The sequence below is a fragment of the Eleutherodactylus coqui genome, unplaced genomic scaffold (genome assembly GCF_035609145.1).
Source record: "Eleutherodactylus coqui strain aEleCoq1 unplaced genomic scaffold, aEleCoq1.hap1 HAP1_SCAFFOLD_36, whole genome shotgun sequence".
Lineage (NCBI taxonomy): Eukaryota > Metazoa > Chordata > Amphibia > Anura > Eleutherodactylidae > Eleutherodactylus > Eleutherodactylus coqui.
This window is the reverse complement of record NW_027102234.1, coordinates 1,446,129-1,518,217: the sequence shown is the minus strand read 5'-3', so window position 1 is coordinate 1,518,217 and position 72,089 is coordinate 1,446,129. Positions and strand designations below refer to the sequence as shown.

The window sequence follows — 72,089 nt, the reverse complement described above, 5'->3', positions numbered from 1 at the left end:
CTCACTCTTCTGAAACCGTAGCTGCCTCCCATTCGGCCGTACCCCCGCTCTCTCTGCTCCCCAAAAAACATAGGAGTCTCCCAAGATCCAAACTAATGCTGGACGACCATCTGTAAAATAAACAGCAACAATACTATATTAGCAAACCGCCATTATGACCCCCCCCCACCCTCCAGACGACCCCGCCTTGAATTTAAAGCAGGTGGGGTCGCACGTATGATTTAAAACGCCCTGACTCCCACCGACCTATCCTCTTCACTGCCTCCTCCCCCATACCTCTTACTGACGCTTCCGTCGCCGCCCCCACCCGAAATGAGTGAGACCCGAACTGTGTATTATTAAAACCCGCCACCTCTAAGGCCTTCTTGAACACCGCTATAAACTGAAAACGCGACAAAAATTCCCCGGTCTCGTGCCGCAAAAATGGGCCCGTGCGAAAATTTAACCCTTTGCTATACTGCTCCCAGGCACTCAGAGGGCACATACTGGCCCCCGGCACCTCACCCAACCGGATCACCTGCCCCCGTCCTTGCTGATCCGTCTTGGACCGACGGATAAGCAAGTCCAACCTCCCGTCTACCAACCGCACATCCTCCGCCTGCAGGCCGCCCCCCACGGTCTTGCTAGGTGACACCAATTCGCTTACCCGTAGGGCCCCGAAAAATGCAAATGAAAAAGCCGCCCTAAACAACCGCCGCTCGAACTCTTTTCCGCAAACAACATCAACCGCCTCCCCTAATTTCTCCAAAACATCAAATGATACCGGTCGCCTAGTGTCCTGTCTCCCTTTCCCTCTCCTCAGACCCTTCAGCGCCTGTTTTACCAAAAAATTTTTTGTCGCGTCCTCCACCCCCCGTATTTTAAACCCAAAAGCCACCCCCGCTATAAACTGGTTCACTTTTGCCACTGACCGACCCAAATCTGCACTCTCTCCCAACCAACTCAACAGCAAGCCCACTCTATCCTCCTCTGAACGCTCCCCTCCATGCTGCCTCAACCATTCTTCCCACTCGCTCCACACCGCGCAATATGCTGCCCTAGTCCGCCGAGCCAGTGACCGTTCTATCAGGCCCCCCACTGCTCGCTTACCACGTTCCAGATTCGAGACGGGCACTTCCTCCCCTCCTTCTCCGCACCCGGCGCCAGTGTCCGGAACCGCTCCCACTGAAAGCGAGAGAGAGCATCCGCAATTGAGTTCTCGACACCTGGAACGTGTACCGCTACTACCCACATGTTTAATGACAAGGCCTCTAGCACCAACTGACGCAGCAGGTTAACCACCGGGGGGGATGACGCAGAGAGGTTGTTAATCACCTGCACCACCCCCATGTTGTCGCAGTGGAATCTTACTTTTCTATCACGGAAGTGGTTACCCCACAGTGTGATAGCCACTACTATTGGAAATAATTCCAATAGTACTAAGTTCCGAACTAAGCCTTCTTGCTTCCACTGCTCCGGCCATTCCCCCGCACACCATCTACCTTGAAAATAGGCCCCAAAGCCTGCGCTCCCTGCTGCATCTGTATAGAGCTCCCAGTCCACGTTGCTACTGACCTCCCCCATAATTACCGACCTGCCATTGTACTTCTCTAAAAAGGCGGACCAAACTGCCAGGTCCGCCTTGTGACTAACTCCCAAACGGATAAAGTGATGAGGGGCCCGAATCCCTGCTGTTGCCGCCGCCAACCGTCTACTGAAAACCCGGCCCATGGGCATGATCCTGCAGGCAAAATTCAGCTTGCCCAGCAGTGACTGCAGCCCTTTGAGCGTGATTTTCTTCGCCACCCGCGCCGCACCTAATTCCTCCTGCAAGTTTCTTAATTTTTCTTCTGGTAATCGGCACTCCATTGCCTCAGAGTCAATGGTGATGCCCAAAAAACTTAAACAAGTTGTGGGCCCCTCCGTCTTTTCCGGTGCCAGAGGCACCCCGAACCGTTTGGCCACCCATTGCAAGGTTCCCAGTAAGTTCGCACAAACTGGCGAACCCCCGGGCCCTACGCACAGAAAATCATCCAGGTAATGAATGACCGACTGCACTGCCGCCGTGTCCTTCACCACCCACTCTAAAAACGAACTAAACGCTTCGAAGTATGCACATGAGATTGAGCATCCCATGGGCAAACAACGATCCGCAAAATAACTCCCAGCCCAAAAACACCCCAACAACCTCACACTTTCTTGTGTTACTGGCAGCAAGCGAAAGGCTGACTCTATGTCAGCCTTTGCCATCAATGCCCCCCTTCCATAGTTCCGAACCCAATGAAGCGCCGCATCAAACGATGTATACACCACCGAGCATAGCTCGGGGTCTATTCCGTCGTTTACAGACGCCCCCCTTGGGTACGATAAGTGGTGAATAAGCCGAAATTTATTCGGCTCCTTCTTCGGTACCACTCCCAAAGGTGACACCACAAAGTCTTGCACGGGTGGCTCTTCAAACGGCCCCGCCATGCGCCCTAACCTAACCTCTTTCATTAGCTTCTCCGTCACCACTTCCGGATATTCTAACGCCGAACGTAAATTTTTTAACGAAAAGGGGACCCCATGAACCGGAGGCGGGATGTGAAAACCATCCCTAAAACCCTTAAACAATAACTCCGCCTTCTCTCTATCCGGGTACCTACTTAGGTACGGTACCATCTCTTCCAGAATCACTGGGGTCATCCCTTTTCGCAAAACCCCCTGGACCTTTTCCCTTTCCTTTCTTGAAACATCTGGCAGCCCCGTGAGACCCCGCGCCGCAGTGAGAGCAGGCATGACGGAACTTGCATGTTGCTCCGAACTTGCACTGACCCTCGTTGTACTGCCAGCAGTACCCGGTCCTACTCCCCCCTGCTGAACCACCCTGCCCCCCGGCTGAACTAGAGGCCGAGCCGAAGGACCCGGCACTGCCCTGAAAGGGCTGACCGAACCGCGCGGGGGCCATTACTCTCAACCATAGACCTATATCTTTGTGATCCCATCTGATCGATGGGCGCACTGCCTTACGCTGCCTGAACTGCTCATCATAGCGCAGCCAGGTCTGTCCCCCATACACTCGATAGGCCTCACCAATGGAGTCCATGTAACAGAAAAGGCCGGAGCAATTGTCCGGCGCTTTTTCTCCGATTACGCTCGCTAGAATGGCAAACGCCTGCAGCCAGTTCGCGAACGTCTGGGGTATAAGGCGCCACCTACGCTTCTCCTCCTCCTCTTTTTTAAACTCAGTCCGCTTTCCCTTGTCTAAATTAAATTTTTCCAAGGGTAGGAGGGAGAATATCTCGACATATTCGTCCCTCCAAATCTTTTCCCTCACCTCTTTTTTTAGGTGGGCCCCCAACGGGCCCTCAAAGCAGACGTAGACCTCGCCTTTTGCCTTATCGTCTAGCCGCACCCCCTCCCCGTCCTTTTCTGTCTGGACCGCTACTGCCACCCCGGCCGATCCCCCTGACTCCAACGTACCTGCTGCACCCCCCACTTGAGAGATTTCCCCAGTGGATTGTGCCCCCGTCTGTAACCCGCTCGTGGACATCTGTCCTACCAGCGGGGCAGATTGTAACACCCCAACCGCCTGTCCTACCCCAGTCCCACCAGCAAACGGTCCTCCCGGTCCGTCCCTAATGCTGGACGACGCACTGCATGGTGAGTTCCATGCTGTGACAGGCGACGGAGCGTAACCTACCCCCTGCCTCCTCAGCAATTCTAATACCACCCCCAGCAATGCACCTGCTTCGCCGCCTACCCCTAGCGCGTTAGTTAATGCAGCGCTACCCCCCGCAAATACCCCACTACTAGACCCCGCATGCGCCACGCGGCTAACATTGCTGGACACACCAGACATAGAGCATGACTCACCTGGCTGCGTAGGGGCTGTGGACCCACCAGCCGCCGACCAGTCTTGCCGCTGTTCCTCCTGGACTCTGCTAACGCCGGGCTGTGACCGCTCTGCTGGGACCGCAACCGCCTCCGATCTTCTTGGTGCCGAAGAAACATAGGCCACCTCTGTCGCCGTCGCACGCCTTCCGGATGACTCCGCCGCCGGGCCCCGAGAAACCGCGGGCCGCCCGTCACTTGAACTGTTGCAGGGCTGCTCCCCCTCCGATGCACCTCCGGGTGAGCAGCCCCCGACCCCTTCCAGGCTCTTTGCTTTCTGTGCAGCGCTTGGCCCCGCCCCCCTCTCAGCACGGGGCCTCGCGCTGCCCGCCGCACCTCGTCTTTTGGCGGGAGTCCTCCCCGCCCTGCTCCCCCTGCCTGTTGGTGTTGCCGGGGGGAGCCTACTACGGGGGGGGGGCGGAGAGGCACTCCGCAGCCTCTGCCTGCGTGAGGGAGCGTGCTCGGGGCTCAGTCTCTCTGGTGCACGCGCCCTCCGCGGCCGCTCTTTTGCCAGCCCCGCTGGTGCTGCCGCCGCCGGCCCCGCACCTGTCCTCCGACTCCGGACCTCTGCAGCCGCCTCTGCACCTCCCGCCGCCTCCGCTCGAGCTCCCGCTGCTCCTGCTTCTGCCGCCGCTGCCGTGGATACCGCCGCTGCTCCCAGGGCTTCACCGGAGAGCTGGACAAGCCAGTCCAGCCCCCTTTCTTCTGCCTCCGCCCGGATCTTCTCGAGGATCGCCTCCATCTTCTCCCGGTAAGTGGCTGGTCTTCGGGCTCTTCTTTTTCTTTTCTTCTTCTTTGGGACTGCCTCCGCTGCTTCTTTTTCGGCACCTCGGGTCTCCGGTCTTCAGTCTCCTTGCCTCGCTGCCGTCTGCCGCGCTCTTCAGCTCCGCCGGGCACCTCAGGTCTGCTGGGCTCTTTGGGACTGCTGGGCTCTTCGGTCCGCTGGGGTCTTCGGTCCGCTGGGGTCTTCGGTCCGCTGGGGTCTTCGGTCCGCTGGGGTCTTCGGTCCGCTGGGGTCTTCGGTCCGCTGGGGTCTTCTAACTTCAGCTTCTTTCTTCCTCTTCTTCTGGACGCTGTAATGGCCTTTCCCTGCGCTACCCCTCTATTTAACCCCCTCTTCCTAAGCTCCGCCCCCTCCCGGCATCCTCTACTCTAATTAACCCCCCTCCTCCCCGTTAACCCTATCATGCTGCCTTCCTCCTACCGCCCTGCGGGCTTCCGGCTCCGGCAGACCTTTATCGCTGCTACTATGTGACATTTGGTCTAAATCGTCTAAAATATTGTCCAGGGTATCCGAAAGTGAAGGAATAGGCAAGTCAGGTCCATGAGGAACGGGGCGAATAGCCGAACATATGTTGGTTGGGTATGAAATGTCCTTCCTGTTTTTTAAATTGAAACCTTGCACTGAACAAGAACACAAATAACAGTCATCACTGTGATTTTTAGGCTCTCTCCAACCCACAAATATAACAGAAACAGTTAGGAGAGTTGACACATCTTCTAGTAGCCATTTCTTCTAAATACTATATCACAAAACTGTTTGATGCGTCCACCACAGTGGCTGGCTCCACACTGAGTCACTGACTGCAGTCAAGGTCACGCCTAGCAGACAGTTTAGATTCGTTGTCGTACGCGTACCGAACCTGAAAAACCCTGAAAATAAGAAAATTTCAGGTGAACTTTGTGACTTATCTAGGGGTGATGGAATTTTTTCACTATTTTTACCGTAATCAGCACAAAAAATACTGTTAAACCCACTAATTAAATATGCTACAATTTTTTCATCGCAGACCTGTGTAATTAGGCATACCTGCCATACGCTTCTAGTATCACCTGACAGAAGTGATTGCTCCAGCAGCCCATCGGTCCTTGTGAAAAATGTCTGCATTTAAAATGGGTCTGTGTGATGTCCGTTAAAAGCATGAAGAGCAGCCAGATGGTAAACACTCCCGTGTGAATGGGCCCCTATAATGCTAAACCAAGAGGAGTGCCCTTCTTCCTCCCCCTCACTCCCTTTCTTCTGTTTTTTTTTTATTGCGGGGTCCATCGACATTAATCTCTTAGTACAAATAAACACTAAGAAGAAATAATATTAAAACAGCCGCTCCAGGACTTTGGTGTAAAAATATATCTTCAATTTAGGATTTTAGATTATATACAAAAATATATATTTATACTAAAATACATCTAAAAAAATATATGAAGATAGATACCAAAAATATATAAATATGTATAAAAATTTTAAACTATAAAAAAAATCTAAAAATACTTTTTAAAAAATATGCAAAAATCTATATAAAAATACACATAAAATTACAATATTTATATAAATACAATAAATCTAAAACTATATGCAAATCTGAAAATAAATTAAAATATCATCCAAAAAGCATAACAAATTAATAAAAAATAATAATAATTGGCAGCAAGTGGTATCAGGTTTTTGCCAGCCAGTGATTCTTGGTACTGGTAGGTGGCAGCAGGTGGTATTTATTATTTGTTGGTGGCAGCAGGCACAATTGGGTGTTCTTGGCTCTGGTGCATCCTCTCCCCGGGTCCGTGGCACTGTTCTGCTTCATTTTCTTCTGGCCAGGGATTGAGAAAGCAGTTGTGTGAGGGGGCCCTAACAGCGGACCCCCACAGTGGCCTCTGTAGTAATACTATTATTACTGGGGCCGAATAGGGGACACTATTATTTGAACCAGTAATAATATTATCCCTGCAGTAGCCCGAGTAGTACTAGCGCCTTGATGGAGACCCATATACTTACCTCCTCCTTGTAGTCTAAGCACCGCTCCTCCTCTACACACTAACAACAGTAATTGCGCATGGAACGCTTCTTCCCTTCTCCACTCCTCCTAAGGAACCAATGAGAAGAGGTCAGGGGAGGATGATACAGGGTACACACACTGACATCAGAGTGTGCACCTGGGACCAGCGGTGCCAATGTTGCTGCTAAGTGATTACTGGTCAGGACACTGCGGCACCCCAGTTGGTAATCACTATTGTGGTGAGCAGCCATCAGCGCGCGTGCCGACAGAGAGGGCTCTGCGTGCCATAGGTTCACCACCACAGGTATATACCGAGGCTTAGACATCTATCAGACATTTATCCTGCTGTTATGCCATAATTTCCTATATTTAAAGAGAGAAATCAGAATGTCTGTAGTGAAATGAATAGACTTCACAATGCAGACGGCATCCCTGGATGGATGGATGATGGATGGATGGATGATGGATGGATGATGGATGGATGAATTAGATCATTTCTGCAGCATTTACCATTTGATTAGTTGCTGCTACTCTCTGTGGATTTGGATGATCCTCCGCTCTCGATGTCATCTGTTGGGGTATCATCCGTCCTCTTTTTCCTTTAAAGTAGTAAAATTAGAAGTCACCTTGTGAGTCCGTGCAGTAAAACAAGCCCCAAGAAATGTACAGTACACTAAAATATACCCGTTAACCCCTTAAGGACATGGCCCCTTTTTTTTTTTGAATTTTCAAATTTTTCTCTCCACTTTAAAAAAATGGAGTGAAATGGGGAAAAAAAGAAATTCTGCCATATTTGGGAGGTCTTGCTTTTCTGGTTTATGACCCGACCCTCAGAGTAAATGAACTTTATTCTGTGGGGCGGTGCGATTACTCTGATACCAAATCATGGGGTAAACCATGTGTTACTCTTATAGTTTGAACATTTATGGACACAGCGTTATCGATTATGTTTTGGGGGGTTTTAATTGAGATACTTTTATTATAAATGTGGATAAAGGTTGTTTTTACATTTCAAACCTTTTTTTTAAACTTATTAGCTTTTATTTTTAAAATAATTAATAGAACTTTTTAAAAACTGATTTCACATTTTTTTATCCCCATAGGGGGATGGTTTGATCGCTTTTGCAGTATGATATAATACCACAGCATTACTAAATACTGCGATTTTGATCTATAAAGGCACACCACTGGCATAGGTTGATAGGCAATCTGCAAAGGGGGCTTTTAGAAGGCTTCAGTGACATAACTGAACATGCTGGTTAAGGGGTTAATATGTCATGTGATGATGTGAGGATGCGCTATTTCCTATGTAGACCGCAGTGTAGCTGATAAAACTATTATTTACAATACTTACTTGTGTCTTTCGTAGAGACACTTGCCCACCCCATATACGAGTACCAAGAAGTAGGGGGCCAGAGCTGGTAATATGAACCTGATGTTATACTCAATGTGGTCTATAATGGTCGGCGTCTCTTCTATGTTCTTTCTTGATACATCTTAAGGACATGGACATTTTTTTTGCATTTTTTTTGCATTTTCAAATTTTTCTCTCCACTTTAAAAAAAAGAAGTAAAATAGGGGAAAATAAATAAATTCCGTCACTTTTCGGAGGTCTTGTTTTTCCTGTTTACACTCTGCAGCACATATGACCTGATAACTGTATCCTGCGGGTCGGTACGATTACTCCGATACCAAATCTATATATTTTTCTTGCTGTACTGCTTGTAAAAATAAAATATCTTTGTTAATAGATCCGATTATCTTCCGGCCGCCATAACTTGTTATAGTTGGGTGACGGCCTGTGTTCTGCAGAGCGTCATGTAGTTTCTATTGGTACCATTTTGGAGCATATACCACTTTTTGATCACTTATTACTAGAGATCAGCGAACCTACTCGGCCACGCCCCTTTTTCGCCCGAGCACCGCGATTTTAGAGTACTTCCGTACTTGGGCGAAAAGATTCGGGGGGCGCCGTGGGTGAGTGGGGGGTTGCAGCGGGGAGTGGGGGGGAGAGGGAGTGAGAGAGGGCTCCCCCCTGTTCCTCACTGCTACCCCCCGCACCACCATGCCTCCCCCCGCCCCCCGGCGCCCCCCGAATCTTTTCACCCGAGTACTGAAGTACTCGAAAATCGCGGTGCTCGATCGAGTAATTACTCGAAACAAGTAGGTTCGCTCATCTCTACTTATTACATTTTTTCTTGGAGACCTGATGACCAAAAAAAGTGCAGTTCTGGCGTTATTTTGTTTTTATCTGACGATGTTCACCATGTGGGGTAAATCATATGTTACTCTTATAGTTCGAACCTTTATGGATGCAGCGATACCGAATGTGTTTTGGGGGTTTTTAATTTAGATTCTTTTATTATAAATATGAGTAAAGGTTTTTTCTTTTTAAACTTAAAATGTAAAAAAAAAATTTTTTACCTTTTGTTTTTTTAAATAATTAATAAAACATTTTTTCAAACTGATTTTTTCATTTTTTTTTTGTCTCCATAAGGGACAGGAACTTGCGATGGTTTGACCGCACCTGCAGTATAATATAATAACATAGTATTACATTATCTGTAATCTATCAAGCTACACCACAGGCTCAGGTTTATAGGCAATCTGCAAAAGCAGCACTGGGGGCTTTCAGAAGGCTCCCGGCTGCCATGGCAACAACACGGCACTCTGATATCTCATCGCAGGGGCCCACTGAACACCGATCATGGCAATTAAAGGGTTAACAGCTCCAAACAGTGGAGGAAGCGGTGCGGAAGGAAGGGGGGTGTCCAGCTTTTTCTTCCCCTGATTGCCATTCATGCAATCCCTGAACGTCCGAGACATAACTGTATATCCTAGAGCACTAAGGGGTTAATGAGTCATGTGATAATCTGAGGATGCGCTGTTTCCTATGTAGACTGCAGTGTAGCTGATAAAAGTATTATTTACAGTACTTACTTGTGTCTTTCGTAGAGACACTTGCCCACCCCATATACGAGTACCAAGAAGTAGGGGGCCAGAGCTGGTAATATGAGCCTGATGTTATACTCTATGTGGTCTATAATGGTGGGCGTCTCTTCTATGTTCTTTCTTGGTACATCTAGAAAAGAAGAAACAAGAGAAGTTATTAATAATCTGCCTTTTATTCATTAGGTCGTTAGTATTACAACTATGGATGATGGATGGATGATGGATTAGATTATTTATGCTGCATTTTCCGTTGGATTCGCTGCTACTCTCTGTGGATTCGGATGATCCTCCGCTCTCGATGTCATCTGTTGGGGTATCATCCGTCTTTTTTCTTTAAAGTAGTAAAATTAGAAGTCACCTTGTGAGTCGGTGCAGTAAAACAAGCCCCAAGAAGTGTACAGTACACTAAAATATACCCGTTAACCCCTTATGGGCATGGACCTTTTTTTGCATTTTCAAATTTTTCTCTCCACTTGCCCACCCCATATACGAGTACCAAGAAGTAGGGGGCCAGAGCTGGTAATATGAACCTGATGTTATACTCTATGTGGTCTATAATGGTCGGCGTCTCTTCTATGTTCTTACTTGGTACATCTAGAAAAGAAGAAACAATAGAAGTTATTAATAATCTGCCTTTTATTCATTAGGTCGTTAGTATTACAACTATGGATGATGGATGGATGTATGGATGATGGATAGATTAGATTATTTATGCTGCATTTTCCGTTGGGCTTGCTGCTACTCTCTGTGCATTTGGATGATCCTCCGCTCTCGATGTCATCTGTTGGGGATTCATCCGTCCTCCTTTTTCTTTAAAGTTGTAAAACTAGAAGTCACCTTGTGAGTCCGTGCAGTAAAACAATTCCCAGCCAACCTCTGTTTTCCCCTCCATTCTTCCAGGAAAGTCTTAACACACAAGAAATCGTCCGGATAATGCAGAATAGCTGATAAAACTATTATTTACAATGCTTCCTTATGTTTGTAATAGAGGCATTTGTCTAATGAGTATACGATTGCCGAGAGGTAGGGGGCAGCAGCCGGTAGAATAAAGATTATTTCATCCTCTATCCAGTCTATTGCGCTAGTTGTTACTTCTATGTTCTAACTTGGTTCATCTAGAAAAGAAGAAACAATATAAATGATCAATAATCTGCCTTTTATTTATGAGGTCGTTAGTAGTGATAATGTGATAATGTGAGGATGCGCTATTTCCTATGTAGACTGCAGTGTAGCTGATAAAAGTATTATTCACAATACTTACGTGTGTCTTTCGTAGAGACACTTGCCCACCCCATATACGAGTACCAAGAAGTAGGGGGCCAGAGCTGGTAATATGAACCTGATGTTATACTCTATGTGGTCTATAATGGTCGGCGTCTCTTCTATGTTCTTTCTTGGTACATCTAGAAAAGAAGAAACAAGAGAAGTTATTAATAATCTGCCTTTTATTCATTAGGTCGTTAGTATTACAACTGCGGATTCCAAAATGAGTTGTTATTTGGGGTGTAAGGATGGGCGGCTCCTACCGATCCTTGTACCCCAGCATGTACAATAAGGCACCAGGCATTCCTGTACCCCCCCCCCCCCCCCGCCCCCAATGAGCAGTTTATGCAGCACATTATTGACGCTCTCCTCAGCCGCCTGCGTCCTCCCCATTGGGCACCACATCTTGCCCTGCCACAGTCCAGGGGCTCACAGGGGGCACTAACTTATACAGGTGCCATGTCAGCCTCTTACACATTGCCAGCGACCATCTAGGCCAGTTGTAGTGAAAGCTATTCACTACAAGGAAATATTTACAATGTGTTGGGCTGATACATTGGGGATATGGAGAATAGTTCCCACCTGCAATGTATGCAGACAATGTGTAGGCGCACCAACAGCGGTATGTGTGAGGCTACATTTACACGGGTGCCCCATATCAGGACAAGAGACTCCGCCCAATATCAAACTTGGCAACTTGCGATTTTCACTACGAGCCGATGAGTTTTTGCTTAAAGATTCCATCACTTCTGTGAGATTGTGATTTTCACATGTGAGAAAAGATCCCAAGAGCTTCCCATGGGCTGCAATGGAAATAAAGTGCATGTGAATTTTTTCGAGCTCCCATAGGAAACAATGGGCGATTCCTCCTGCGGGAACATCCAATAATAGGACATGCTGCGATCTTATTTCCTCTCAGCATTACTATGAGTGGAAAATCGCTCATGTGAATAGACCGTTCAAAAGAATGGATTTCATATTAGTGCGAGTTTTGCGCATCTTGCATTGTACAAAACTCCTGCAAGATTCTTGGTCGTGTGTACAAGCCCTTAAAGTAACATTAGCCTGAATGCCAGAACCCAAGGCTCCCCAGCAGAACATCACCCAGAGTCCCATAGACTTCCCAATGCCATCTCTTCCCATAATAAGCGACGCACCCACATCTAATAAGGAACAACTCTACTGACAAAATGAGAAGCAGCCGGTAGCCCCTCTATCTCTAGTGAACCCCCTTCTTCTACATCTAGTAGTGAGTGTCTGCAGCACGGAGAGAATACTATTAACTACCCTGTTTCCCAGAAAATAAGCCCTACCATAATTTTTCAGGATTTTTGAGGATGCTGTAAATATAAGCCCTACTCCAAAAATTAGCCCTAATAACAGTTAATTAAAAAAACAAAAGTCAATGTAAACAGTGTCCCGGCAGCCATACATGTAAAAAAGAAAAATATTTTGGAGCAAATATTAATATAAGACCCTGTCTTATTTGCGGGGGAAACGGGGTATATACAGCTAATCTATATGTTATTAAGCTGTACTCTTAGATCTCTCCGCTCATATCACCTGCCCATGCTAGGATTAACCCCTTGTGCAGTAATGTACTTACCTTTATATTTTGTGCTGAAGATTGGACCTGCATGCACTGATGGTAATAGCAGCAGAGTCACTAATATCAATTTCATGAACATTTTCTCTTCTCTTTCTCACTTTCTGTACAGAATGAGCTCATCTCACTGTAACATCACTTTATATATGTCATGGATTTCCTTTTGTGTCCACCGACTTGATCAATTAGGAATGTTTACACCCTTCCAGATTAATTCTGAATTGATTATGCGCATAAGAAGGTTTCACACTGACACAGGTTCAGCATGCATAAGCTTCCTCAATTCTGCTTTAATGTTGGGCGCGCAGTCTCTTTTAAAAGAGTTTAACATATCTGCCCATCTGGGCAGGTCAAAGATTACATAGATACAACGTATTGTTTAATTATTGGATAAGCATCTTGCAATTCTTCCATCCTCCGGTCATCTGTGATTGGCCATCAGGTGGTGAACGAGATGAGTGGGTTGTCTTGGACCCACGTGTGGTTCCTTCGATATGATTGGATATTACAGCTTGAACTATTAATTGCACAAACCCCCCGTGTTATTTGCATAAGTTTCCAGTAAAACTGCTTGGGTTATTATTGCGGTATTCTATAAGCGGTACTTGCTTAACCTGCGGTTATCTGTCTGATCTTTACTTCTTCTAAAGTTATAAAACAGATGGAAAAATATAGCGTGTTTATATTAAATTTCATCTTTGTCAGCAGAGTTTAGGAAAAAGATGTTTCATCAAAGGAAGTAGAGATATTGCATAAATGTAAGAACATATATCTATATTTGTATCAGAACAGGAGGCAACATGTCATCTGTTATACAGAATGTTAAACGTACAAATACAGGTTCACTGTCCACTACCAAAGGTCCACAGTCCGGAATATAGATATATTGGGTTTCCACTACATATACCTGCAGCGTCTGTGACATCACAGATTGGAACCAAAGACCATAGTGACCTCATAGAAGCCTTACATGCAGCTGTGTACACGTATGTGTGATGTCACAGCAAGCAGTAATGATACACGTGAGACAGCCCTCATAGATATCTGTTGGAGATGAAGGCTCCTCTGCCACCATGAATAAGCCTACTACTGCCGGAATCCATATCTTACTAACAATGTCAAAAACATTTAGGGTTTTTACCAATGATCCTCCGATGTGATCCGCATTTTCGTGCGATGCGAAGCGACAAAAAGGAAGGCTCCTCCGGGAAACATGGGCCACAAAACATCGCAAATGTGAAGGAACCCATTGGATAGCATGGGCTTCACATACATGTGGTTTGTAGCGCTGTCACATGACAAGAAGATCACATGATTTTGTCGCCCTGTGAAAGCGGCCTAATAGCCACAAAAATGTGTTAATGTGGATTTATACAGAACTGTAAAGGTTTCAGGCAGAAGTGGGAAAAAGAATGTTTTATAAAACTCCAGGTGTCTGCAGGACAATGACCCAAACATCCAGAGACAGAAGGATTTTCACAAGCCTTCATCCACAGAAGATCTCTGCTTAGTTCTCCAAGATGATTGGAACAACCCACCGAGTTCTTTCAAAAACTTTGTACAAGTGTACCTAGAAGAATTGATGCTGTTTTGAAGGCACTCTGACTGCAGCATTTTCTAAAACCTTTGCAGTTCTTTGTCCCTCCGGGGACTAAATAAAGTAGAGATAAATTAAAGAATTTTTAATTATTGCAACAATAAAAATATTAAAGTTTTTAAAGAAACCTATTTTCCCAATCTCATCAAAAAATACTTAAAATGTAAAACTTGGTATTACTTTGTGCAATTTATTAAAATATCACATTATCAATCCTGCAGGGTGAAAAAAAAGCACAATGCCAGAATTACACTTCTGTGGTCAACGAGTCTCCAAGAAAAAATTTGAATAAAAAGCAAATAAATTGAATTGAATAAAAATCAAAAAGTTATTGATGTATCCCAAAATAGGACAAAAAAATTACAGGTTATTCCACAAAAAAATAAGACCCCACAGCTGCAGCAATGTTAAAATAAAAAAATACTCTGTTCTGTTCTTCTCTTACTGTAGATTTTCATAGCCATCAGTGATATTCACACAAGAATAGTTGAAATTACGGCGATCCGGGGGTCCGCACAGGAGCAGGAGGGTCACACCGAGGAGCTGGGAGGGCAGAGGGGTCACACATCATGATGGCTCTTACCAGACTCCTTCCCAGAGGGCTGTATGCGATTTCAGCCTGAGCACCGCAGGGCCTCTTCCAGACACCCGGGGAACAGGGATGGCCAATAAACATGCAACAGGAATGTAGATTTGTCACGGGTGACGCCACCATTCCCTTCCCAACGGTATTGGAGAAAGAAAGAGTCCACAACTGTGTAACTTTTAGCACCTCAGACCCTGGGAACGGTCAGGGCCGGGCAAAACTTTACTTGATAATATAGTCGGTATAAAGCAAAAATACAGGAGACAGACGAGCAGGCAATAAACAGTAGATTGGAGGTCAGGGAGGAAACACAGGATGAAACCGGTCCTGCAGGTCAAGTTATCTGACAGGATTCGCTCCTGAAAGGGGAACTCTCTAGAGGAGGATAGGGGTAGGGTCGCTGCTCTCCTCCACGATTCCTGGAACAGGGGTCATCAGGAATTCTGTCTTCCATTCTCTGCACCACATGAGGGTCAAAGGTACCCCCATGTGGCTAGCACTCTCTCTCCACAACAACCAGCAGGAATGGAAGCCCCTTTTGCTGCTCTCACACGCACTTCTATAACCTGACTTGTACCACATGACAGGACATAAATGGATACATTGCAGGCAAATCCCAGTCTCTTGCAAACTTTTCACTCACCATTTGCTGTAGCTGTGCAATCCATATAACAAAGACGAGACACTTTGCACAGCGAACCTACACAAGACATAACATATATGACACTTATGGAGGGGCCAGGAAAGGATGTACTAGGCCACTACAAAATAAGTGTAAATAGCTCCGCAAACCATTCAATGCACAGGATGAAAATCACCTTTAGGGCGCCCACCCACTGGCGATTTTTTTTTCTTTGGGTTTTGCGTTTTTTCTCAAGAGCAATTAGAATTGAATGTACTCCTGTCCACTGGCGTTTTTTTTTGCGGTGCGTTGCGATTTTTAACATAGGAACTGTCAGTTGCATATGTGTCCTTATTTTTCTCCTAATGCACCCATGAATGTCAATGGAAATTAATGGAAAAGGCGCGAAAAAGCCGCGAAAAACGCGCCGAAAACGCTGCGTTTTTCACGCACGAAAATCGCAAACGCCAGTGGGTGGGCGCCCTTATTCACTTGCTTATAAACGGTACAAGACTCTATTTACAGACAGTCGGTCATCCAATGCTTCCAGCTCTTCACACAACATGTATGTGCCTTGTGAAGGTGTCATGCCACTACAATCACCGGAAGAAGAAGAAGAAGAAGGAGTACCTCTGCACTGGGCCTTGAGAAAATCTTACTCACTGGTTGCTCACTCTTTCTCTTGAGGGCTCACTTACAATTTATGTGCACTCTTGCGCTCGGGAAACCTCTCCCCCTCTTCCATCTTCAACACATGAGGGCTGAAGGTGCCCCCATGTGCCCCTATGCTTTCTCTCTCTACTCCAGAATATGGAAAAGTTATGATTTTTTTGAAAGTGGGGAAGAAAAATGAAATTTTAAAAAAGTAGAAAAAAAGGGCTGCAGCGGGAAGGGTTGAGGGTTGTGTTCTGTTTTTACGATCTTCATATCCATCAGTGATATTCACAGAAGAATAAGTGTAAATTACACTGCAAACCATTCAATGCACAGGATGAAAATCACCTTTATTCACTTGCTTATAAACGGTACAAGTCTCTATTTACAGACAGTCGGTCATCCAATGCTTCCAGCTCTTCACACAACATGTATGTACCTTGTGAAGGTGCCCCTACAATCACCGTGAGACATTAGATTGGTCGTCAGCGGTAAAGACAGACCTGAAGGGCTCAGGTGAGACTAGAGGAATCAAAGATAAATCAATGAGTTTACTATAATGAGATGATAAATACCTTCCATTGCTTCAATTAATCCATTCATCTTCATACAGTATATGAAATTCACTTTTGATTGTCCCCATCTTCATGTTATCAGGCCTCGGTCTTTGGTTCCAGTATAAGACCTCCTGCACACGACAGATTTGAATCTGACATTTGGGATTGCGCAGCAGGATCTGACCCTGTACCCAGTGGGTAATCCCGCTTACCTGTCCGGATTCTTCTTTATCTGTACTGCAGGAGTGCTGGCCATCTCACTGGCGCACATACACAGTACTGATTATGCCACGCCATCACTAGGCGATGACGCGGATCCCACGACCCTTCTGTAGTGCTTACTGCGGAAGAGCTGCAGGATTTACAGCTTCCATTGACTTCAAAGGAAGCCTTCCATGTGGAAATCCGCACAGAATAGAACTTGCTGCGATTTTCCTGCCACAAGCGGAAATTTACGTTCGTGTGCAGGAAGCAGCGGTTCTCTATAAGAGGCAATGGGCATTGTTTGCTGTGGAATCTGGGGACAGCCGCCGGCCCCGAATTCTGCAAGTCAAATCTGCCCGTGTGCTGGAGCCATAAGGAGCTACAAAATTGTTGACATTTAAATATGCGACAATGGCCGACCTTAGCTACATGCGACCCAGGCAGTCGCACAGGGTAACAGCCACCAGCTTGTGAGGGCGAAAACAGATGGCTGTAGGTAATCTCCCCCCTTAGGACTGCCTGGCCAGTTCATGTTTTACTTCCATGTGACAATGTCTTGTGGAGTTACATGAATCATCCTCCTCATGGCTCTGTCTCCACCCCTCTAATGTTCTGGGGCACCACTGTCAGCCCACAGGCGCTCCCACAACACAATCAATTAGGTTTTCTATTATATTTATGTTAAGAGCTTGGTTCAGGTGCTGTATTCATGCACTGGCCTTGGTTCTAGGCTGTATTTGTTATAAGCTTGGTTCTGATACATATCTTTTTTTCTTTATGCTAGGAAGGGGGTAGGGTGAAAAAAAATTCTTCCTCTTTCTTGTTGTCATCACCAGATGAATACACGCTGCTACCAAAGTGGCCTCGCATGCTAACCTCAACTGTTTTTATAGCCCAATACTCCAGCAATGCCCCCTTTACTGTAAACAACTGAATAAAATTTAAATTTTATCATACTGGTATATTGCTGTGGCCCAGTAGCTTCGTAGGCTCTGCATTTGGCTGTAGCACACCACCTCACTCTCAACTAGATCATGGTTCCTGAAAGTTAAGTTCTCCAGCATGACTGATAACCAATGGGCAAAGAAGTTATTGTCCAGCTCTGCTCCCTCATGAACCCCAAAACTTCTATGGGCTCGAACTACATGGCAGTCCACACTTTTCAGAAATTCCATCATTCGCTCAGATTATGGACCTCTTTCAGTTGGGCACTTCTGGTGTTTCCTACCTAGGTTCATTGTCCATTAGCCTCCTGTACCACCTGCCACTGCAACCCAGCCCTGGGCATCTACCTGTACCCGTGTTGGCAACCTTGGGCCTCAGCTCATTTTTTGCCACTCACTGACGAAGGTCATTCTTGACTGTAGCAACATCTCCTGTTCTCTCGCTGGAGCGTCTCATATAGGCCTCAGGACTCTCTCGGTTCGGCTCACTGCAGGTTCAGTCACAGTTGGTAAGTTCATTACTTTTAAACGGTTCAGATGTTCTAGAGTTGGTATTTTTGCTGGTCAGTTCATACTGTTCCAGTATCGATACTGGTGCATTATGTCTCCATCGGAACAAGGGCTGGAGACATAGGTTGGACAGCCAAAGTGACAGGGAGCACCCACGTAACGCCCCCGTAGCACCTTACATGTGATGAGCACCCCTTCCTGCGCTGTGGTGGCTGGTTCTGGGGAGGACTGACAGCTGCTGTTTGGCAGGAGCGCCGTTAACAATGTTGAGGCCAACGATCACAAGCGGGCGCAGGGCGAGTGGCGGAGGCGCTTCTAGGAGCTTTCGGCCTACAAATACCAACACTGGTAGAGAGATCCGATTTCAGGAGTTTCTCGGTCTTGGTGGCGTTGGCACGGTCAAGCAGCAGTAGCCGGCCAGCGAGTAACCCGGGGGCGACGGCCTGCTGCTTCCATACACCTAGTCCTGAAAGTCTCGCCCAGCCAATCACAAGCTGTGGGTGTGCATTTTAACTAAGGCCGCACAATCCAGGTTTCCACCCATTCTGCTGGTGGAGACATAATGCACCAGTACCTCCGGTATCATGGGTTGGTTTATTCTGCCATCTATACCCTATAACACTGGTGCAAGCCAGGCAGAGCCAAACACCAGGTCAGGATCTTTTCAATAAACTGGATGGCACCTTGGCTATCAGTAACCACTTGTTGGTAAAACGTAACGGACTCTACTGCTCAGAAGGCAGTCTTTATTCACTTTTGCCAATGCTTGGCGGTGCTCTGAGTCATTGCGTAACACATCATGTGATTGTTTTCAGTAAGAGAAACCAAGTAATCTTATAGATATGATACCTTTTAATGGCTCACAAAAATAAATGATGATATAGCAAGCTTTCAAACCTACTCAGGGTTCTTCCTCAGGCTTATGTCTCTACTGGCTAACACGGTACCATTTTTTTTTCATAGTAACACATCAATAACAGTTTTCTACATCCTAATGTGTCAACTATGTGACTCCCCTGCATGAGTTTTACTGTATTCTATATGGTGGGCGGTCCTCATGGTTCTTACATGTATTTTCAAGCTGTTTGACAGGTACGGCATTGAAAAACGCATTGAGCACTTGTGGTTTTGAGTGCAGCCCAGTAGCGTAGTGTAAGGACAGCAGGTGGCAGTGTTTTCCTTGCTGCATACAAAGAAGTTGCACATGTGTACATGCAGACATGTATGTATAGATGCGCACACACATTCAAGAAGAAGAGTGCTAATGCAGCGTCTTCGTTGGCAGATCCCTGCTGACCTACACTAGTTGGCCCAGAAGGCATTTTCTGTTATGGAAAGAGCAGCTCTGGAGCACAAACTGCTGCTTTACGGCTCAGTCAGACGGGCGTTTTTTGCTGTGCATGTTTTTTGTGATTCCCATCTATATAGAACCAATGCTTTTCAATAGGAGCGGTCACGTCTGATTTTTACATGTGCATAAAATTCCCACCTACAACAGATAGAACGTATGGGTGTCAATGAACGCGGTCATGTGATTTTTTTCATGCGTGAATAAAGGCATGTAATAAACGCCCGTCTGACTGAGCCCTTAAGGCCTCCTTCCCACGAACGGATTTACGCCGCGTAAATTCGCGGCAAAAATCCGCTGCGTGGCCCCCTGCTATTAGGTTCTATTGAACCTAATAGCACAATGCTCACGATGCGTAATTCCACCGCGGAATTACGCACCGTGATTTCTCCCGTCCTCACCCGCAGCATGCTCTATTTGCTGTGGGTGAGGACGGGCTGTACGCGCTGACGGCTTCCATTGCAGTCAATGGAAGCCGTCTGTTCACGCTATCTCCCGCTGTAACCAGCGGGAGATAGCATGAAAAAAACGCTTCCCCACCTACCGCCGCAGCGTCATTTGACGCGGCCGGCGCGTCACGTGACACTGCCGGCCGCGTCACGTGACGCGGTGGGCGTGTCACACGACGCGGCGGCGGTGGGCGGGGAAGCGTTTTCACGCTATCTCCCGCAGGTAAGCATAGGGGCTCTGGGGGGCGCCGTGACGGGCTTCACTGCGTAATATTACGCGGCGGAGCCCGTCACGCTCGTGGGAAGGAGGCCTAAGGTGAAATTCTGTGCAGATGAAAATAGGAGATATTCCTTGGCCGATGTATGGAGCAATGTCACATTTATTGGATGTTAGTACGGGTTTAAGATTTCTATCTGTTTATATCTCATCAGCTCGATGACATTTGTAAGGAAAAGTCCAGCATTTTTGACAACTGTAGGCTGAGTGTTGTTGTGGTTCTACGGACCAATCATGAGTGTGGAATATTATTTACCGTCTTATATCATTACATGTAATCGCCACGTGTCGTTATTTATGCAGGATTTTGTTTGACTGCTTTTTATCTTTCATGCCCAGGATTTGGTCTCCAACATTTTTCACTAGGGGGTTGTGCGGATCTTACAGGGAAACCAAAAGTCGTACAATTCTACATTTTGATTGGACACTAAAACATTGATAATAGGGCCACATTAGGGCCCCATCGGAAGTCACAATTCAAAATTGAATGTAGTGGGAAGTAAATCTGATCCCATAGAGGTTTAAGGATTTCACATGACCACCAGATATGTAGCAGAGATCCAACCTGTCCATAACATCTCCAACACAAACCAGAAGTACCAGGAAACATTTGAGACAAGCGGTAGATGCCACCTATATAAACGTCTTCTTAATAATTAGCACAACAAGAGTTCTTAGTACCCAACTGACATACAGAAGCCATTGGTCCTCAATAAAGGTCTCCTGAAGTTCTGTTTCCCAGTTTTTTTCTGAAAAGAGGGAAGGGGAGTTGGAATTAAAGGACAGTGCTGTGTAGGCTCCGGTTATACAGGCATATCGGTGCTACAAAATCGCAATGATATCACAACTGTGTTCATGCAATTTTGTAGCGTCAGTGATGCTTTGCTGTTGTCTGTGATAAAATTGGTTAAAAAACAGGTTAAACCCTCCCCTAAAATAAGCCCTAGCTGAATTTCCCCCCAAAAAAGGAGAATACTTACCTAGCAGGTATGGTCCAGGTCCTCCCGCTGTTCCCTTGAGCTCTGTTGGCCATTCTGCAGTCCTCTTTCACCCACAGAAGATCACTTCCTGGTTGCGGGATTCAAAAATCACACCTCCAGGAAGCGATGTCTCTGTTTGGTTCCTCCAGCTCGACTCGACCAATCAATGCCACGCTCGATCAACCAATATGGTTCATCCAGCTCTGCATTGATTAGTTGAGAAGAGTTTGAAGAACCAATCACGTTGTGGAAGTCGGATTCATAAATTGGCTGAGCCATGATTGGCCAATTCATAAATCCCGCCTCTATTAAAGTACTGCTCTTTAATAATCTTTTTTTCCTGGTGAGATCGTTCACACTGTTCATCACTTACATCCCTGAATCTTGGAATCGCTGGTCTTTCATGAGTTTCTGGATTTGTAGTCCATCGAATTTACCTGCTTTCAGCTTCTCCATGCTCATCACAGGAAGTTTTCTACATTTGTAGCCAAAATGCTTTCCATTCCTCTTCAATGTCTTTACACATTGCTTCATCAACCCAAGTTTGATGTTTAGTAGTGGCAATATGTATCATATGTACTAATAGGTGGGAGTTGTGCCCATCATGTACAAAAGTACCAGGTGATCGCACATTGGTTTTAGGGCCCAATCAGATGGTTGTATGTGAACTGTGCCTGAGATTCTCTGGTACAAAATGCACCAGAGAGCACACAGACACACATCTGTGAACTGTCAGAGCCCCACAGGTAGAGGATATTGCATGTCCAACTCTGGCCTGTGATATAGACCAAAATAGAACATGCTGCAATGTTTTCACATGTGCTTGTGAAATTATTGAATTATATTTCATGCAGTTGTGTTGTGTGCATAATATTTGTGCTGTGTGTATGGCAAGATGTACAAGTGCAAAAGACACACATTGTAGAGAAATTTTACTAACAGGGTATCATATACTGAGTATGCAGCTTTGTCATAATTAACCTTTGTAATGTTTTACTAAGAGAGAAGTATAACACATGCTGTAGACTTGTTAACCTTGTGGGGGTTGCCACACTATATAACCTCTCACATTGGAACAATAAACACAGAAGAGCTTGGAAATATCACTTAAGTATGTCTCATTGTTTTCTTCTCCAATGCATCAAATGATAATTAGGCATACCTGATTGATAAGCCTGCAATACCTTTCTAGTATCAGCTAAGTTAAGTGATTACACTAAAAGAAAATCAGTCCTTGTGAAAAAATGTTTATGTTTATAGCCAAATTGGCTATAATGGGTCTGTGTGATGCCCATAAAATGCACGAAGAGCAGCCAGATGGTAAATGCTCCCGTGTGAATGGGCCCTTATAATGCGAAACCAAGAAGAGTGCCCTTCTTCCTCCCCCTTACTTCTTTTCTTTCATTTTATTGAGGTGCGGGGTCCATCCACATTAATCTCTTGCTACAAATAAGCACTATAAAGGAATAATATTAAAATGAAGCCGCTCCAGGACTTAAAGAATATATCTTTAATTTAGGATGTTGGATTATAAATATAAAATATAATTACAAATCTAAAAATAAATCTTAAAAACCAACAATGTTGTTTGCTGGCACCAGATGGTATTAGGTAATCTTGGCAGCAGGTGGTATCTATTGTTGGTTGGTGGCTGCAGAATGTATTAGGTGTTCCTGGCAGCAGGTGGTATCTATTGTTGGTTGGTGGCTGCAGCTGGTATTAGGTATTCTTGGCAGCAGGTTGTTTCTATTGTTGGTTGGTGGCTGCAGATGGTATTAGGTGCTCTTGGCAGCAGGTTGTATCTATTGTTGGTTTGTGGCCGCAGCTGGTATTAGGTGTTCTTAGCAGCAGGTAGTATCTATTGTTGGTTGGTGGCTGCAGGTGGTATTAGGTATTCTTGGCAGCAGGTGGTATCTATTTTTGGTTGGTGGCTGCAGCTGGTATTAGGTGTTTATGACAGCAGGTGGTATCTATTGTTGATTGGTGGCTGCAGATGGTATTAGGTGTTCTTGGCAGCAGGTGGTATTATTGGTAGGTGGCTGCAGATGGTATTAGGTGTTCTTGGCAGCAGGTGGTATCTATTGTTGGTTGGTGGCTGCAGCTGGTATTGGGTGTTCTTGGCAGCAGATGATATTTATTGTTGGTTGGTGGCTGCAGGTGGTATTAGGTGTTCCTGGCAGCAGGTGGTATCTATTGTTGGTTGGTGGCTGCAGCTGGTATTAGGAGTTTTTGGCAGCAGGTGGTATCTGTTGTTGATTGGTGGCTGCAGGTGGTATTAGCTGTTCTTGGCAGCAGGTGGTATCTGTTGTTGGTTGGTGGCTGCAGGTGGTATTAGCTGTTCTTGGCAGCAGGTGGTTTTTGATCTTGGCTGATGGCAACAGATGGTATTTGCTGCTGTTTGACATCTCCCCTGATGTTATGGGGAATGTCACTTCCTGCAGAAAGAAAACATAAAGACAATTTAGTTAAACCTTCTTTTAAGGAATAGGCAGTGTGGTAGCACAGATGGCCTGCAGAGGGCAGTAGAGCAGTCATTCTGCTAGTAAATTACAGAAAACCCTTGTGTGGGTATGACAGGGAGGATGCGGATAAGGAAAATGCTGTACAGCCCTGCTGAGGTGTCCTGAGCGTCTGGAAGTCCAGTGATGAGTGGACAAGTGTTGATTTCCACTGATGCACATGATATATAGCAGTATAGAGCCAGTATGGCTGAAGATGGAATGCTATATGTGATAAAGTCTGCTGATGGAGTTGCAGAGATTTAAAGGACCAGTAAGGCCAGAATTGGCCGGACATGGGCTACTGAAGTGCGACAACCCCCAAACTCAATAACCCCAAGATGCCACTATATATAATCACTGTGATGGGTCGCCCATTGTTATACTGTCTAGCATTAGATGCCATGATCTCATGTGTTTCAAATCAGACATCGCCTGTTATTAGAAAGCCGGTCAGCTCATGTGGATGTTCACACTGGGAGAGGTTTCTGTTTGTAATGTGACTATATACCTCAATATACAAACGGGAGATGTTACAATACTTTGGCAGTGCCACCTATTATAAAATCCAAAAGAAGGAAAGGGTGGAGATACTACTATAAAGGATGTAAACCAATGGCTGTAATTGGTTCATCGAGCTCTGCATTGATTGGCTGAGCTGTGGCTTTTAAGAACCAATCAGAGCGAGCGCTTCCTGTAGGTGGGATTTATGACCCCCCTGAAGACTGCAAACAAGTATGCTGGAGTATGGGGAGGAGAGCGCCTGTTAGGTAATGTATTGTTTGTTTTTAAATGCAGCTAGGGCCTATTTTAGGAGTAGAACTTTTGTTTCAAGCTGCCCCGAAAATGCCGGCAAAAGAGCGATACAAAGTTGTGCGACTTCGTAGCACGACAAAATGGTGATATTGCCGCAAGAAAACGCAGCAATATCGCGGGAACACAACTATTATATCGCTGTGATTTTCTACATTCTCCTTTGTACAGGCTACAAAGGGCTCAAAAATAAACTATATATTTTACAAAAATTGGGTTTCTTTAGTTTTTTTTTTACCCCTAACAAAATTCAAAAACAGCAAAAAAAAATCAGTGATGGATATTTTAAAAACTGACCTATATGTCACAGAAAAAAAATGCAGCAAAATTAATTTTGACAGCTGATGGAAAAAAACAAATAGGGCAGTAAAACCACCACATGGGCAAAATCCCCCCCAAAATGTCTGGTCCTTTAGGGACAAAACATCCTGGTCCTTGAGGGGTTAAAACAACTTTTCCCAGAAGTGAAGAGGAATGATATGGAAGGACCTGAAGACTAGGAGAACTTTACAAATATATACACATAAGGCTTTTCATAGACTGGAGTAGTGTAGCTGCTGTAAGACATATCATTAGCGCTATATGTTACCTCGTCGCGGTCTTATTGCGGTATTATTGCCGGTCCCTGAGACTATCTCCGTCTCCTCTTCCTTCTTGTCCTGTTGGTTTTCAGACCTGAAAAATTACAAAATCCAGTGTAAGAATAATTCCCAAAGATCTTGTTATCGTGTGAAGTTGGTGCCATCAGGGAGGAGAACTCGTATATGTACATGGAGACAGATTATACCGAGCAGGACAGTCGGGGAAGTTCATGCATCCATTTGGGGGCTCTAGATAATATTACACCACTAGTATAAACGCCCATTGTAGACTCCAGATCAGTCGATACTAGTGATGGCGAACCTTTTAGAGATCGAGTGCCCAAAGTGCAACCCAAAACCCACTTATTTATCACAAAGTGCCAACACACCAGGGGGCGGGGCTTATCACCACGTATGATTTTACCTCCGTCATTATAAAAAGGACAGGGCCGCATATCTGCAGCTGATTTCATACTTTGCGGCGCTCCCCCTCACCTCCTTTGTAGGCTTTCCCACCTGAACAGTGAACCACATCTGAACAGGCCGCTGGGAACAGAAAGCCAGGAAGTGCTGACAGTGGGAAGCCTTGGGATGCGGGGACACACCGCATACTATGAAATCAGCTGTGGATATGCCACGTAAATTTTAGCAACGGACATTCCACAGCATTTCTACCAAGTGTAAACATACCCTAAGTCAGCTTTAGGTATTCTGCCATGTGCAGAGTAGCCACGATAGTATATGTGACCCCCCCAGTGGCCTTAGTAGTAAAATTGTCCCTCACAGTGGCCTCAGTAGTAATAATGTCCCCTTTATTGGCCCAGGTAGTAACAGTGACCCCTACAGTTGTCCCAGTAGTAATAGTGACCCCCACAGTGGCCTCGGTAGTACTACTATTATTACTGGGTCCAATATATTACTAATAGTGTCCACTATATTGGCCCCAGTAATAATATTAACCCCACAATAGCCCCAGTAGTAGTAGCCCTTCCCCCCCTGAGACCCATATACTTACCTCCTCTTTGTAGTCTTATGAACACCCTTAGTCTTCTCGGCGCTGCTGCAGGTCGCTCGAGCTGATGGAGGTTCTTTTCTTCTCCCCTTCTCCTAAGGAAACAATGAGAAGAGGTCAGGGAAGTATGATCCCAGGTGCGCACACTGACATCAGTGTGTGTGACCGGCACAAGCGGCGCTAATAAAATTGGTATTTTTTTTATTAGACTTCAGGGCCCGGTAGTGACTGCTACCTCAACAAGAACTACAAGAACTTACTCTTCCTCTGGTCTTATGACTTCATTCTCAACAGTAAATGTATCGGATGTTTTCTCCTTTTGTCCATTTTGTCCTGTAAAATAGACACGGCCTATAAGATTAGATGTTCATATAATGCACATTGATCCCCTCCGCTGCCGGCCTGGAGTTGGAGACCCCATAAAATACTAGATAATGACATAAAGCACAATTCCCTAATATATTAGTAGAACGGCAGCTGCTCATTTTATCCCAACAATGTATATTGGGGAAAATGAGAAAGTTTGGTACCGTTAAAATCTCACGGTGGGGATCAATCTTTTCATCAAGCTATAAGCAAACTTTTTACCATGTCTGAGAGATTTGCGTCCTAACTCCGGGACTCTCGCCTATCTCCAGATTGGGGTCTCGCACCCGGTAAAGTAATTGATGACTACCGCATGCATGCAGAGAGGGAATAGAAGAGAGGTCATGGATGTGCGCGGCGCTCTCCATTCACCTCTATGGGACTGACTGTTTTTAGCTCTGTGACTCCCATAGAAGTGAATGGACAGACTCTTGCTCATGGGTGGTCTTCTCTCCATTCATTCTCTGCCTGGATGCATCAGCCATCAGCTGTAATACCCTGAAGTTTAGAAATCCATGTGGGTCCCCGAGGTGAGAATCACATCTATCAGACATTTATCCTGCGGTTATGCCATGATTTTCTATCCATTAGGATAGATAGATAGATAGATAGATAGATAGATAGATAGATAGATAGATAGATAGATAGATGGATGGATGGATGGATGGATGGATGGATGGATGGATGGATGGATGGATGGATGGATGGATGGATGGATGGATGGATGGATGGATAGATAGATAGATGGATGGATGGATGGATGGATGGATGGATGGATGGATGGATGGATGGATGGATGGATGGATAGATTAGATTATTTATGTTGCATTTACCATCGGATTCGTCGCTATTCTCTGTGGAATTGGATGATCCTCCACTCTCGATGTCATCTGGGGCTTCATCCGTCCTCTTTTTCCTTTAAAGTAGTAAAATTAGAAGTCACCTTGTGAGTCCGAGCAGTAAAACAAGCCACAAGAAATGTACAGCACAATAAAATATACCCGTTAACCCCTTCTTGACGTGCTCTGTTTTTTTTTGTATTTTTAGAATTTTTTCTCCACTTTAAAAAAATGGAGTGCCATGAAAAAAAAAAAAGAAATTCTGCCATATTTGGGGTTTTTGTGTCTACGGTTTATAATCTACAGCGAAATTTTTTTTTTTTCAATTTAGATTCTTTTATTCTAAATATGGGAAAATGTTTTATTTTTACTTTTATTACGTTTTATTTTTTTATTAAAATAATACAACTTTTTCAAAACTGATTTTTACATTTTTTCCTCCCCATGGGGAACAAGAACTTGCGATGGTTTGATCGCTCCTGCAGTATGATGTAATACCATAGTATTACATTATATTGCAATCTGACAGGAAATCTATCAAGCCACACCACAGGCTCCCGGCTGCCATGGCAAATACACGGCACTCCCATATCTCATCACAGGGAACTATTCGGGACTCCTAAACATAAACCGTGGCAATTAAAGTATTAACAGCTCTGTTCAGCGGCGTTGCTCATTGGAGCTGTTGTGGACGGGTGCCGTCTGTTTCTTCCCCGGACCCCTTTCCATACAATCCCTGAACTTCCGTGACATAACAGTACATACTGGAGCGCTAAGGGATTAATATGTCATGTGATAATGTGAGGATGCGCTATTTCCTATGTAGACTGCAGTGTAGCTGATAAAAGTATTATTTACAATACTTACTTGTGTCTTTCGTAGAGACACTTGCCCACCCCATATACGAGTACCAAGATGTAGGGGGCCAGAGCTGGTAGAATGAACCTGATGTTATATTCTATTCGATCTATAATGGTGGGCTTCTCTTCTATCTTCTTTCTTGGTACATCTAGAAAAGAAGAAACAATAGAAGTTATTAATAATCTGCCTTTTATTCATTAGGTCGTTAGTATTACAACTGCGGATTCCAAAATGAGTTGTTATTTGGGATGTAAGGATGGGCGGCTCCTACCGATCCTTGTACCCCAGCATGTACAATAAGGCACCAGGCATTCCTATAACCCCCACCCCCAATGAGCAGTTTATTCAGCACATTATTGACGCTCTCCTCAGCCGCCTGCGGCCCCCCGTTGGGCACCACATCTTGCCCTGCCACAGTCCAGGGGCTCACAGGGGGCACTAACTTATACAGGTGCCATGCCAGCCTCTTACACATTGCCGGCGACCATCTAGGCCAGTTTTAGTGAAAGCTATTCAGTACAAGGGAATATTTACAATGTGTTCGGCTGATACATTGGGGATATGGAGAATAGTTCCCACCTGCAATGTATGCAGACAATGTGTAGGCGCACCAACAGCGGTATGTGTGAGGCTACATTCACACGGGTGCCCCATATCAGGCCAAGAGACTCCGCCTAATATCAAACTTGGCAACTTGCCACTTTCACGACGAGCCGATGAGTTTTTGCTTAAAGATTCCATCACTTCTGTGAGATTGCGATTTTCACATCTGAGAAAAGATCCCAGGAGCTTCCCATGGGCTGCAATGGAAATTAATTGCATACGATTTTTTTTTGTGCTTCCATAGGAAACAATGGGGGATTCCTTCTGCGGGAACATCCAATAATAGGACATGCTGCGATCTTAGTTCCCCTCAGTATCGCTGTGAGTGAAAAATCTCTCATGTGAATAGACCGTTCAAAAGAATGGATTTCACATTTGTGTGGGATTTGCGTGTCTTGCATTGTACAAAACTCCTGCAAGATTCTTGGCCGTGTGAATAAGCCCTTAAAGTAACATTAGCCTGAATGCCAGGACCCAAGGCTCCCCAGCAGAACATCACCCAGAGTCACATAGACTTCCCAATGCCATCTCTTCCCATAATAAGCAACGCACACACATCCAATAAGGAACAACTCTACTGACAAAATGAGAAGCAGCCGGTAACCCCTCTATCTCTAGTGAACCCCCTTCTTCTACATCTAGTAGTGAGTGTCTGCAGCACGGAGAGAATGCTATTAACTACCCTGTTTCCCAGAAAATAAGCCCTAGCATAATTTTTCAGGATTTGTGAGGATGCTGTAAATATAAGCCCTACTCCAAAAATTAGCCCTAAAAACAGTTAATTAAAAAACAAAAGTCAATGTAAACAGTGTCCCGGCAGCCATACATGTAAAAAAGAAAAATATTTTGGAGCAAATATTAATATAAGACCCTGTCTTATTTTTGGGGAAACAGGGTATATATAGCTAATCTATATGTTATTAGGCTGTACTCTTAGATCCCTCCGCCCATATCACCTGCCCATGCTAGGATTAACTCCTTGTGCAGTAATGTACTTACCTTCATATTTTGCGTTGAAGATTCGAACTGCATGCACTGATGGTAATAGCAGCAGGGTCACTAATATCATTTTCACAAACATTCTCTCTTCTCTCTCTCACTTTCTATACAGAATGAGCTCATCTCACTGTAACATCACTTTATATACCTGCAGCGTCTGTGACATCACAGATTGGAACCAAAGACCATAGTGACCTCATAGAAGCCTCACATGCAGCCGTGTACACGTATGTGTGATGTCACAACAAGCAGTAAACATGAAGCATCCATCTCTGTATCTTCCTACTATGACCAGTCTTGTGTCAGAGGATTCCTGCTAGAACATGGCCATCATGGGGGCCGGTAGTTACCGTTACTGGAGTGCTGACGGATCAGAGGACCTTCTGATGGACCCTGATGATACATGTGAGGCGGCCCTCATAGATATCTGTTGGAGATGAAGGCTCCTCTGCCACCATGAATAAGCCTACTGCTGCCGGAATCCATATCTTGCTAACAATGTCACAAACATTTAGGGTTATTACAAATGATCCTCCGATGTGATCCGCGTTTTTGTGCGATGCGAAGCGACAGAAAGGAAGGCTCCTCCGGGAAACATGGGCCACAAAACATCGCAAATCAGGGCAATATTCAGCAATGTAGCCGCCTACAAAACATCACTAATGTGAAGGAACCCATTGGAAGGCATGGGCTTCACATACATGCGGTTTGTAGCGCTGTCGCATCACAAGAAAATCGCGCAATTTTGTTGCCCTGTGAAAGTGGCCAAATAGCCACAAAAATGTGTTAATGTGGATTTATACAGAACTGTAAAGGATTTAGGCAGGTGTGAGAAAAATGCTGCAAAGCAAGAATTTTTTTTTTAAACTCCAGGTGTCTGCAGGACAATGACCCCAAACATCCAGACACAGAAGGATTTGCGCAAACCTTCATCCACAACAGATCTGGGCTTAGTTCTCCAAGGTGTTTGAAACAACCCCCCTGCTGAGTTCCTTCAAAAACTGTGTGCAAGTGTCCCTAGAACTTGTGTACAGTTCCAGGGGCGTACCTAAAGGCTAAGGGGCCCGGGTGCAAAAGCCCAGCTGGGCCCCCCCTCCATCTGTACCCATATCTATACCTAAACTGTGCTAATTTACAAACATGATGCAGCCCCTTGGCGTAAGCCTTCTCATCAGGACTCCTTTCCTTGACTACATAAAGACCTGTTGGTAATTTCTTAGGCCGCTTTCAAAATTGTGCGAGATTTGTGCGTTGCAAGACGCACATGAATATGACCCCATTGTTTTGCATGCGATCATACACGGGAGCGATGTTTTTTTTCCTGTGCATCACACGAGAATATGATGATGTGATGGGAGCTGGATATAACACAACAACCCCTCACATCCGTGGGCACAGCACACGTTGGCGAGTGTGATAGGGGGCATAGTTTCAGAATCACTCGTGTGAAATTAGCCTAAGGCCGGCTGCACACGGCTGGATTTGCATAGCGGAATATGGCGCTGGCATCCGCCTACAGATTCCGCAGCATGTACCGCCCGCAGCATGCTATGGAAAAGCGTTTTTCCCTTTACACGAGCGGAAATCAATTGTGGTTTTCCGCTCACGGAGGAAAAATCACGGCATGCTGTATTCTAGTGCAGATTCTGCACGGACGGCCTCCATTGAGCTCAATGCAAGCCGTGCGACCCACCGTCCTGACATTGCGGAAAAGTCGCGGGCAGCCGTGTCATCAACTAGCAACGGCGCTGGAAAGTCAGTGATTAAAAGGAAAAAAAAAAACAGTACTGCGCGGGTCCGACGGCTCGCCATGTAGACCATCCGCAGTACAGGAAAAAGAAAGAAATTACAGGTACGCACGGATGCCAGCGGGGCACAGGGTGGGATTCCGCTGCGGGCTCACGCATGCAGAATCCGACCCAGTTGTGTGCAGCCGGCCTTACACTGTGCATGGATTTTGTTGCATTTTTGAACCACAATTAAAATCACATCCAGAAACCGCATGCACAATTATAAACCGCACGGGGGTTCAAACAGTACAGGCGGGTTTTAAACTGCATGCAGGTTTCTGATGTGATTTTCAGTTGTGTGTAAAGTGTTCAAATATACAGTATATACCCAGGTTACACCAGCTGTTCATATATAATTATATACAGTATTACCCAGGTTATACCAGCTGTTCATATATAATTATATACAGTATTACCCAGGCTATACCAGTTGTACATATATAATTATATACAGTATATACCCATGTTACACCAGCTGTACATATATAATTATATACAGTATATACACAGATCATACCAACTGTACATATATAATTATATACAGTATATACCCAAGCTATACCAGCTGTACATATATAATTATATACAGTATATACCCAGGTTATACCAGCTGTACATATATAATTAGCCTAGTCATGTGATCTGCAGCCACAGGTCCTCCTGCACTCTCTTGTACCGCGTCTGCATGGATCGCTCCGGAGGTGAGTAGAGCCGCACTAACCCCTCCTCCGGTAATCGCTGGCCGGCAGAGACTGATAGACTGCAGCTGTGACCACTCACAGCTGCAGCCTATCAGTGGGAGGGCCGCGCGCCGTGGGAGTCTGCAGCCTGTAATTGGCTGCCGACTCCACGTATAACAGCACTCCCCTCTGGTCTTGCTGACCTGCGGTGCTGCCTCCCGTCTCTCTCCTTCCCCTCACCGTACGCCAGTGTACAGTACTATATATTGTTACTTGATCCGGTTATAGGCTCACATGCAGCTTTTTTTATTTGCTTTTATCAATGTTGCTCGCAGACCTGCGTTTATTCAGGTGGCCTTTTTCTGTTCCTTGACAGCCTCAGCTAATTGATGAACCTTGTAGAGGGTTGTTGTGTCGACCATTTAGCTGGCAGCTGATCGGCTTCAGTTTAGTGGCATCACATTTATCTTCTGCCTCACATGGGGTTGTGCCCATCATGCCCACCAGCAGCCGGTGATGGCACATATATAGGCGTTCACCACTGGACTCCATCAGCTGGTTTTAGGGCCCATTCAGATGGTTGTAGGTGAGCCGTGCCTGAGATTCTCAGGTGAAAAGTGCAGCGGACAGTATACAGCAGATTCTGTCTGCTCTCTAATATCTTGCCAATATCTGAAGTATGTAGCAGTGCTGAAATAGCTTTGTGCTCGGAATAGGTTGGCCGCTAATTTTTAAACGACCACCCTTCAGTGTAAGAGCTTATTCACAAGAGCGTATATCAGCCACCGTTTTCACAGCCAGCCGATATACGCTTTTATCTGATGCATTGAATTCCAGTGCATCAAATCACACAGGCATATTCCCATGGTGTAAAAGCGCCCAGCCGGCCATAATAGCGCCTGGAACTATCTTTGTGCTCGGAATAGGTTGGCCGCTGCATGAGCTCCTATGGGAGCCAATGACAGCGGCCGGAGAAGGGAGATAGGAGGGAGTTTAGCAGCATGATTGCTAAACTCCCTTCCCCTTTTCTCTTCCTCTCTCCTCCCCTTTGACTGTTTGCAATGGGAGGGGGCAGGACGGAGCTAATTTCACCCCGCTCTGCCCCCTCCCACTGCTGGCTGCGGGCAAGTGCGGTTGTAGTAGAAGTGAAAAAAAGTATGGTATTTGTAATGGTAACGTACCTGCAGAGTAAAAGCATGTTCAGACAACAAATTTGAGAAGCAATTATAATAACAGACAGTGAAACTAGTGGTATTATTGTATCTTGACACCACCGGGAAGTACTGGTGGAGTCAAAACTGACAAGGGGGTGACGCCAACTGTATGTGATTGGCTGGAGAGCAGGCTGGGCTGTAGGTCCTGGCAGCCCAGTAAGGTTAGCCTCCAGCTCAATAGATTTTAATAGCAGACAGCGGCCCCCCGCTGCAGCCACAGGTGCAAGGGGCTTCCCCTGCCGGCGCCCCAGAAGGTGGCACCCCACTCTGTGCTAAAGCACAGAGTGTGGTCGGCAGCTAGGCAGCCACACCGCGGGAGCGGCAGCGCCAGAAGCACAGGTGCCGAAGGACAGTGGCGAGCCTTACAGTGCTGCCCTCTACAATCCCCCAAGTGCTTTTAGGAAATGGCAGCAGGACCGACCAAAGAGCAGGAGCAGCACCGCCACCTGGGGTGCCGACAAGCAGCAGGAGTAGCACCGCCGACAGAGGCGCCGGCAACCAGTGGGAGCCGCATCGCCAGTAGAGGCATGGGCAAACAGCAGGAGCGGCACCAGCAGCAGAGGCGCTGGCAACCAGCGGAAATGGCACCGCCAGCAGAGGCGGCGGATCAGGCGAGGGCAGTGGATCCCATGAGTGACGGAGCGGGGCAAAAGGGAGAACAGCCGCTGGGCTGTAGGTGAGCACAGGCAGGTGGGGTGTGGAAGTAGTAGCACACTACTCACAGCTGGACAGCAGCCAGGGGACCAAGGCCAAGGCAAGCGTCCCAGAAAGGGCTCAGTGAAACAACCCAGGATTGGAAATCACATCCTACCAAGCACCTTCCAGGACCTGCAGCTATTCAGCCAATCTGGAGCTAGGGGTGTGACAGGGGCATTCCTCCATGGGAGCCATGTCAAACCCCTAGCTTACAGTGGCGTCAAGATACGATTATATACCGAAACTAGCAGGGGATTTAGAAAAAAATGTTCATGCTACAGGTGCAGAATTGTCTCTTATGCAGCACAGTGAATAACGAGGCTGCATGGGACTGGGGGCGGAGCTTAAAGGGAATAGCGAGCTAGATGGGGGGGGGGAGCTAGGTACGGAAGAAGAAGGAGAAGACAGGAAGAAGACCAAGAGAGAAGAAGCGTGGAGGAAAGAGGACGAAGCCGAGGAAGACGCCCACCCGCCCGTGAGATGGGTGAGGAAAGACTTTATGGGACTTTTATACGTTCGGAAGTTGTCACAGCTGTGGTTGGCCTTGAACTTTCCATGCTGGAGAAGAGGAGGGTTTACAAGCCCAAGGAAAGCGGGCTTACAAACGTCCTGTGGAATAGTTAAAGCTAAAATCAGTTTAAATTAAGCGGGTTGTAGCATGGGAAGGGTTTATGGAGTTAAAATAGTTAAATTAAAATAGTAGAGGTTAAATATTTAATAAAAGCTGTGGCCTACCCCACATTTACACACAAGAAGTCTCCGGGTAAGTTTTTGTTATTAGTTAAGGGAGCGTCAGTCAGGTTGATGCCCCCAGTCTCCTTCATGCATAAGATTCTGATGCAGTTCCTAGTCAGCAGCTCTGCAGATGTGCTACAGGTTGTCCACTTGTCACCTGAAGGTATTGTAACCTCGATTCTAAGGTGAGTCAACAGTTAATTTGCTTGCAGACTTCAGACGCTTGCGTGTGAACAGTTGAAGAAGAAGAAGAAGAAGGAGTACCTCTGCACTGGGCCTTGAGAAAGTCTTACTCACTGGTTGCTCACTCTCTCTCTTGGGGGCTCACTTACAATTTATGTGGACTCTTGCACTCGGGAAACCTCTCCCCCTCTTCCATCTTCAACCCATGAGGGCTGAAGGTGCCCCCATGTGCCCCTATGCTTTCTCTCTCTACTCCAGAATATGGAAAAGTTATGATTTTTTTTTAAAGTGGGGAAGAAAAATGAAAATTTAAAAAAGTAGAAAAAAGGGTCTGCAGCGGGAAGGGTTGAGGGTTGTGTTCTGTTTTAACTGAAGATCTTCATATCCATCAGTGATATTCACAGAAGAATAGGTGAAATAAGTGTAAATTACACTGCAAACCATTCAATGCACAGGATGAAAATCACCTTTATTCACTTGCTTATAAACTGTTCAAGTCTCTATTTACAGACAGTTGGTCATCCAATGCTTCCAGCTCTTCACACAACATGTATGTGCCTTGTGAAGGTGCCGCTACAATCACCGTGAGACATTAGATTGGTCGTCAGCGGTAAAGACAGACCTAAAGAACTCAGGTGAGACTAGAGGAATCAAAGATAAATCAATGAGTTTACTATAATGAGATGATAAATACCTTCCATTGCTTCAATTAATCCATTCATCACTATTCAGTATATGAAATTCACTTTTGATTGTCCCCATCTTCATGTTACCAGGCCTCGGTCTTTGGTTCCAGTATGTTGTAGGAATAAATATCATATTCCATGTACTTCACTGCCTGCTCCAAATTGGTTATAATGAGAAGTTGCATGCATGCAAATGTATCTGAGTCTGACTCCATGTTGGTCATTCTCCAGTACACTTCTGCTTTATTCACATCATAACGGTACAGCTCATGATTGGCTTAGTATGTAATGACTCTATGATTACCGTATGTTAACGCCCCAGGTATATGTCCCTACCAAGCATGTCACCTTTAATTAGATGAGAACAAACCAAATTTAGGGCTTATTTACACGGGCGTATATCGGACGGGTTTTCATGCTCGGCTTTCTGATGTTTGCAATGAGAGGGGTGGAGCTAAGCTCTGCCCCGCCCTGGCCCCCTCTTATTGCAAATGGCCGGAAGGGAGGAGAGAGGAGGTGAGCTGGTGAGGACAAGGGAAGGGGGACTGTCTTCCCAGGCCCCAGGGCATTGCAGCCTCAGTGTATATGCGCCGTCCCGTTTGCCGTGCAGGCGTCTTTACGGCGCCAGCGGGTGCACATAAAACGCCTATAGCTGTGTAAATAGCCCCTTAGGGTGGGTTCACACGAGCGTGTTTTTGTGCGTACTTAGGTGCGTACATACGTGCGCACCTAGGTACGAGGAAAAACACGCGTGAACACAGCTGCGTGCTTGTTGTCAATGGGGCAGCGGCTGCTGCCGGCGGCTCCATTAAAAATAATACTCTGCTGGCACCCCTGCATTCCTTTTCAGGGAAGAGCTTTACATATAAGCCCTTCCGTGAAAAAGAAACATTTTAGTATAAAAAAAAAGGCAAAAAAAGTGTACCTCCCCAACGCTGTCATGTCCCACAGGGATGCAGAACACATCTACCGCGTGTGGCACATGTTTCCTGCTTCCCCGCAAGGAAAAAGAATTCCCTGCTGCACCTGTCACATCTGTGACAGATGCAGCAGAGGACTTCTAAATCCGTGCGGGGAATAAAGGATTCCCTATCGCAGCTGTCACACATGACAGCTGCAGTGGAGGATCCTGCTGCTGACACCCCTGAAATGTTTTTCAGGAGAGGGCTTTAAATATAAGCCCTTCCCTGAAAATCAAAGAAAAGTGTTAAAAAAAAACAAAAAAAATACATACTCACCTCCGTTCGGCTGCCGCGCTCAGCCGCGTTTTCTCCTGGCTGTCCCCGGCTGTGTAGATCTCAGCTATTAGCAGCCGAGGATTTAAAATCCCCACCTGCTGGTAGCTCTGATTGTGATTGGCTGAAGCGCTTCAGCAAATCACAATCAGAGCTACCAGCAGGTGAGGATTTTAAATCCCCGGCTGCTGATAGCTGAGAACTATAGAGCCAGGACAGCGGCAGAAGTTGCCGCTGAGCCCCGGCAGCTGCAGTGGCTTTTCAGGGAAGGGCTACATAAGCCCTTCCCTGAAAAGTTATTTAAGTAGTGTAAAAAAAATACTCACCTCCCTTCAGCTGCTGGGGCTCAGCTGCGCCTTCTGCTGCTGTCCCCGGCTCTGTAGTACTGAGCTATCAGCAGCCAGGGATTTGAAGATTTGAAATCCCCACCTGCTGGTAGCTCTGATTGTGATTGGCTGAAGTGCTTCAGCCAATCATAATCAGAGCTACCAGCAGGCGGGAATTTTAAATCCCCTGCTGCTGATAGCTCAGTACTACAGAGCCGGAGACAGCGGCAGAAGTCGCCGCTGAGCCCCGGCAGCCGTCAATGACTTTTCAGGGAAGGGTTTCATAAGCTCTTCCCTGAAAAGCCTTTTAAAATAGTGGTTAAAAAAAAAAAAAATACTCACTTGCTGGGGCTCAGCGGTGCCTTCTACCACTGTCCCCAACTCTGTAGTACTAAGCTACCAGCAGCCGAGGATTTGAAATCCCAGCCTGTTGGTAGCTCTGATTGTGATTGGCTGAAGTGCTGCAGCCAATCACAATCAGAGCTACCAGTAGGCAGGGATTTCTAATTCCCGCATGCTGCTAGCTGAGAACTATAGAGCCGGGGAAAGTGGTAGAAGTCGCCACTGAGCTGTCAATGGCTTTTCAGGGAAATTTTACAAGCCCTTCCCTGAAAAGCCTTTTTAAAAAATGGTGAAAAAATTCTATACTCACCTGCTGTGGCTCAGCCACGCCTTTTGCAGCTGTCCCCGGCTCTGTAGTTCTGAACTATCAGCAGCCGGGATTTAAAATCCCCGCCTGCTGGTAGGTCTAATAGGGATTGGCTGAGCGCTTCAGCCAATCACAATCAGAGCTACCAGCAGGCGGGGATTTTAAATTCCCGGCTGCTGATAGCTCAGCAGCGCTACAAAGCCGGGAACAGCGGCAAAAGTTGCCGCTGAGCCACGGCAGCTGTCAATGGCTTTTCAGGGAAGGGCTTCATAAGAAAAGCCTGTTAAAATAGGGTAAAAAACAAACAAAAAAATACTCACCTGCCAGGGCTTAGCCAGATTGTGATTTTCAAAACTTAGGTCCTCCAGCATGACTGATAACCAGTGGGCAAAGAAATCATTGCCCAGCTCGTGATCCCTCATGAACCCGAATACTTTCATGGGTTCCAACTATAAGGCAGTCCCCACTTTTCAGAAACTCCATCACTCAGATCATGGACCTCTTTCAGTGGGGCATTTCTGGTCTTTTCTATCTGGGTTACTGTCCTTTAGCCTCCTGTACCACATGTCACTGCAACTTAGCATTGGACATGTACCTGTACCAATTTTGGCAACCCCGGCCTCATTTCAGTTTTTGCCACTGCAAAGGCGCAGAGGAATCATCCTGTTCATAACGCTAAAGCTCTGCCCTGCAGTGTCCGAGGAGCGGGCACATAGCCAAGGAGACAGGGGAGTAGAGAAAGTCCTTGTCACGGGGCTCTACCATCTCTTCCCCTGGGGGTAGCTCGGGACCCAACCAAAGTGCTGCTTGGGGCGATCAAGTGAAAAGTAACCAAGTCCAATTGTCACTAGTGATGTCATCGTTCCGTCATCTGCAGTGGATCTTCCAGATGTAATAAAATAGTCCACACACAGGGTAATTTTCTGAGCGGGAACGGTCGGCTCCATCCGTTTACTGCAAACTCTCAAACTTAAATTTCAACAAACAGTCCTGGTACAGATACAACAAGCCAAAGTGGTGAAGCAGGGAGAATTCTCAGGGCATTCGGGCAATCCACAGTCCAAGTTATCTGTGTGATTCCCACTCCCGGCAAACTCTCTCTCTCTCTCTCTCTCTCTCTCAACCTGTCAACACTCACTCTGCTGTATCTTCATCTTCTCTCTAAGGAGCGGTTGGTTTCACTTGCAGCGCTCATCAGAAACGCCAAGGATTCCTGGCTAGGAGAAGCCCAGGCTGAGCATCAGGCCATCACTCGACTTCCTCCATTCTCTGCACACTCAGCCCGATGTCTGATGTCTGTGTTGCTCACTCACGGTCGGACCTCATTCTTCTCACTTTTACTGACACTCTCCTTGTCTCCTTACCAACACATATATAAACCAACACCACGTGACACACACAAAACGTTACATTTCTTAGACAGGACAGAACATACCAGACATTAACCCTCTCAGTCCTGCAGCCATCCAATACACATAAATCAAATGCATTCCACAAGCAAGACATTGACATGAGATAAGCATAGAACAATATAGAGAGGCCCTATTAACTCTGGGCCACTACACCACTCCTGGTGAGGTTATTCTTGACTGTGGCACCTTCTCCTGTGCTCTTGCTGGAGGGTCTCTCATAGACTTCAGGACTCTCTTTGTTCGGCTCACAGCAGGTTCAGTCACAGCTGGGAAGTTCATCACTTGGAAACTGTTCAGCTGTTTTTGGGTCGGTATTTTGGCTGGTCACTTCATACTGTTCTGGTATTATGGGTTGGTTTATCCTGCCGACCATGCCATGTAACACTGGTGCAAGCCAGGCAGAGCCAAATACCGGGGCAGGATCTTTCAATAAACTGGACGGCACCTTGGCTATCAGTAACCACCTGTAGGTATCTGGATGGATGCTCGAGGTAGACACACTGGAGACAAAGGTCCTCTGATCACAGTCACTAAGACACTTTTGTGGGGGTATGTGAGCAACACTGTTGTAAATATATGTTAGTAACACTGTTGTGGGGGGATGTGTGTGACATTGTTGTGGGGGTGTGAAAGTGCCATTGTTGTGCAGGTATGTGAGTGACATTGTTATGGGGGTATGTGAGCAACATTCTTGTGGGGGGATGTAAGCATCATTGTTGTGGTGGTATGTGAGCGACATTGTTGTGTGGGTATGTGAGTAACATTGTTGTCGGGTATGTAATCGATATTGTTGTGGGGGTATGTGAGCGGCATTGTTGTGGGGGTTTATGATCGACTTTGTTGTGGAGTATGCATATGACATTGTTGTGGAGGTTTGTGAGCGACATTGTTGTGTGGGTATGTGAGTGACATTGTTGTGGAGTATGTGAGCCGCATTGTTGTTGGAGTATGTGAGCGACATTGTTGTGGGGGTAGAGGTGTAACATTGCTGTGGGGTAAGGTGTGTGACATTGTTGTGAGAGTATGTGAGCAAAATTTTTTTTTGGGGGGGTTATGTAAGCGTCATTGTTGTGGGGGTATGCAGGAGTCGTTGTTAGGATATGTGAGCGACATTGTTGTGGTGTATGTGAGCAGTTTTGTTGTGGGAGTATGTGAGCGGCATTTTATTGAGGGCATGTGTGTGTCATTGTTGTGAGGGCATGTGAGCGGCTTTGAGTTGGGGATATGTGTGTAACATTGTTCTGGGGGTATGTGAGCGACTTTGTTGTCGGGGTATGAGTGCGGCATTTCTGTGGGGTTATGTGTGTGACATTGAGGTTGGGGTATGTGTGCGACTTTGCTTTGAGGGTATGTGAGCGACATTGTTGTGAGGCTGTGTGAGCGACATTGTTCTGGGGATATGTTAGCGACGTTGTGTGGATATCTGAGCGGCATTGTTGTGGGGGTATGTGTGTGACATTGTTGTGGGAGTATGTGTGCGACATTGTTGTGGGAATATGTGTGTGCGACAATGTTGTGGAGTTATGTATATGACATTGTTGTTGGCGTATGTGAGCGGCATTGTTGTGGGGCTTTGTCAGCGTCATTGTTGATGGGGTAAGTGTGTGACATAATTGTGGGTTAATGTGTGCGACATTGATTTTGGGGTATGTATGTGGCATAGTTGTGGGGGTTAGTTCATGGTATTGTTGTTGGGGTACGTGGGCGGCATTGTTGTGGGGGTCTGTGTGCGGCATTGTAACATATAGTAACATAGTATGTAAGGCCGAATGAAGACATTGTCCATCTAGTCCAGCCTGTCTATCCTACTGTGTTGATCCAGAGGAAGGCAAAAAACCCCAAGGCCAGAAGTCAATTAGCCCTTTTGGGGAAAAAATTCCTTCCCGACTCCCTAATGGCAATCAGACTGTTCCCTGGATCAACCCCTAATAGTTCCTACCTGCCTATATACCAGGATTGACACTTAACCTAATATTTATATCCTGTAATATCCTTCTTCTCCAGAAAGACATCAAGTCCCCTTTTAAACTCCTCTATGGATTTTGCCATCACCACTTCCTCCGGTAGAGAGTTCCACAGTCTAACTGCTCTTACAGTAAAGAACCCCTTTCTGTGTTGGTGATGAAACCTACTTTCCTCTAATCGTAGCGGATGTCCTCTTGTTACCGTCGTGGTCCTGGGTGTAAACAGATCACGGGAGAGATCCATGTGTTGTCCCCTCATGTACTTATACATGGTTATTTGGTCGCCTCTTAACCTTCTTTTTTCTAGAGTAAATAATCCCAATTTGGATAGCCTCTCTGGGTATTCCAGTCCCGTCATTCCATGTATTAGTTTAGTCGCTCTTCTTTGAACCCCCTCAAGCACTGTGACATCTTTCCTGAGCACCGGTGTCCAGAATTGTACGCAGTATTCCATGTGAGGTCTGACAAGTGCCTTATATAGTGGGAGGATAATGTTCTCGTCCTTCGCCCCTATACCTCTTTTGATGCACCCCAAGACTTTATTTGCCTTTGCAGCGGCTGACTGGCATTGGTTACTCCAGTTTAGTCTATTATCCACTAATACCCCCAGATCCTTTTCCATATCACTTTTCCCTAGCAGTACCCCATTAAGTGAATATTTGTGACATCCGTTCCTCTTGCCCATGTGCATAGTCTTACATTTTTCAACATTGAACTTCATTTGCCATTTTTCTGCCCAAGCCCCCAGCTTATCCAGGTCCGTTTGTAGCCGTACATTGTCCTCCGTTGCATTAATTACATTGTATAATTTTGTGTCATCTGCAAATATTGATATTTTGCTGTGCAGCCCCTCTATCAGGTCATTAATAAATATGTTGAACAGAGTGGGGCCTAATACTGAACCCTGTGGCACCCCGCTAGCGACTGTGGTCCAATCAGAGTACGAACCATTTATTACCACCCTCTGCTTTCTATCGTTGAGCCAATTTTTTACCCACTTACACACGTTTTCGCCCAGTCCGAGCTGCCTCATTTTGTATATTAGCCTATTATGTGGCACGGTGTCAAAGGCTTTAGAGAAGTCCAGATATACAAGATCAATAGATTCTCCCTGGTCCAGCTTAGAGCTTACTTCATCGTAGAAACTGATCAGATTTGTCTGACATGAGCGACCCTTCATGAATCCATGCTGGTGAGGAGTTATTCCCTTAATCTCCTTGAGGTACTCATTGATGGCGTCCCTCAGAATCCCCTCGAAAATTTTTCCCGTTACTGAAGTGAGACTTACTGGCCTGTAGTTACCAGGCTCACTTTTGCTCCCTTTTTTGTAAATTGGAACCACGTTGGCAATGCGCCAGTCCAATGGTACTACTCCGGTCTTGATAGTGTCTAGAAATATAAGGTATAGCGGCCTAGCTATCTCGTCACTTAGTTCCTTTAGTATCCTTGGGTGTAATCCATCAGGGCCCGGTGATTTATCAATTTTAGTTTTCTTTAGACGCTTCCGCACCTCCTCCTGCGTTAGGTATGAGATATTTTGTGAGGGGTTCGTTTTATTCCCCTGCACCTCGTGTGGCATTTCCTTTTCTTTGGTGAACACACTTGAGAAGAAACTGTTTATTAGATTTGCTTTCCCTTCATCATCATCAATGATTTCTCCTGCATTGTTTTTTAAAGGGCCAGCGCTCTCCCTGCAAATCCTTTTGCTGTTTATGTAGTTGAAAAATAGCTTCGGGTTGTTTCTGCTCTCTTTTGCGATCCGTCTTTCCGCTTCCTCCTTGGCAGTTTTAATCGTATCTTTGCATATTTTGTTTTTTTCCCTGTATGATTTTAGCGCTTCTTCGCTGCCTTGTTGCTTTAGTAGTTTGAACGCTTTCTTCTTTTCGTTTATTGCCCCTCGTACCGTCTTGTCGAGCCACATTGGTTTCCTTTTAGCTGAGTTACTTTTATTTTTAAAGGGAATGAACTGCTCACATGAAGCGATTAGGATCCTTTTGAACTTTTCCCATTTTTCCTCCGTACTGATATTTTTGAGGATGTTGTCCCAATTAATGTTACCGATAGTAGTTCTAAGCTCATCAAATTTTGCTTTACTAAAGTTTAGTTTCTTTGTCACTCCTTGATAAGGCATCCTATTGATTGACAGCTGGAAGTTGATTATATTGTGGTCGCTGTTCCCCAAGTGCCCCTCAACCTGTACCCCCTTTATACGTTCCGGTTTGTTAGTTAGCACTAGGTCCAGAATGGCCCTCCCTCTTGTTGGTTCCTGCACAAGTTGGTTCAGGTAATTGTCTTTAATTACTCTCAAGAACTTATCACCCCTGTGAGATTTGCAGGTTTCGTTCTCCCATGTTATATCTGGGTAATTAAAGTCCCCCATGATAATTACTTTGTTTCGTTTTGACACCTCCTCTATCTGCCTTAGTAGTAAGTCTTCAGTTTCTTCTGTTGCTTTTGGTGGTCGATAGAAGACCCCTATCAGGATTTTGTTATTTTTTCCTCCCTGTATTTCTACCCACAGAGATTCCACCTGTTCGTCTCCTACCCCTATATCCTCCCGTAGCCTCGGCTTCAAGTTCGATTTGACGTACAGACATACCCCTCCCCCTTTCTGGTTCCTTCGGTCTCTTCTGAAGAGATTGTACCCCTGCAAATTCACCGCCCAATCGCACTTATCATCAAGCCATGTTTCAGTAATTCCGACTATATCATAGTTTTCATCAGTCATTCTCGCTTCAAGCTCACCCACTTTACCAATCAGACTTCGTGCATTCGTGATCATACAATTTATTTCATTTTTTTTGTTTTTTAAATTTGTTTTGTTGCTATTCGTACTTATGGCTGATCTGTCAGTTCTAACTGTACTAACCCCACCCCCTGCTCGTCCCCCATTCCCTTTGCTTGGACCCAGATCACTAATTACACTGGCTACCCCACTATTTCTCATTTTACCCTCCCCCCCAGTCCCTAGTTTAAACACTCCTCCAGCCTTCTAGCCATCTTTTCCCCCAGCACAGCTGCACCCTCCCCATTTAGATGCAGCCCGTCCCTACGGTAGAGCCTGTAGCCGACCGCAAAGTCAGCCCAGTTCTCCAGGAACCCAAATCCCTCCTTCTTGCACCAACTCCGGAGCCACTTGTTTACCTCCCTAAGGTCCTGCTGCCTTTCTAGTGTGGCTTTAGGTACAGGTAGTATTTCCGAGAAAACTACCCTGGAGGTCCGCGCCCTGAGCTTGGACCCTAAGTCCCTGAAATCATTTTTGAGGGCCCTCCATTGACCTCTAACTTGTTCATTGGTGCCAACGTGCACCATGACTGCTGGATCCTCACCAGCCCCTCCCAGTAACCTGTCAATCCGATCCGCGATGTGTCGAACTCGAGCGCCAGGAAGACAACACACCGTTCGACGATCCCGGTCTTTATGGCAGATTGCCCTCTCTGTCCCCCTAATAATTGAGTCCCCCACCACTAGAACCTGTCTAGCCTGCCCTGCGCTCCCCGTCCCCGTCTCACTGGAGCAGTCATCCCCCTGGCGTTCAGAGGGCGTGTCGTGCTGCAGCGGTGCTGGCTCTGTAATGGCATCCCCCTCATCTGCCAATCGTGCAAACTTGTTGGGTTGTGCCAGTTCAGGACTAGCCTCCCTGGTTCTCTTCCCTCTATCCCTCCTTCTTTCTGTCACCCAGCTGACTGCCTGCTCCCCCTGCACTTCCGTACTACCATCCGCCCCCGCCTCTACCCCAGCGAGTGCCTGCTCAGTGAGCACCAAACTCCTTTCCATGATGTCAATGGCTCTCAGTGTTGCCAGTTGCCCATTTAGATCCAGAATTTGGGCTTCTAAATTTGCAACGTGCACGCATCTTGCGCAACAGTATGCACCCTCGATCGGCTGATGAAGGACCGCATACATTGCACAAGTAGCACACTGGATGACATTGCCAGGCATGGAGCTCATCCTAATGGGGATCTACAATTTACTTGTGGAAGTAGTGAAGATAGACTTGCTCACACTCCGCTCACACGCTGCCGCAACCGCTGTCCCGCTGCCGCAACCGCTGTCCCGCTGCCGCAACCGCTGTCCCGCTGCCGCAACCGCTGTCCCGCTGTCCCGCTACCGCAACCGCTGTCCCGCTGCCGCAACCGCTGTCCCGCTGCCGCAACCGCTGACCCACTGCCGCAACCGCTGGCCCGCTGCCGCAACCGCTGACCCGCTGTCGCAACCCCTCACCCGCTGCCGCAACCCCTCACCCGCTGCCGCAATCCCTCACCCGCTGCCTCTCTCGCGCAACCTCTTACTCGCTGACACTTATGCGCAAACAGTCAAATTTCCCCCCCCCCCCTCACAAACACTTAGACCCCCAGACACACACACACACAGAAGACACGACTAACCAGATACACAGAAGACACACAGCTCACAAACACACACAGAGGTAGATACTCAGCTCCTCCGCTCCTCCTGGTGACGTCACCCGCTGTCCCGGCGGCCGCTCACTCTGCCCTCCTGTCTCAGCTGCTCCGCTGAACTCCTGGTGGCCTCTTGGCGCCGGCTGCTGCGCTCCGGTCACACTGGTCACTCCTGCCCCCGCACCTGCTTCGGCTGCCGCTGCCCCCGCGCCTGCTTCGGCTGCCGCTGCCCCCGCACCTGCTTGTTGTGTAGGTCTGTGTGTGGCATTGTTGTGTGGTTATGTGAGCGGCATTGTTGTGGGAGTCTGTGTGCGGCATTGTTGTGGGGGTCTGTGTGTGGCATTGTTGTGGGGTTATGTGAGCGGCATTGTTGTGTGAGGATGTGTGCGGCATTGTTGTGGGGGTTTGTGTGCGGTATTGTTGTGTGGTTATGTGTGTGACATTGTTGTGAAAGTATGTAAGCGGCATTGTTGTTGAGGTATCGGAGAAATATTGTTCCGGGGGTATGTGAAAGATATTGTGGGGGTATGTTAGCGGCATTGTGTTAAGGGCATGTGTGTAGCATTGTCATAGGGGTATGTGTGCGACATTGTTGTTGGGGTATGTTTGCGACATTGTTGTGGGCGTATGTGTGCAGCATTGTTGTTGGGGTATGTGTGCGACATTGTTGTGGGGGTATGTGTGAGACATTGCTGTGTGGACATGTGAGCGACATTGTTGTGGGGTTATGTGAGCGACATTCTTGTGGGAGTATGTGAGCGAAATTGTTGTGGGGGTATGTGCGCAACATTGTGTGGATATGTGAGTGACATTATTATGGGGGTATGTGCACAACATTGTTGTGGGAGAGTGTGTGTGCAACTTTGCCGTGGGAGTATGTGTGCGGCATTGTTGTGGGGCTATGTGTTTGACATTGTTGTGGTGCATGTCAGTGTCATTGTTGTGGGGGAATGTGTGCGGCATTCTTGTGGATGTATGTATGTGATATTGTTTTGATAGTATGTGTGCAACTCTGCTGTGGGGGTATGTGTGTGACATTGCTGTGGGGTATGTATGCAACATTGTTGTGGGGGTATGTGAGTGATATTGTTGGGGGAGTAGGTGAGCGACGTTTATGTAGGGATGGGGTTTGCAGCATTGCTGTGGCGGTATGTGTGTGGCATTGTTGTGGGAGTATGCGTGCGGAATTGGTATGGGTGTATGTGTGAAACGTTGTGGGGGTATGTGAGCGGAATTGGTATGGGTGTATGTGTGAAACATTGTTGTGAGGGTATGTGTGCGGAATTGGTATGGGTGTATGTGTGAAACATTGTTGTGAGGGTATGTGAGTGACATAGTTGTGGGGGTATGTGTGTGCAATTGTTGTGGGGTATGTGAGCGACACTGTTGTGAGGTATGTGTGTGACATTGTTGTGAGAGTGTGCGGGCGAAATTATTTGCGGGTATGTGAGTGGCATTGTTGTTAAGATATAAGAGCGACATTGTTGTGGGGGTTTGTTTGCAGTATTGTTGTGTGGTTATGTGTGTGACATTGTTGTGAGGGGTGTTTTTGGGGAATATGTAAGCGTCATTGTTGTTGAGGCATGTTAGCAATATTGTTATGGGAATATGTGAATAATATTGGGTGGGTATGTGTGCGGCATTGTGTTACATTGTTGTGGGGTTATGTGAGTGACATTGTGTGGATATGTGAGCGACATTGTTGTGGGAGTGTGTGCGACATTGTTGGGGGTAAAGTGTGCAACATTGTTTTGTGTTTTTTTTCGCAGCATTACTGTGGGGGGTATGTGTGCTGCGTAATATGTCAGTAATATTGTTCTTGAGGTTTATGACTGACATTGCCGTGGTGGTATGTGAACAATATTGTTGTGGGGGTATGGAGTATGTGTACGACATTGCTGTGGGGTTATTTGTGGACATTGCTGTGGGTGTATGTGTGCGACATAGTTGTAGGGGTTTGTTTGTGTAACATGGTTGTGGGGGTATGTGAGTGACGTTGTGGGGGGTATGTATGTGACATTGTTGTAGGGGTATGTGTTTGTAACAATGCTGTGGGAGTATGTGTGCGACATTGTTGAGGTGGTATGTGAGCAACTTTGTAGTTTTGGTATTTGAGCGACATTGTTGTGGGGGTAAATGACTGACATTGTTCTTGGGGTGTGTGAGTAATATTGTTCTTGAGGTTTATGACTGACTCTACAGTCGTGGTATATGAGCGGCATTGTTGTGGGGGTATGTGTGTGACATTGTTGTGGGGGGTATGTGAGCAGTATTGTTGTGAGGGGTATGCAATTGACATTGTTGTGGGTGTATGTGAGCTGCATTGTTGAGGGGGCATGTGAGTGTCTTTGTGTTGGAGGTATGAGTGTGACATTGTTGTGGGGGTATGTGAGCGGCATTGTTGTGGGGGCATGTGAGTGGCTTTGTGTTGGAAGTAATTGTGTGACATTGTTGTGAGGGTATGTGAGCAAAAGTATTGTGGGGGTATAGGTGTTACATTGTTGTGGGGGTATATCAGTGATATTGTTCTTAGAGTATGGGAGTGACATTGGGAGGGCTATGTGTGTGATATTACTCTGCGGGTATGTATACAACATTGCTATGGGGGTATGTGTGCGACATTGTTGTGGGGGTATGTGTGCAACATTACTGTGGGGGCATGTGTGCAACATTGCTGGTAGTTTATGTGTGTGACATTGGTGTGTGGGTATGTGAGCGACTTTATAGTGTTGTTATTCGAGCGACATTGTTGTGGGGGTATGTGTGTGACATTGTTGTGGGCATATGTGAGCAGCATTGTTGTGGGGGTATGTATGTGACATTGTTTTGGGGGCATGTGAGTGGCATTGCTGTAGGGGTATGTGTGTAACATTGCTATGGGGGTATGTGAGTGGCATTGTTGTGAGGGGTACTGTTTTTGGGGTATGTGAGCGGCTTTGTGTTGGAGGTATGTGAGCGACAGTTGAGGGGGTATGGGAGTAACATTGTTGCAGGAGGTGTATGTGTGTAACATTGTTGTGGGGGTATGTGTGTGATTTTGTTGTGGGGGTATGTGAACAGCATTGTTGTGGGGTTATGTGTCTGACATTGTTTTGGGGGGGGTTAGTTGAGCAACATTGTTGTGGGGATATTTACTTGGCATTTTTGTGGGGGTATGTGTGCGGCATTGTTTTGGGGGGGTAACCAACATTGTTGTGGGGCTATGTTTGCGACATTGTTGTGGGTGTTTGTTTTCGGCATTGTTGTGGAGATGTGTGAGCAGCATTGTTGTGGGAGTATGTGTGTGACATTGTTGTGAGTATATATGTGGGACATTATTGTGGGGGGTATATGTGTGTAACATTGTTGTGGGGATATGTGTGTTATATTGTTGTGGGGGTATGTGAGAGTCATTATTGTGGGGGTATTTACTTGGCATTTTTGTGGGGATATGTGTGCGGCACTGTTGTGGGGATTTATTTGCAACATTGTTGTGAAGATGTGTGAGCAGCATTGTTGTGGGAGTATGTGTGTGACATTGTTGTGAGGGTATGTGTGTGACATTGTTATAGGGGTATATGTATGACATTGTTGAGGGGATATATGTGTGACATTATTGTGCTGGTATAAGTGTGTAACATTGTTGTGTTGGTGTGTGAGTGACTTTGTAGTGTTGGTATTTGAGCAACATTGTTCTTGTGGTGTGTGAGTAATATTGTTTTTGAAGTATATGAGTGACATTGCCGTGTGTGACATTGTTGTGGGGGTATGTGTGTGACATTGTTGTGGGGGTATATGTGTGTGACATTGTTGTGGGGGGTATGTGAGCGGCATTGTTGTGGGAGCATGTGAGTGGCTTTGTGTTGGAGGTATTTGAGCGACATTGTTGTGGGGGCATATGACTCACATTGTTCTTGGGGTGTGTGAGTAATATTGTTCTAAGAGGTTTATGACTGACTCTGCCATTGTGGTATCGTCGTGGTATATGAGCGGCATTGTTGTGGGGGGTATATGTGTGTGACATTGTTGTGGGGGATATATGTGTGTGACACTGTTGTGGGGGATATATGTGTGTGACACTGTTGTGGGGGGTATGTGAGCAGCATTGCTGTGGGGTTATGTATGTGACATTGTTGTGAGGGGTATGCAAGTGACATTCTTGTGGGGGCATGTGAGTGTCTTTGTGTTGGAGGTATGAGTGTGACATGGTTGTGGGGGTATGTGAGCGGCATTGTTGTGGGGGCCTGTGAGTGGCTTTGTGTTTGCGGTATTTGTGTGACATTGTTGTGAGGGTATGTGAGCGACAGTATTGTGGGGGTATAGGTGTTATATTGTTGTGGGGGTATTCAGTGATATTGTTCTTAGGGTATGGGAGTGACATTCTTTTGAAGATGTGTGAGCAGCATTGTTGTGAGGCTATGTGTGTGATATTACTCTGGGGGGCATGTATACAGCATTGCTATGGGGGTATGTGTGCGACATTGTTGTGGGGGTATGTGTGCAACATTGCTGTGGAGGTATGTGTGCGACATTATTGTGGGGGTATGTGTGCAACATTGCTGTGGAGGTATGTGTGCAACATTGCTGGTAGTTTATGTGTGCAACATTGTTGTGGGGGTATGAGAGCGACTTTATAGTGTTGTTATTCGAGCAACATTGTTTTGGCGGTATATGAGTGACATTGTTGTGGGGGTATGTGTGTGACATTGTTTTGGGGGTATGTGAGCGGCATTGTTGTGGGGGTATGTGTGTGACTTTGCTGTGGGGGTATGCGAGCGGAATTGTTGTAGGGGTATGCGAGTGACATTGTTGTGAGGGGTACGGTTGTGGGGGTATGTGAGCGGCATTGTGTTGGAGCTATGTGAGCGACATAGTTGAGGGGGTATGGGAGTAACTTATTGCAGGAGGTCTATGTGTGTAACATTGTTGTGGGGGTATGTGTGTGACTTTGTTGTGGGGGTATGTGAGCGACATTGTTATAAAAGGTATGTGAGCAGCATTGTTGTGGGGTTATGTGTCTGACATTGTTTTTGGGGGGGGTAGTTGAGCAACATTGTGTGTGATATTACTCTGGGGGTATGTATACAACATTGCTATGGGGGTATGTGTGCGACATTGTTGTGGGGGTATGTGTGCAGCATTGTTGTGGGGGCATGTGTGCAACATTGCTGTGGAGGAATGTGTGAAACATTGCTGGTAGTTTATGTGTGCAACATTGTTGTGGGGCTATGTGTGTGACATTGTTGTGGGGGTATGTGTGTGACATTGTTGTGGGGGTATGAGAGCGACTTTATATAGTTGTTATTCGAGCAACATTGTTGTGGCGGTATATGAGTGACATTGTTGTGGGGGTATGTGTGTGACATTGTTTTGGGGGCATATGAGAGGCATTTTTGTGGGGGTATGTGTGTGACATTGCTGTGGGTGTATGCGAGCGGAATTGTTGTAGGGGTATGTGTGTGACATTGCTGTGGGGGTATGCGAGTGACATTGTTATAAAAGGTATGTGAGCAGCATTGTTGTGGGGTTATGTGTCTGACATTGTTTTTTTGGGGGAGGTAGTTGAGCAACATTGTTGTGGGGGTATTTACTTGGCATTTTTGTGGGGGTATGTATGCGACATTGTTGTAGGGGTTTGTTTTAGGCATTATTGTCGAGATGTGTGAGCAGCATTGTTCTGGGAGTATGTGTGTGACATTGTTGTGAGGGTATATGTGTGACATTATTGTGGGGGTATATGTGTGTAACATTGTGGTGTCGGTGTGTGAGTGACTTTGTAGTGTTGGTATTTGAGCAACATTGTTGTAGGGGTGTTTGAGTGACATTGTTCTTGTGGTGTGTGAGTAATATTGTTTTTGAAGTATGTGATTGACATTGTTGTGGGGGGTATGTGTGTGACATTGCTGAGAGGGTATGTGTGCGACGTTGCTGTTGGAGTATGTCTGCGACCTTATTGTGGTGGTATATGAGATGCATTGTTGTGGGGGTATGTAAGCGACATTGTTGTGGGGGTATGTAAGTGACATTGTTGAGGGGGTATGTGAATGACTTTTTAGTGTTGGTATTTGAACGACATTGTTGGGGGGTATATGAACGTTCTTGGTGTGTGTGAGTAATATTGTTTTTGAGGGGGGTATGTGAATGACATTGTCGTGGGTGTATGAAGTATGTGTACGACATTGCTGTGGGGTTTTCTGTGAGACATTGCTGTGGGGTTATGTGTGGACATTGTCGTGGGGGTGTATGAGCTGCATTGTTGTGAGGGTATGTGAAAGATATAATTGTGCAGGTATGTGTGTGACATTGTTGTGGGGGTATTTTCGTGGCATTGTTGTGGTAGTATGTGTGCAGCATTGTTTTGGGGGCGTATATTAGCAGCATTGTTGCGGGGTATGTTTATTTACTTTGTTTGTGGGGGTATTTGAGCGACATTGTTTTGCAGGTATGTGAGCTGCATTGTAGTGGGGTTATGTGAGTGGCATTGTATTGAGGCCATGTGTGCGACATTCTTGTGAGGGGCATTGTTGTGGGGGTATGTGAGCAGCTTTGTGTTGGAGGTATGTAGGCGACAATGTTCTTGGGGTTTCTGTGTGACTTTGCGGGGGTATGTCAGTGATATTGTTGTGGGAGTGTGTGTGTGCGACATTGCTGTGGGTGTATGTGTGCAGCATTGTTGTGTGGGAATGTATGCAACAATGTTGTGGGGGTATGTGTGCGGCATTGTGGGGGCATGTGTGCGGCATTGTTGTGGGGGTATGTGTGCGGCATTGTTGTGGGGGTATGTGTGCGGCATTGTTGTGGGGGTATGTGTGCGGCATTGTTGTGGGGGTATGTGTGCGGCATTGTTATACAGGGTATGTGTGCAGTATTGTTGTGGGGGTATGTGAGTGACATTATTGTAGGGATATGTGTGTGACATTGTAGTAGGGGGTATGTGTGGGACATAGTTGTAGTGGTATGTTTGTGTAACATTGTTGTGGGGGTATGTGAGTGACATTGTTGTGGGGGTATGTGTGTGACATTGTAGTAGGGTGTATGCGTTGGACATAGTTGTAGTGGTATGTTTGTGTAACATTGTTGTGGGTGTATGTAAGTGACATTGTTGTAGGGATATGTGTGTGTAACATTCTTGTGGGGGTATGTGAGTGACATTGTTGTGGGGAGTATGTATGTGAAATTGTTGTGGGGGTATGTGTTTGTAACATTGCCGTGGGGGTATGTGTGCGACTTTGTAGTTTTGGTATTTGAGCGACATTGTTGTGGGGGTATATGATTGTTCTGGGTTTCGTAAGTAATATTGTTCTTGAGGTTTATGACTGACATTGCCGTGGTTGTATGTGAACGGCAGTGTTGTGGGGGTATGTGTGTGACATTTTTATGAGGGGCTTGTGAGCAGCATTCTTGTGGGGTCATGTGTCTGAGTGTCTGACATTGTTGTGGGGGGTATGTGTGTGACATTGTTTTGGTGGGTATGTGTGTGACATTGTTGTTGGGGTATGTGTGACATTGTTGTGAGGGGTATGTGAGCGACATTGTTGTGGGGGTATATGAGTGAGCTTGTTGTGGGGGTATGTGTATGACATTGTTGTGGGGGTATGTGAGCTGCCTTGTTGTGGGGGCATGTGAGTGTCTTTGTGTTGGAGGTATGGCTGTGACATTATTGTGAGGGTATGTGAGCAACAGCATTGTGGGGGTATTTGTGTGACATTATTGTGAGGGTATGTGAGCGACAGTATTGTGGGGGTATAGGTGTTACATTGTTGTGGGTGTATATCAGTGATACTGTTCTTAGGGTATGGGAGTGACATTGTTTTGAAGATGTGTGAGCAGCATTGTTGTGGGGCTATGTGTGTGATATTACTCTGGGGGTATGTATACAATATTGCTATGGGGGTAAGTGTGCGACATTGTTGTGGGGGTATGTGTGCGGCATTGTTGTGGGGGTATGTGTGCGGCATTGTTGTGGGGGTATGTGTGCGGTATTGTTGTGGGGGTATGTGTGCGGCATTGTTGTACAGGGTATGTGTGCGGTATTGTTGTACAGGGTATGTGTGCGGTATTGTTGTGGGGATATGTGAGTGACATTGTCGTGGGGGTTATGTGTGTGTAACATTGCCGTGGGAGTATGTGTGTAATATTGTTGTAGGGGTATGTGTGTGAGATTGTTGAGGTAGCATGTGAGCGACTTTGTAGCTTTGGTATTTGAGCAACATTGTTGTGGGGGTATATGACCGTGGTTGTATGTGAACGGCATTGTTGTGGGGGTATGTGTGTGACATTGTTGTGGGGGGTTTATGTGTGTGACATTGCTGTGGGGGTATGTGAGTGACATTGTTGTAGGGGTATGTGTGTGACTTTGTTTTGAGGGGTATGTGAGCAGCATTCTTGTGGGGTCATCTGTGTAACATTGTTGTGAGGGGTATGTGAGCAGCATTCTTGTGGGGGTATGTGTGTGACATTGTTGTGAGGGTATATGTGTGACATTGTTCTGAGGGGTATGTGAGCGACATTTTTGTGGGTGTGTGTGTGACATTATTGTGAGGGGTATGCAAGTGACAATGTTGTGGGCGTATGTGAGATGCATTGTTGTGGGGATTTGTGTGTGACATTGTTATGAGGGTTATGGGAGCAGCATTCTTGTGGGGTCATGTGTGTAACATTGTTGTGGGGGTATGTGAGTAACACTGTTGTGGGGGGCATGTGTGTGACATTGTTGTGGTGGGTACGTGTGACATTGTTGTGGGGGGTATGTGTGTGACATTGTTGCTAGGGTATGTGTGTAACATTGTTTTGAGGGGTATGTGAGCGACATTATTGTTGGGGTATGTGAATGATATTGTTGTGGGGGTATGTGTGTGACATTATTGTGAGGGTTATGCAAGTGACATTGTTGTGGGCGTATGTGAGCTGCATTGTTGTGGGGTTATGTGTGTAAAATTGTTGTGGGGGTATATGAGTGATATTTTTGTGGGGGTATATGAGTGGCATTGTTGTTTGGGTACGTGTGTGGCATAGTTGTGGCAGTATTTACTCAGCATTGTTGTAGGGGTACGTGTGCGACATTGTTGTGGGGGTTTGTTCGCTGCATTAATTTGGAGACGTGTGAGCAGCATTGTTGTGGGGCTATGTGTCTAAAATTGTTGTGCGGGTATATAAGTGGCATTGTTGTGGGGGTATGTGTGCAGCATTGTTGTGGATGTATGTGTGTGACATTGTTGTGGGGGTATGTGTGCAGCATTGTTGTGGATGTATGTGTATTATATTGTTTTGGGGGTATGTGTGCGACATTTCTCTGGGGTATGTATGCAACATTGCGGTGGGGTTACGAGTGCAACATTGCTGTGGGTGTATATGAGCTACATTGTTGTGAGTGGTATATGAGCCGCATTGCTGTGGGTGTATATGAGCTACATTGTTGTGAGTGGTATATGAGCCGCATTGTTGTGGGCGTATGTGAGCAACATTGCTGTGGGGATATGTGTGTGACATTGCTATGTGGGTATGTGAGCAGCATTCTTGTGGGTTTTTGTGTGTGACATTGTTTTGGGGGGTATGAGTGCGGCATTGTTGTGGGGGAAAGTGTGGGGCATTGTTGTGGGGTTATGTGTGTGATATTGCTGTGGGGTATGTGTGCGTCATTGCTGGGGGGCTATGTGTGTTACATTGTTGAGGTGGTATATAAGATGCATTGTCGTGAGGGTATGTGAGTGACATTGTTGTGGACATATGTGTGTGACATTGTTCTGGGGGATATGTTAATGACATTGTTTTGAGGGGTGTTTAAGCAGCTTTGTTGTGGGAGTATGCTTGTAACATTGCTGTGGGGGCATGTGTGTTACACAGTTGTGAGGGGGTATATGACCAGCATTGTTGTGGTCGTTTGTGTGAGACATTGTTGTGGGGGCATGTGTGCAACATTGTGTGGGGGTATATGAGCTACATTGTTGTGGGGCTATGTGTGTGGCATTGTATTAAGGGCATGTGTTTGACATTGTTGTGAGGGGTAGGTGAGCAGCTTTGTGTTGGAGGTATGTGAGCAACATTGTTCTATGGGTAAGAACCGCCGGAGCCGGGAGCCCGCAGAGCGGTAGGCGGGAGGCGGCATGAAAAGGTGAACGGGGAGGAGTGACGTCATCGGGCGCAGCGGATCATGGGAGGGGGCGGGGCCTCCGTCGGGAGGCCCTATATAAGGAGGAACAAGCAAGGGAGAAGGCAGAGCGGCGAAAAGAAGGAGAACGAACAGAGTGAAAACGTCGGGAGAAGACAGCGGAGTTCGGAGAGCGGAGAGCGGAGATCGAAGAGAGGAAGGGCGGCAGCGGAGCGACGAGCGCTGAAGGAGAGTGCGGCAGCGAAGCGGCGAGCGCAAAGAAAAGTCCGAGTGAGCTGAAGTCGGCAGTGTCGGGCGAACGGAAGGAAGAAAGCGGTGCACGGTACCTACAGTCAGCAGCGGCGATCAGAAGGCGGCAAGCAACAAAAGGAATACCGGCCACGTGTGCATCGACCCAACACCGGAAGAAGTCCTGAGGAGGCGGAGCTACAGCGATCAACAGGAAGTCACTGAAGACAGAAGTAAGGGCCGAATTTATCAACAGCTGAAGGAATGGAGGCGGTCCTGGAACGAATTCGGGCAGCAGCAGAGGAGAGAGGCCTGGAATGGCTGCTACAGCTATCGAACCAAGGACTCATCGCAGGGGATGGATCTACTTCGAGGACTGCCGACTTGAGGAACGCTGCAACCCAGGACATGAGGGCAGGTAGCGTACAGCCTTCAGGAGCAATGCCGATGGAGGGAAGCAGCTTGGCGATGGGTGCGGGGCCGGCGGCGGCAGCACCAGCGGGGCACACGAAAGAGCTAAGACCGCGGAGGGCCCGTGCACCAGAAAGATTTAGCCCCGAGCACGGACCCTCGCGGGGAAAAAGGAGGCGGAGTGGCTCCCCGGCCCCCCCACATAGCACGCTTCCCCTGGCAACACCAACAGGCAGGGGAAGCAAGGCGGGGAGAACTCCAGCGAGGCAAAAGAGGACGGCAGGCAGCGTGGGGTCCCGTGCTGAGAGGGGGGCGGGACCTTCCGCTAGTCGGCAAGCAAAGAGCAGGAGGCGAGATGGAGGCGGCGCTGCAGAGCAGGAGCAAGCCTGCTGCGAGTCAGGAGCACAGCGGCCCGGTACATCGACGGGCCTGACGGCAAGAAGAAACGAGGCGTCTGCAGGGCCAGCAGAGCGGTCGCAGCACAGCGGGGGTCAGGAAGAAGCTCGATCTGGAGGTCCGGCGGCTGGTGGGCCCACAGCTCCCACGCGGCCAGGTGAGTCACACTCCATGTACAGTTTGTCTTGTAATTTTAGTAATGCAGAAAATGTGGGTGGTAGATATACGAGGTTTAGTAATGTTAGTAATGTTAACCGTGCAGAAAATGTAGGGGATGGGTTTTCCATGCCTAGTAATGTTAACCTAATTGAAAATGGGGGGGATATGTTTACCATGTCTAGTAATGCTAATATCGCCGAAAATGTGGGGGAAATGTGCGGGATGTCCAGTTATGTTAATCGGGAGGGAATGGCTGGGAGCAATGTTGGTCAACAATCTGGGACTAGTGGATCTACACCTAGCGTGTGCAACGATGCATCGGCAATGCTGGGTTTCATTGTAGAATTCTTGAGGCGTCAGGGGGGGGGTGGTAATCCATCGCCTGTTACGGCATGGAGCTCACCATGCAATGCGTCATCCAGCATAGAGGAAGGTCGGTTGAGACTCCTAGCTGGGGGGACTGGGGCAGGACAGGCGATTGGAAGCAGTCAAACCCCTCTTACAATAGAGAGAGGACCCACGGCAACATCATTTGTCGCCGGGGAAAACCTACAGACAGAGGCAATAATGGGGGCCTCTGAGGCAGGGGCAGCTGCAGGCGTCACGGTGGCAGTACAGACAGAAAGAGATGGGGAGGGAGTAAGGTTAGACGACAGAGCAAAGGGCGAAGTATACGTCTGTTTTGAGGGACCTCTGGGGGCGCATCTCAAAAAAGAGGTGAGAGAGAAGATTTGGAAGGACGAATATGTTGAGATATTCTCACTCCTCCCCTTGGAAAAATTTAATTTGGACAAGGGGAAGAGAACGGACTTTAAAAAAGAGGAGGAAGAGAAGAGGAGATGGCGCTTAATTCCCCAGACCTTCGCTAATTGGCTACAAGCGTTTGCCATTTTAGCCAGCGTGATAGGAGAAAAAGCGCCGGAAAATTGTTCCGGCCTTTTTTGCTACATGGACTCAATAGGGGAGGCTTATAGGGTATACGGGGGCCAGACATGGCTACGCTACGATGAGCAATTTAGGCAGCGTAAGGCAGTGCGCCCATCTATCAGATGGGAGCACAAAGATATAGGCCTATGGTTGAGAGTAATGGCCCCCGCACGATTCGGACAGCCCTTTCAGGGAAATGCCGGGTCATTCGGCCTGGCCACCAGTTCAGCAGGGGGACAAGGCAGCACAGCTGGGGGGAGCAGGCTTGGGTACTGTTGGCAATACAATGAGGGACAGTGTAAGTATGGGGCAACATGCAAATTTCGGCATGCCTGCTCCCATTGCAGTGCAGGCTCCCACGGAGCGGCACGGTGCTTTAAAAAAGGCAAGGGAAAAGGGCCCGTCGGTTTTACAAAAAGGGACGACCCCGGTGATTTTGGAAGAGATGTTACCTCTTCTAAATAGGTACCCTGATAGAGAGAAGGCGGAATTGCTGTATAAGGGTTTCAGGGATGGGTTTCACATCCCTGCCCCGTTGCATGCGGTCCCCTTTTCGTTAAAAAACTTGCGATCAGCATTAGAGTTCCCGGAGGTGGTGTCAGAGAAGTTAAAAAAGGAGTTACGGTTGGGGCGCATGGCAGGGCCTTTTAAAGAACCACCAGTGCCAGATTTCGTGGTGTCTCCTTTGGGGGTGGTCCCAAAGAAGGAGCCGAATAAATTTCGGCTTATACACCACTTATCTTATCCGAAAGGCGCATCGGTGAACGACGGAATAGACCAGGAGCTTTGTTCAGTGGTGTATACCTCGTTCGATGCGGCATTGCAATGGATACGCAGGTACGGGAAGGGAGCATTAATGGCAAAGGCGGACGTAGAATCCGCGTTTCGATTGCTCCTGGTTTCACAGGAAAGCGTGAGATTGTTGGGGTGCTATTGGGAAGGGGATTACTTTGCGGATCGTTGTTTACCCATGGGATGTTCCATCTCGTGTGCATACTTCGAGGCGTTTAGTTCCTTTTTAGAATGGGTGGTGAAGGATGCGGCTGCGGTGCAATCGATCATTCATTACCTAGACGATTTTCTGTGCGTGGGGCCTGGGGGATCGCCCGTTTGTGCGAGCCTTCTGGGCACTTTACAATGTGTGTCAAGGCGATTCGGGGTGCCGTTAGCTCCCGATAAGACGGAGGGGCCCACTACGTGTTTAAGCTTTCTGGGCATCACCATCGATTCCATTGCGATGGTCTGTCGCCTACCCAAGAATAAATTGGATGATTTACGGGAGGAGTTGCGCGCGGCGCTAGGAAGCAAGAAAATTACGCTAAAAGGGCTGCAGTCACTGTTAGGCAAACTTAACTTTGCCTGCAGGATTATGCCCATGGGTCGGGTGTTTTGCAGACGGTTGGCATCAGCAACAGCGGGCATTCGGGCACCCCACCATTTCATTCGTTTGCGGTCCAGCCACAAGGCAGACCTGACGATATGGGCTACCTTCCTGGAAAAATATAATGGCAGGTCAGTAATCATGGGCGAGGTTAGCAACAATGTGGACTGGGAGCTATATACTGACGCGTCGGGCAGCATGGGATTCGGGGCCTATTTCCAAGGGAAATGGTGCGCGGGGGAGTGTCCGGAGAAGTGGAAGCAGGATGGCTTGATACGGAACTTAGTGCTATTGGAGCTATTTCCAATAGTGATGGCCATCATGCTGTGGGGGGAACACTTTCGGGACAAAAAAGTTAAATTTCACTGTGACAACTTGGGGGTGGTGCAAGTTATTAACACACTGTCGGCATCATCCCCCCCGGTGGTAAACTTGCTGCGGCACTTAGTGCTCGAAGCATTGTCGTTAAACATGTGGATAGTGGCGGCTCATGTACCCGGTGTTGACAATTCAATTGCGGATGCTCTCTCTCGGTTTCAGTGGGAGCGGTTCCGGACACTGGCGCCGGGTGCAGAGAGGAAGGGAAGAGAGTGCCCGGATCAAATTTGGAGCATGGTAAGCGAGCAGTGAGGGGCCTGTTAGAGCGGTCACTGGCTCGGCGAACCAGGGTAGCGTATAGCGCAGCGTGGAACGAATGGGAAGAATGGGTGAGAAAGGAGGGGGGCGCGGAATCAGAGGAAGACAGAGTAGGTATGCTACTGAGCTGGTTGGGTAGAAGTGAGGAAGGGGGTAAGTCAGTGGCGCAAGTAAACAAATTTATAGCAGGGCTAGCATTTGGGTTCAAGTTAAGGGGGTTGGGGGATGTGACAAAAAAGTTTTTAGTAACACAGGCACTGAAGGGCTTCAGGAGAGGTAAAGAGAGTGTAGACACTAGGCGACCAGTTTCCTTTGACATATTAGAAAAGTTGGGTAAAGCATTGCATACGGTGTGCGGAAGTGAATTTGAGAGACGATTGTTTAGGGTGGCTTTTTCCCTGGCATTCTTTGGAGCATTCAGGATAAACGAATTGGTGTCTCCAAGCAAAAAGAACGGGGGGGGGTTGCAGGCTGAGGACGTAAGGTTAGTGGAAGGGAGGTTGGAGTTGCGGATCCGCCGGTCAAAGACAGATCAGCAAGGTCGGGGAAAGATTATTAAATTGGGCGAGGTGCCAGGGGCTCTCATGTGCCCCAGGAGAACATGGGAGCAGTATAGGAGAGGTTTAGAGTCTAGAACAGGCCCCCTGCTGTGCCATGAGAATGGCCAATTTTTATCTCGCTTCCAATTTGTAGCTATATTTAAGCGGACACTGGAAGCGGCAGGGTTCGATAAAGAACAATTTGGGTCACACTCATTTAGGGTGGGAGCAGCGACAGAGGCTTCAGTGAGAGGTATGGGGGTGGAAGATATAAAAAGAATAGGTCGATGGGAGTCCAGACGTTTCGGATCCTATGTACGCCCTCACCTACTTTAAAGGAAAAGGTCAGGGTGAGGGTGGGAGGGGGGGGGGGGAAAGGAAAAAATAGTAGGAGCAACCGTTACTAAATTATGCCGGTAATTTTGTTTTACAGATGAGCGTCCAGCGGTAGTGTGGATCTTAGGCCATTCTTATGTCTTCTGGGGGGCGGAGAGAGCGGGAGCACGGCCCAACGGCAGGCAGTTACGGTTCCCTAAGAACGAAGCAAGGATAAGGTGGATGGGCATTAGAGGCATGTCCTGGGGCGCGGTTTTGGAGGAGGTAGAAAGGAGGGTGAGAGTGGATAGAGCGCCGGACATATTAGTCATTCATGCAGGGGGTAATGACCTGGGGAAGAGGAGATTTAGGGACCTATCGAGGGACATTCGGTATGACTTCCTTAGGTTACAGGAGTCATACCCGGGAATAGTCGTGGTTTGGTCGGAGCTAGTGCCGAGAAAAGTATGGAGGGGAGCGCGGTCAGAAAAGGGGTTGAACAGGGCGAGAGTAAAACTAAACAAAGAAGTCTCTCGTTTTGTGGGCGGAAAAGGGGGCATAGCAGTGCGACACATAGACCTAGAAAAAGGCACGGGTAACTATTGGAGGTCAGACGGCGTTCATCTGAACGACATAGGTACGGACCTATGGATGGAAGGATTACAAGAAGGCATCGAGCGAGCGCTGGCAGTGTGGAGGGCGGCGCAGGCTCAAGGGGGTCGAGCCTCGCTTGCGGTGGCGGGGGATGGAGAGGGAACCTTGGAGCCCGTATAGAAGGTAGTGAGGGGAATGGGGGGGGCTAACTAGCCTCCCCCCCCGTTCCTCTCCCTTTTCGAGTTTGGAACCTGTCGCCTCCAGGTATAGGGCGGACCCCTGATAGGGGGAGGAGAGGCTAGCCAAGCCTGGCTAGCCGGCCTCGGGGTCGGTAAAAGATGGCGGCCGGAGGTTAATGGGGAGTGTCGTTGGGCTCCCGAGTCTGCCGACCTGCGGCGGGAGGAAATAGTTAAAAAGTTCGTGGGGATAGCGTCGCCTGAGTCGGCCAAGTTGCGGCAGGTGACCGGGACAGCTATCTCCTTGTAGGGGTGAGGCGGCAGTAGGTGGCAGACACAGGGGTGCGGCTCCAAGGTCCTTTACAGGGATCGGGATAGGGTCATCATTAAGGTTGATGTTGAAACAAATTAAAATGTATTTTATGTTGTTTGTGTTAATAAATGGCTGCTGTGGCCAAATTTATCCAACAGAAGGTGTCGGTGGTTTGTTCGACGAATGGTGAGGGAGGGGGAAAGGGGAGGTAAGGCCATTAGCAGCAACGACTCCGTTCTACCTGGGTCAAGAACCGCCGGAGCCGGGAGCCCGCAGAGCGGTAGGCGGGAGGCGGCATGAAAAGGTGAACGGGGAGGAGTGACGTCATCGGGCGCAGCGGATCATGGGAGGGGGCGGGGCCTCCGTCGGGAGGCCCTATATAAGGAGGAACAAGCAAGGGAGAAGGCAGAGCGGCGAAAAGAAGGAGAACGAACAGAGTCCCACCCGCCCGCCCTAGAAGAACAAAAAAGGGGGTGGGGGGGGGACCGGAGAAGGGTTCTTGTCATAGCAGCCTCGATTGCGGTGGCGGGGGATGGAGAGGGAACCTTGGAGCCCGTATAGAAGGTAGTGAGGGGAATGGGGGGGGCTAACTAGCCTCCCCCCCCGTTCCTCTCCCTTTTCGAGTTTGGAACCTGTCGCCTCCAGGTATAGGGCGGACCCCTGATAGGGGGAGGAGAGGCTAGCCAAGCCTGGCTAGCCGGCCTCGGGGTCGGTAAAAGATGGCGGCCGGAGGTTAATGGGGAGTGTCGTTGGGCTCCCGAGTCTGCCGACCTGCGGCGGGAGGAAATAGTTAAAAAGTTCGTGGGGATAGCGTCGCCTGAGTCGGCCAAGTTGCGGCAGGTGACCGGGACAGCTATCTCCTTGTAGGGGTGAGGCGGCAGTAGGTGGCAGACACAGGGGTGCGGCTCCAAGGTCCTTTACAGGGATCGGGATAGGGTCATCATTAAGGTTGATGTTGAAACAAATTAAAATGTATTTTATGTTGTTTGTGTTAATAAATGGCTGCTGTGGCCAAATTTATCCAACAGAAGGTGTCGGTGGTTTGTTCGACGAATGGTGAGGGAGGGGGAAAGGGGAGGTAAGGCCATTAGCAGCAACGACTCCGTTCTACCTGGGTCATGTTAATTACATAGTTATGGGCTTATGTGTGTGACATTGTTCTGGGGGTATATGAGTGACATTGTTATGAGGGTATATGAGTGACATTGCTGTAGGGGGTATGTGAGTGACATTGCTCTAGTGGGTATGTGAGTGACATTGCTGTAGTGGGTATGTGAGTGACATTGTTATGAGGGTTATGTGTGTGACATTGTTGTGGGGATATATGAATGACGCTGTAGGGGTATGTGTGTGACATTGTTGTGGGGTTATGTGTGTGACATTGTTGTGGGGGTATGTGAGCGACATTGCTGTAGGGGGTATGTGAGTGACATTGCTGTAGTGGGTATGTGAGTGATATTGTTATAAGGGTATATGAGTGACATTGTTATGAGGGTTATGTGTGTGAAATTGTTGTAGGGGTATGTGTATGACATTGTTGTGGGGGTATGTGTGTGACATTGTTGTAGGGGTATGTGTATGACATTGTTGTGGGGGTATGTGAGTGACATTGCTGTAGTGGGTATGTGAGTGACATTGTTATAAGGGTATATGAGTGACATTGTTATGAGGGTTATGTGTGTGAAATTGTTGTAGGGGTATGTGTGTGACATTGTTGTGGGGGTATGTGTGTGACATTGTTGTGGGGTTATGTGTGTGACATTGTTGTGGGGGTATGTGTGTGACATTGTTGTGGGGGTATGTGTGTGACATTGTTGTGGGGGTATGTGTGTGACATTGTTGTGGGGGTATGTGAGTGAGATTGCTGTAGTGGGTATGTGAGTGGCATATGTCACCAGTATGGGGCCCGTGTAGATGATCAGATGTTCTATAGGTTCTCCTCTGAGAGCTGTACACAGTCCTTCCTGACAGGCCCGTATGCTAGAAGTGCTTTATGACTGTCCTGTTATTTCAGATGCCGGCTGATATTCCGGCGCCAAAAGACCATTTTATTTTGCTCCATGTTAACCAGCTGAGTCTGTCCGGCCGGCACTTCTCCCGGTTCATCTATGAGGGGGTGAACAAGAGCTTTAGGCCTCATGTCCACGGGGAAATTCAGGCCGCATGGATTCCCCGTGCAGAACCCCGCAGCAGGTCCCTTCTGCCCCGCAGACATGAGGCCAAGAAAATGCGATATACTTACCTGTCCGGACGCTGCGGGTCTCACCTCCCTTGCGGCCGGATCTCCTCTCCTTGGCTCAGCGGATGTGTTCGGCATGCTGGTAGCGTGCCGCACAAATTTCTTTCTTTAACTCCTGCTCTCCCGCGTTCCCGTGGCACAAAACAAATAGAGCTGCGGGTGTGCCGCAGATCCGGACGGCTTCCATAAGCTTCAATTGAAACCACGAGAGCCGTCCGTGCAGGAACGCCACACAAAATGGAGCATGTTGCTGGTGCTTTTCTGCACGTGCGATCCGCGCTCCAGGAAAAAATGACATCCGTAGGTATTTAACGACCTGCGGGTGCCCAGTGATTCCCTATTGGCGCGGATCATGTTTGCTGGAGACCCGCGCGGATTTCGTAATTCTATTTGGCCTGTGGACATTGGGCCTTAAAGGTAGGAGCAATTCCCAATGCTTGACATATATCCCCAGGATGATGTAGCAGAGCCAAGGTCGTCATGTAGCTCAGTACAGAGTATGTAATATCGGGGGGTTTACATGCGGCTGCTGGTAAACCGAGGCTGCCTCCCACCTGCGTTTGGGTCACTTCAGGGTTTCTATTTCTCTGCTGCATTTTTGGAGAGAAACTGAAATAAAACAGAACAGAAGTGAAAAGTAATGCAGCAGAATGTGCTGTTGTAGTGGGCGGAGTTACCGGGGCGCCTCCATAATCTATGCATGCTGATGTAGTGGGCGGATTTACCGAGGCGCCTCCATAATCTATGCATGCTGATGTAGTGGGCGGAGTTACCGGGGCGCCTCCATAATCTATGCATGCTGATGTAGTGGGCGGAGTTACCGGGCCCCATAATGTATGCATGCTGTTGTAGTGGGCGGAGTTACCAGGGCCTCCATAATGTATGCATGCTGTTGTAGTGGGCAGAGTTATCAGGGCCTCCATAATGTATGCATGCTGTTGTAGTGGGCGGAGTTACTGGGGCACCTCCATAATGTATGCATGCTGTTGTAGTGGGCGGAGTTACTGGGGCCCCATAATGTATGCATGTTGTTGTAGTGGGCGGAGTTACCAGGGCCTCCATAATGTATGCATGCTGTTGTAGTGGGCGGAGTTACCGGGGCGCCTCCATAATCTATGCATGCTGATGTAGTGGGCGGAGTTACCGGGCCCCATAATGTATGCATGCTGTTGTAGTGGGCGGAGTTACCAGGGCCTCCATAATGTATGCATGCTGTTGTAGTGGGCGGAGTTATCAGGGCCTCCATAATGTATGCATGCTGTTGTAGTGGGCGGAGTTACTGGGGCGCCTCCATAATGTATGCATGCTGATGTAGTGGGCGGAGTTACTGGGGCCCCATAATGTATGCATGTTGTTGTAGTGGGCGGAGTTACCAGGGCCTCCATAATGTATGCATGCTGTTGTAGTGGGCGGAGTTACCAGGGCCTCCATAATGTATGCATGCTGTTGTAGTGGGCGGAGTTACTGGGGCACCTCCATAATGTATGCATGCTGTTGTAGTGGGCAGAGTTACCGGGGCCTCCATAATGGATGCATGCTGTTGTAGTGGGCAGAGTTACCGGGGCCTCCATAATGTATACATGCTGTTGTAGTTGGCGAAGTTACCAGGGCCTCCATAATGTATGCATGCTGTTGTAGTGGGCGGAGTTACCGGGGCCTCCATAATGTATGCATGCAGTTGTAGTGGGCGGAGTTACTGGGGCCTCCATAATGTATGTATGCTGTTGTAGTGGGCGGAGTTACCGAGGCCTCCATAATGTATGCATGCTGTTGTAGTGGGCGGAGTTACCAGGGCCTCCATAATGTATGCATGCTGTTATAGTGGGCGGAGTTACCGGGGCGCCTCCATAATGTATGCATGCTGTTGTAGTGGGCGGAGTTACCGGGGCCTCCATAATGTATGCATGCTGTTGTAGTGGGCGGAGTTACTGGGGCCTCCATAATGTATGCATGCAGTTGTAGTGGGCGAAGTTACCGGAGCCTCCTTAATGTATGCATGCTGTTGTAGTGGGCGGAGTTACCAGGGCCTCCATAATGTATGCATGCTGTTGTAGCGGGCGGAGTTACCGGGGCCTCCATAATGTATGCATGCAGTTGTAGTGGGCGGAGTTACCGGGGCCTCCATAATGTATGCATGCTGTTGTAGTGGGCGGTGTTACTGGGGCCTCCATAATGTATGCATGCTCTTGTAGTTGGCGGAGTTACCAGGGCGCCTCCATAATGTATGCATGCTGTTGTAGTGGGCGGAGTTACCGGGGCCTCCATAATGTATGCATGCAGTTTAGTGGGCGGAGTTACTGGGGCCTCCATAATGTATGTATGCTGTTGTAGTTGGCGGAGTTACCGGGGCCTTCATAATGTATGCATGCTGTTGTAGTGGGCGGAGTTACCGGGGCCTCCATAATGTATGCATGCTGTTATAGTGGGCGGAGTTACCGGGGCGCCTCCATAATGTATGCATGCAGTTGTAGTGGCCAGAGTTACCGCAGCGCCTCCATAATGTATGCATGCAGTTGTAGTGGGCGAAGTTACCGGGGCCTCCATAATGTATGCATGCTGTTGTAGTGGGCGGAGTTACTGGGGCCTCCATAATGTATGCATGCAGTTGTAGTGGGCGGAGTTACTGGGGCCTCCATAATGTATGTATGCTGTTGTAGTGGGCGGAGTTACCGAGGCCTCCATAATGTATGCATGCTGTTGTAGTGGGCGGAGTTACCAGGGCCTCCATAATGTATGCATGCTGTTATAGTGGGCGGAGTTACCGGGGCGCCTCCATAATGTATGCATGCTGTTGTAGTGGGCGGAGTTACCGGGGCCTCCATAATGTATGCATGCTGTTGTAGTGGGCGGAGTTACTGGGGCCTCCATAATGTATGCATGCAGTTGTAGTGGGCGAAGTTACCGGAGCCTCCTTAATGTATGCATGCTGTTGTAGTGGGCGGAGTTACCAGGGCCTCCATAATGTATGCATGCTGTTGTAGCGGGCGGAGTTACCGGGGCCTCCATAATGTATGCATGCAGTTGTAGTGGGCGGAGTTACCGGGGCCTCCATAATGTATGCATGCTGTTGTAGTGGGCGGTGTTACTGGGGCCTCCATAATGTATGCATGCTCTTGTAGTTGGCGGAGTTACCAGGGCGCCTCCATAATGTATGCATGCTGTTGTAGTGGGCGGAGTTACCGGGGCCTCCATAATGTATGCATGCAGTTTAGTGGGCGGAGTTACTGGGGCCTCCATAATGTATGTATGCTGTTGTAGTGGGCGGAGTTACCGGGGCCTTCATAATGTATGCATGCTGTTGTAGTGGGCGGAGTTACCGGGGCCTCCATAATGTATGCATGCTGTTATAGTGGGCGGAGTTACCGGAGCGCCTCCATAATGTATGCATGCAGCTGTAGTGGCCGGAGTTACCGCAGCGCCTCCATAATGTATGCATGCAGTTGTAGTGGGCGAAGTTACCGGGGCCTCCTTAATGTATGCATGCTGTTGTAGTGGGCGGAGTTACTGGGGCCTCCATAATGTATGCATGCTGTTGTAGTGGGCGGAGTTACTGGGGCCTCCATAATGTATGCATGCAGTTGTAGCGGGCGGAGTTACCGGGGCCTCCATAATGTATGCATGCAGTTGTAGTGGGCGAAGTTACGGGGCCCTCCATAATGTATGCATGCTGTTGTAGTGGGCAGAGTTACTGGGGCCTCCATAATGTATGCATGCAGTTGTAATGGGCGGAGTTACCAGGGCCCCTCCATAATGTATGCATGCAGTTGTAGTGGGCGGAGTTAACGGGGCCCTTCCATAATGTATGCATGCTGATGTAGCGGCCGGAGTTACCGGGTCGCCTCCATAATGTATGCATGCAGTTGTAGTGGCCGGAGTTACCGGGGCCTCCATAATGTATGCATGCTGTTGTAGTGGGCGGAGTTACTGGAGCCTCCATAATGTATGCATGCAGTTGTAGTGGCCGGAGTTACCAGGGCCCCTCCATAATGTATGCATGCAGTTGTAGTGGGCGGAGTTACCGGGGCCTCCATAATGTATGCATGCAGTTGTAGTGGGCGGAGTTACCGGGGCTCCTCCATAATGTATGCATGCAGTTGTAGTGGCCGGAATTACCGGGGCTCCTCCATAATGTATGCATGCTGTTGTAGTGGCCGGAGTTACTGGGGCCTCCTTAATGAATGCATGCAGTTGTAGTGGGCGGAGTTACCGGGGCGCCTCCATAATGTATGCATGCTGTTGTAGCGGGCGGAGTTACCGGGGTCTCCATAATGTATGCATGCTGTTGTAGTGGGCGGAGTTACTGGGGCCTCCATAATCTATGTATGCAGTTGTAGTGCGCGGAGTTACCGGAGCCCTTCCATAATGTATGCATGCAGTTGTAGTGGCCGGAGTTAACGGGGCTCCTCCATAATGTATGCATGCTGTTGTAGTGGGCGGAGTTACTGGGGCCTCCTTAATGTATGCATGCAGTTGTAGTGGACGGAGTTACCGCGCGCGTCCATAATGTATGCCTGCTGTTGTGGTGGGCGGAGTTACCGGGACCTCCATAATGTATGCATGCTGTTGCAGTGGGCGGAGTTACCGGGGTCTCCATAATGTATGCATGCTGTTATAGTGGGCGGAGTTACCGGGGCCTCCATAATGTATGCATGCTGTTGTAGTGGGCGGAGTTACCGAAGTCTCCATAATGTATGCATGTAGTTGTAGTGGGCGGAGTTACTGGGGCCTCCATAATGTATGCATGCAGTTGTAGTGGGCGGAGTTACCGGGGCCCTTCCATAATGTATGTATGCTGATGTAGTGGCCGAAGTTACCGGGACGTCTCCATAATGTATGCATGCAGTTGTAGTGGGCAGAGTTACTGGGGCACCTCCATAATGTATGCATGCAGTTGTAGTGGGCGGAGTTACCGGGGCCCTTCCATAATGTATGTATGCTGATGTAGTGGCCGAAGTTACCGGGACGTCTCCATAATGTATGCATGCAGTTGTAGTGGCCGGAGTTACCGGGGCTTCTCCATAATGTATGCATGTAGTTGTAGTGGCGAGAGTTACTGGGGCTCCTCTATAATGTATGCATGCTGTTGTAGTGGGCGGAGTTACCGGGGCGCCTCCATAATGTATGCATGCTGTTGTAGTGGGCGGAGTTACCGGGGCTCCTCCATAATGTATGCATGCTGTTGTAGTGGGCGGAGTTTCCGGGGCACCTCCATAATGAATGAATGCATGCTGTTGTAGTGGGTGGAGTTACTGGGGCCTCCTTAATGTATGCATGCAGTTGTAGTGGGCAGAGTTACCGGGGCGCCTCCATAATGTATGCATGCTGTTGTAGTGGGCGGAGTTACCGGGTCGCCTCCATAATGTATGCCTGCAGTTGTAGTGGCCGGAGTTACCGGGGCTCCTCCATAATGTATGCCTGCAGTTGTAGTGGCCGGAGTTACCGGGGCTCCTCCATAATGTATGCATGCTGTCGTAGTGGGCGGAGTTACCGGGGCGCCTCCATAATGAATGCATGCTGTTGTAGTGGGCGGAGTTACCGGGGCGCCTCCATAATGTATGCATGCAGTTGTCTTATGCCTATGTATTGTCAGTGGCTTCAATGTGGAAGGAATCAGCAAAATGTGTATTGATGCTTGTAGGAATGAAAGGGTTAATGTCTGCAAAGGAGCCGTCTGGTGTCAAAATGTATCCTTTTGTGTTGGGAGTTTGGAAGTCATGTGACCATGCTTCATACTGGTGTTTATAAGGGGAGTGCAAGGGAGTCTGAGGGCTTATTCAGATGACTTTATATCGGCCGTGTATTCACTCCGGCCAATATACGGCGTCCCTCTCTGCAGGGGGAGGAGGCTAGAAGAGCCCGGAGCAGTGCACTGAGCTCCCGCCCCTCTCCGCCTCCTCTCCACTACCTCTCTGCCCCTCTGCACTATTTGCAATGAGGGAAAGTGGGACAGGGGCGGGGCTAATTCCTGGAACTTAGCTCCGCCCCTGTCCCGCCTTCTCTCTTGCAAAAGTGCATAGATGTGAGTCCTGCAGTTGGTAAAGTCATTGTCCCGGACTCTGCCCTGTAGATTAGTGCTCACCTTTGTTCTACTCTACACTGCTCACATGTCAGAATGTTTCTTTACAGCTCAACTGACGGAGGAAAAGATCCCGCTGATCATGAAGTCTACAGGTTCATCAGTCACCATAGAAGTTACCAGCACGGCCCGGGCTACTGAGATGCATCTGTCCTTATCTTATATGTTCCAAAGTCAAAATTAATGCCAGAGTGGAAATAAAATAGCATTAAAAAATAAATAAATGTGTTTTTTTCAAAAAAGTTCAGATGTCCAACCTAAAGTACTTTTACTGTCTTCTCCGTTTGACTCCAGTTCTGGGAAGCGGTGTGTAAATTCAGTGGCATAATCCTGCCTAGATGGCTGGTCATCAGCACACAACAAACCTAATACTAAACAGACTGGCAGGGGTGAAGGTGCCAACGATTTACCTGCTGTTTATGGAGCCTGAAAGATAAATGGCAATGGAAAAGTTAGTTTTCTTACAGCAGTCTGTCCAGAAGGTGTCATCCCGCTATCCCAGATGCCTGAACCCCCGATTCACCTATGTATAATACAGGTGGGGGTGCATCATCGACCCCTCCCCTTGGCTCTTGATTGACTGCTCAAATATACATAGTAATATAGTATGTTAGGCTGAAGGGAGACAATGTCCATCCAGTTCAGCCTGTTTCCACCCCCCCTCCCTTGTTGATCCAGAGGAAGTTAAAAAAAAAAGGCTATTGGGAGGGGGGGGGGGGGGGGGGATTATTTCCCGACTTTATAATGGCAGTTAGAATACTCCCTGGATCAATTTTTTTATAGTTTCTACATGACTCCAAGATCCAGATGGTTATTTAATGTCTATATCCTGTAATAACATAGCGCTGTAGAAAGACATCTACTCCCCTCTTAAACTCCTCTATGGATTTTGCCATCCCCACGTCCTCAGGCAGAGAGTTCCACAGTCTCACTGCTCTTACAGTAAAGAACCCCCTTCTATGTTGGTAATGAAACCTTTTTTCCTCTAACAGTAGAGGATGCCCTCTTGTTACCGTCACAGTCCTGGGTATAAACAGATCATCGGAGAGATCCTTGTATTGTCCCCTAATATATTTATACACATTGTCCTCTAATTTGTATTTAAGCACTGCAATATCTTAACCAGAGAATTGAAGCCATTTCACCCATTTACATTGGGTCAGGAAGGGTACCGTTACTCCTTAAGGAGAGCACTTAGAAGGTGTGAGGAGACTTATAAGGCCATCCATGCTCCTGGGGGAAATATGCAAATGCAAAATGGAACAATACCTCTGTAGCGCCACCTATTGGAAGGCAGCATTTCTGTCTGTCTGTGCACGGTTAGCTTTTCCTTCTGGAGAAGATTGTGGCTTTGGCTTATAATTCCCAGTCATTGTTACAAGGCTTGCTAAAAAGTCTGACATTGGCTTGCAGAAATGCTGCCTTCCAATAGGTGGCGCTGTAGAGGTATTGTTCCATTGTCCCATTTACCCTATTACATTTGTATGCCTCTAGTTGGTCTAATCTGGAAGCAATAAGTTTTCCATTAAGCAGTTATTTTGAATAACAGCAAAAAGTCGATCTAGCCGTAGTTTTCCATTTCATAGCAATAGAAGCCCTAGTTACTATTAGGAGATGAGACAATATAGTAAGGCCAGCAAAAATAATATCCTCTACAGCTAATGATAATAGGGCCACATTAGGGCCCCATCGAAAGTCAAAATTGAATGCAGTGGGAAGTAAATCTGATCCCATAGAGGTTTAAGGATTTCACATGACCACCAGATATGTAACAGAGATCCAACTTGTCCATAACATCTCCAACACAAACCAGAAGTACCAGGAAGCATTTCAGACAAGCGGTAGATGCCACCTATATAAACGTCTTCTTAATGATTAGCACAACAAGAGGTCTT

General features: G+C 47.5%; 1 protein-coding gene and 1 long non-coding RNA gene across 2 annotated transcripts in view; one reads left to right on the top strand and one right to left on the bottom strand.

The window, feature by feature from the left end:
- Positions 1-4,594, bottom strand: part of LOC136600975 (armadillo repeat-containing X-linked protein 2-like) — a 5,140-nt gene extending 546 nt beyond the window's left edge. Inside the window, exons 1-3 of the mRNA XM_066588820.1 lie at positions 3,835-4,594; positions 1,090-1,164; positions 1-110 (exon numbers count right to left, since the gene is read on the bottom strand). The exon at positions 1-110 is cut by the window's left edge and continues 546 nt beyond it. Of these exons, the coding sequence (XP_066444917.1) occupies positions 1-110; positions 1,090-1,164; positions 3,835-4,594 (945 nt within the window). The remainder of the gene's footprint in view (positions 111-1,089; positions 1,165-3,834) is intronic.
- Positions 4,595-16,379: 11,785 nt separating this feature from the next.
- Positions 16,380-70,396, top strand: LOC136600974 (uncharacterized). Its single transcript, XR_010789280.1, has 3 exons — positions 16,380-16,419; positions 35,553-35,677; positions 70,245-70,396. It is a non-coding gene; the product is annotated as an uncharacterized lncRNA (long non-coding RNA).
- The last annotated feature ends 1,693 nt before the right edge of the window (positions 70,397-72,089 follow it).